This window comes from Bidens hawaiensis, unplaced genomic scaffold (assembly GCF_021521415.1).
Source record: "Bidens hawaiensis isolate Kalapana, Puna unplaced genomic scaffold, B.hawaiensis_p1.1 tig00019326_1, whole genome shotgun sequence".
NCBI classification, from domain to species: domain Eukaryota; kingdom Viridiplantae; phylum Streptophyta; class Magnoliopsida; order Asterales; family Asteraceae; genus Bidens; species Bidens hawaiensis.
In genome coordinates, this window is record NW_027492932.1 from 426948 (window position 1) to 491936 (window position 64989).

Sequence of the window (64989 nt, forward strand, 5' to 3'; positions counted from 1 at the left end):
ACATGTGAACAACTTACGAGTGTGGATCTTTACTATCTGGACCTCAAACCTATAGATAATCTACAAATGTCTAGATCATCGTAATCTTGACCTTGAACCATCAAGCAGCCTAAGTATAAAGATACATGGATCTCTAAAATGCAAACACCAAATTATCAAACAATAAGGGCGCGTTTGTTTCACAGACTTTTTTGAAAAGATTTGGAATTGAAATTGGAATTGGAATGGAATGGAATGTTTGAGAATCCATATCATGTGTTTGGTTGGTTAATATGTATTGGAAGTGAAATTAGAATTGGTTTCGAGCTGACACGAGTTTTCGCACTGGCGGGTTGGGTTTCGGTTTCCTTTGTTTCTTTTTGGTTGGTTTCGGAGCACTGGACGGGTTGGGTTTTGGTTTCTTTTGTTTGTTTTTGGTCGGTTACAGATTCGTTTTCGGCCTTTTGCTTCGTTGTGGTCGGTTTTTTCAGTTTCATTTCTGTTCGGTTTCCGTTTTTTTGTTTCGTTTTGATCGATTTTTTCGGTTTCCATCAATTCGGTTCAGTTTTGGTTTGTATTTCGTTTTCGTCGACTTTCGGTTTCGGTTTTTTTTTAAGAACGAGGGCAAAGGCGGAAACGTTTTAGTTTTTTTACATTTTTGTTTTTTATTTATATTTTGATATATGATTTTTTTTATTAATTTTTTTGAATTTTTTTTGGAGGGGTTTTTATTGTTAATAAGAAAATCCTTTATTTTCCATAACAATCCTTTAAAATAGGTGGGATTTTAAAATCCTATGAAATGTGAGATTTGATGGGATTTAGTTTCCATTCCCATTTTTTCATTTAATGAAACGAATATATTAATTCATGGGATTTAAAATCCCATTCCTTAAAATTCCTTCCAAATCCTTGAAAGGACCTAATAATTTGAAAAGTGCCATGATCATAGGTATTCAACGGATAATGGGTACAAGAGTTAATAATACCATGACACCCCTAACAACTATTGGAAATTTTGGACAATAATTAATATTTATTAGTACTTGTACTAATAAATAAATTAATTAATTAATTAAACGTGTCCTAAGAGTAAAGATGAATGCGATATCAATACTCTAAAGTGTATAGTTGAGAACTTGAACATTGGTAAAAATATAAATGGGTTTGTCCCACATTGGTAGAACGCTTGAGAGCCGCCTTAGCATTTTGGTGGTTGAGCTAAGTGACATGTGTCGATTGTGTAGCATGAACCCATGATGAGTCAGCAGCTAGGTGTCGTCTTCTAGTTGTCCGCGCTCCACGTACTGCCAAGTGTCAAACTCATTGGTGAGTCGGATGACACGTGTCGTCACTTGCTTTATCTTGTGCCAAGTGTTGAACTCATTGATGAGTCACGGGACACGTGTCACGTGGATAGCTCTGGATGTGACACGTGTCACGCTGACTCATGACCGGAAATTTCTATAAATAGCAAGGCAAAGAGCTCATTTGGAACACCGAAAACTCGGATGTCATATCACTATACACACTCGACTTGACCACACAACGCCAAACCAGCTCGTGTTCTCAATTCCAACTCTCTCTAGATCCCGAACTCTCGTTACAAATAAAGTTCGGGTGCTAGGGTAATCCCGGCAGTACATACTGTTTCGGCTGTTGTACCCTGGGAAACAGACGGGTTCGCGGAGGTGGCCTGAAATCTGTTTTAAGGGACCTCTGTTTAACAGAAATCCTCAGCCATAACCGGGAACCACAGTTTGTTAGTTTTGCAGCTAGAAAGGTGTAGATGTTTTCGAGTGTTCAAGATGGGTTCACCAAGCGAAGGGGTGTACAAGAAGACATGACTCGGATGTAATGCTCGGGTCACGGTAAACACGAGCTAGACGATGTGAGCGCGGTTCTGGTGCGGATTCAACAAGATGATTAACTCGGCTCTGGCCCGGTTTCAACTCGTCAAAGAATTTGGTGTTAGAGCACAAGTTAGGGACTTCGGTATGAATCAAGACACACATATATGTATATATATATGTGCTATATTTTTTGTTATTCTCGTTTAAATTTGTATACGGTATATGTATCATAATTTTCCAAATTGTATAAAGAGATTATTTATTTGTTTTATTAATATTGTTTAATAAAATCGTGACCCATGTCCTATAACAACATCATTCCATGCCCACCACGCTATTCTGTCAAAAATATCAAGGATATACCTTATTGTGGAAAGCTACATTAGGCATCATTAATGACACTCCTCTCTATGTTATGTAAATACAATTGCACGCCGTACCCCTTCACTTCATATTTATTTACTCACTTAATGCACCATACTCCATTTTCTTATCCTACTCAATAGTTACTCTCACCTCCGAGTTATATTACAAAAATTCCTTCACATGATTCTCAAAACATGAAGACCGAGGCGTCATCGACCTTGCTTCCGCAATCAGAGTCCGTTCAATAGTATGTGAATCACAACAGTCTTGTTTATATGATTGCTACACTTAGTTTTACCATAATTTTTTTATTTACTTATTGTTTTTTGGTTTGTCAATTGAAATTGATGAATATTTTAGTAAAATATTATTGTGTTCTTGACTTTTACTTTAAGAGGTCAACTATTAGTCATGTCAACAGTTCGATTTTAAGAATTACTAATCAGTCTCTACATTTATAGTTTTCTGTATTGTAAAATAGGTGGAGGCAATAGTTATGAAACTAGTAGTTAACCCGTCGCATAAAAAAAAAGTTACACGCATTTGGCTTGCATAATTTATACATAATGCCCTTCTGACCTATTCTCTTTTGGTCTAAGCCTTTTTGAATTTCATTACATGAACGTTACAAGCATTGACAAAGACACCTTGATTTGCTAACACTTCATTCTTAACTTTCATAAGCATCTTTATTGGCCATTGCCATCTCTCACAACTCTTCATGAAACTTAAAAGACTCTGTGACAGCACAATGTGATACAATTCTGTGTAACAATCAATAACAATGTCAATATATAAATGTTTAGATCTAAAGAAATATTCAGTTTCGTTGAACATGTAAAACTTTTACCAAGTGGCACGATCAACGAATACTGAAGATGTCGTTCCACTGTAGAACTGTATAGCACATGACATTAATTGGATAGTATTATGAATTGGAATGTGCTTTAAGGTCGAGTTCGGTGATTTCTATGTGGACTATGATGATTGATGACTAGTTTTGAAACAAAATGGCCAGTCAATTTTCACATTGTTCACAATGAAGGATGCATTATACAAACATCAACTGATTTGGAGGCCTAAATGCTTATAAAGGCCTAAATGCAAACAACATCTGTTAGGGATCAACAATGTATAACAACTAACACACACTCAGACGAAATTGTAATATTATAAATAAATTATACGTATTAATCTCATTTTTTTTAAAATAAAAGGCACAAGCATTCAATGTATAAGAGCATGAATAAATTTTGATTTTGATATATTTGCCCTTTAAATAAATATATCATTGTCTCTTAAGTCTTAATCTTGAGGTTAAACAATACATGCAAATGTGTAATTTCTTATGCTTTATATTAATAATTTGTAAAGCTATAATTATACTATATATAAAGCCAAACCTAAAGCTACAGTAAAGTGAATGTAGGTCCAATCAGTGGCTGTCATGTGGCAGCTACTAAATTTCTTTTTTTTTTATTATTTCAGAATCTATTTTCTATTTATTGAATTGAAACTAACAATGATAACGAAAGTGAAAGATGGTGTGATGGTAATGCTTTGTTGTTGTAAGTGCTGGACTAGAGTTCAAATCTCCTTTAAGCCTTTTTTGCTGTTTTTTTGGGTTTGGTGTTTTTTTTAATAGAAATAGATTTATTTATTTATTATTATTATATATAACAATTATATATAACAAAAGACAACTTTGGTGTCGCACGTGTCCGATTTGACCACTTGGCGACGTTTTAGTGGTCGACGACACTTTGTGTTTTTTGTATATTCTGCATAAAAAATAGTACATGATCTAAAGTTCTAAACCATCAATCGTCACAGAAACCATCATATTTCCTATTATTATTACACTTAAAACAAAATGTCATATTTCCTATTATTATTATTGCACGTAAACTAAATGTTTGTTTTTTCTAATAACAATTCATTCATAGAGTTTGGTTAGCCTAACCTCATGGGCAAAACAGTATATATTTTTTTTGTTTAAAATAATCCAACGCATAATTCAAAGTTTCAAACCAAAGGAATTCATAATTCTTGTTGCTTTTGTCTTGTCAATTACAAAACCGTTCACGAAACTTCAAAAACTTTAAAAAATTAAAAGTTGTTGAATAAATTAGAATTTGAAGGGAACTAGTTTTTGTAGTTGAAATTGTGAAAGAAACTGAAAAAAAATATATAATAACTGAAATCTATTAATGGAGTTTGGTAGACAAAAATAACTATATTTTACTTGTCAAATAAAACGATAAAGAACGTTATTTTGTAACATAGCGTTGATTCAAAATCTCTTGAACCGTTGTTTATTTTCGAATTCTAAGGTACAACCATTATGCATGGATTTGTTTTCTTTTTATGTCATCTTGAAACAAGACACTACTTGCCATTTGCCATTTATATGAGAGTATAGGTCTATACCACTCATATGTTTTATAATTATTTTTCTATTATCAAAAGTAATAATTTTTTTAATCATCTTAACGAGCTCAAGAAAATTTGTTTACTTAAACTGTTTTATGTGGTTCACTTCAAGCCGCAGTATCCAAACCATAAAACAATTCGGGCTTTGAGTGGGAGAAGTGGTACAAGTTCAACTTTGTTAATTTCCCTTTGTGATTGGTCTTGTTTTCATTTATCTTCATTATTTTCCTTTATTTTTTGGGCTTCTCGCTCCTTACAAATCGTCCGCTTTTTTCTTTTTATAAAGTAGGCTTTAAAAAAAAATTTGGTTTGATTTGCCTATTTGTGAATCTAGAAGTTGAATTAAAACTAATAATAACTTTCATTATTATCGTTGTTTTAAATTATTACTAAAGTATGGGTATTAAAATATGGCAACTAAAAATCTACCTAATGCCAACGGTAGACCATCATAAAGCCTTATTATGTAGATTTGACTTGACCTACCCTATTGTCACATTTAAAATCCAAAATAACTTTTTATAACTTTCGGTTCTTGTATTTAGTTACATGTTCATATTATTACATTGTGTTATTGTGATGCATAATTAACTCAGAACACAACATGAGATATTATAGTGTGCACATTCCACATTTAATTCAAGAGCTGCTTCTAAGGGAAGGCCAATTTTTAATCACAAAGATACTACCGCGATAGTTAGGATTTTGGATTATGTATTCACTTTTCATCAATGTTTTGAGAACCGGACTAAAACCAGACACATCATCGGTCATGTTTTGTCTATGTAAATCACTGCTCGAACCAGATTTCAATATGTTTTCTTCCGAATCCAAAATCTCATTTAGCTTTTGTTTAGTATTTATAACTTCAAACTTTGTGTTTCGTTTAATTAGAACTTTATATTTTATCAACTTTACAAATCCATACAAATAGATAAAGTATATCCACATTTTTAGTTAGTTATATTCAACTTTAGATTTTAGCCATTCAAAAAATGTTATATTAAATAAACTTTAAAATTATTTATGACGACATGGTTTCTGAAAATCGATTCGACTGATCAACTAGTGAACTGGTAAGGCGACTGGTTCGACGGACCAGCTATGAAAACAATGCTTCTCATTTCAAGAAACCTTATTCATTCAACATAATACAACCCCTTCATTGTAACTACTTTTCTCTCATATTTAAAACTATAAAAAGCAGATTAAGGGTGGTTATATTGTTGCAGTCTGCATGCCTCACATTTGTAGGCTTCACCTTTCTCTAGTTCAAACTCCAGCAAACCAACTGCCACTGCACACAAGAACAGTTTGTTATGTAAACCATACAAGAATGCTAAATGAACACCTTTACACACTTTGACTTTTGAAGTCAAACGCATTACTTTTAACACCTCAAATTTTATCTTAAAACAATTTAGTATATTGAGATCAATTACACTTTTCATGTTAACATATAGCTGTCAGTGTGAATATCGTAACAAATCTGTATAAATTTCAAATACAGAAACGAATCTGTTTTGACTTTTAGACGGTCGATGCTGACTAGAGGAAGTAGCTTACATAATTATCATAAAGAAGAACAAAGGGTAATTATGGTATTTTTCTGTGCATATGCCAACGCCTTTGTAAGATTACCTCTTCCTTTTTCTACTTTACAAATTTCAACAAATCCTTCTTTGCTGCAAAAAGAAGAAAAGATAATAATTGTCAAACTTGTTCCAAAAGATGCAACCATACACTCATATGTATACACATGTGTGTATATATATATAACTATGATGCAGCTTACACAGAATTTTGACTGCTGCAGCCTGTCCATCAATTCTGAAATCTCAAGTTGCCTGACCATAGTGGAATGTAATACTTCCTTGGTTTTATCAAGATCAAGTTCTATTGTTTTAATCCTGTCAATTGAATGTTCCAACATCTGTTCTTTCTCTGCAGGAATTTGAGGACGTTTTGTTCTAAGTTCTTCCACCGTCTTTTCGAGTTTCTCTAAACGCTCCAAACATGGAAGAAGTTGATCTGTGTGAGATGCTATATCATTGGCTGGAGTGGGTCCCACTGCTCTAATTCCAATTGGCAGTCTGCAAACAGGTGTTATAAGTTTCATTGCCAATAAGACTACTGATCTTGTTATATATTTGAAGCTCCTCTTCGCAGAGGCAATTGCTTCAAGTAAACGAGACTGGCTTTGAGATATTTGCAGCCCTTGATCAGAGCCAACAGCTTCACTAAAATGATCATCCTTGTCATCATCATCATCATCATCATTACAATTGTAGTAAACGGGTGAATCAGATGTCATAGCCTGCATATATTGAAGAAAAAACTTGATTCATGTATTAACGTACGTTACAAAAGGTATGTAGTGGAAATTTAAGGCTTACTTCATCACTAACTGATACCAATTCTGGAACCTTAGAATTGTTTGGGCTAGTTAAGCAAGGATCATCAGCATCTGATCCTGATTCACTGACTGATTTACCATTTTGGCCCTGAATACACATTGCAAAAAGTATGTTAAAAGAGACCATGATGGCATATATCTGTTCTAACTACTTAAATGTTATTATGCTTGCCTCTATGGTCTTGACAGAACAGTCATTTTTCTGTTGATTGCTAGAGATTCTTGTTATACGCCTTGCAAATGTGCCTTCTGCATTTTTAACAACCTGTAAAACAGACACAAATTATTATAAACAAGCACATGTAATATGAAAATAATCAAAATATCATGATCATACCCTCATTATTTCAGGGTCATTCCATGGACCCATGTTTGACTGAAGACAACCACCCTGAAAAGGTGTTTGACACTTGTATTTTCTTTGTAGGTTGTGCATCGGGTCTTCTCAGAGACATCCTACGACGATGCTATGAGTGCAGCCCTCAATGCTTCTCACGAGGATGGGGAACGGGCTGGCTTCCTGCTTGGTCTAGGGTTCGTTGAGAAAGGCTTCCCGCCTTCCAACTTCCCTTTGTACAATGTTGATACTGAAGCCATATATGACCAGGCAGTAAATCAATACGCCGCCTTCCCGCATCCAGTGGTGGAGAAGGTGAACCAAGTAGCTGCTGCTGATGATGGGTTAGCTGTCCTTAAAGCCTTCCTCGAACCGCCTCATTCTTCTGATGGAGCGGGTCCAAGTGGAGGCGGCCCTGAGGCTTGATCCTGAAGATCCCTTCCCATTGCTAGGATAGTCTTGTACGGATGTATTTATTTTCCTTTTCGTAGGCGGGTAGTTACCCGGCCATTCTTGTAATAATTCATTTGTGAGATATTAATCTTTTTGCGTATGAGATTGTTATTTCCTTCTTTGGGTTCCTTGCTTTATAAACTTATGACTTGCATACTTAGTTTAAATTAGCAATTTTCCAAGTGTTTAGAATAAGTTAACCTGTTGAACGTGGTTGATAATGGGTTAAAGTTTTGCTTCCTCTTTCGTGATTGTGCGGGTAGAACCGTCACTTGCACTTAGTAGGATGGCTTAAACTTTAACCTTCATCTGACCTGCGTGTAGGTTTTCCTCATCTTTTGAGGATAAGTTAACCTTTGAACGTGGTTGATAATAGGTGTGAAGTTTTGCTTCCTCTTTCGTGATTGTGCGGGTAGAACCGTCACTTGCACTTAGTAGGATGGCAAAACTTTACCCTTATCTGACCTGCGTGTAGGTTTTCCTCATCCTTTGAGGATAAGTTAACCTTTGAACGTGGTTGATAATAGGTGTGAAGTTTTGCTTCCTCTTTCGTGATTGTGCGGGTAGAACCGTCACTTGCACTTAGTAGGATGGCAAAACTTTACCCTTATCTGACCTGCGTGTAGGTTTTCCTCATCCTTTGAGGATAAGTTAACCTTTGAACGTGGTTGATAATAGGTGTGAAGTTTTGCTTCCTCTTTCGTGATTGTGCGGGTAGAACCGTCACTTGCACTTAGTAGGATGGCAAAACTTTACCCTTATCTGACCTGCGTGTAGGTTTTCCTCATCCTTTGAGGATAAGTTAACCTTTGAACGTGGTTGATAATAGGTGTGAAGTTTTGCTTCCTCTTTCGTGATTGTGCGGGTAGAACCGTCACTTGCACTTAGTAGGATGGCAAAACTTTACCCTTATCTGACCTGCGTGTAGGTTTTCCTCATCCTTTTTAAGAATTGTTTTGAACCGTTCGACGCGCGGTTGTCCATAGGTTAGTGTTCAGTTTCCTTTAATGATTCATGCGGATAGACCGGCACTTTCATTTAATGGGATAATTGAACTCTTCCCTTCAACTGACCTGCGTGAAGGTTTGCCACGTTATTGGGTTCGTGCGGGTAGGACCGCCTTCCCACGCAACGACTTCACGTAATGTGTGCCGTCACCAGTGTTACATAGTTTAACCGTTCGACGCGCTGTTGTTGATAGGTTATTGTTCAGTTTCCTCATTATGATTCGTGCGGATAGACCGGCACTTTCATTTTTGGGTGCTGAACCTTTTCCCTTCAACTGATCTGCGTGAAGGTTTTTTCACATTATTGGGTTTGTGCGGGTAGGACCGCCTTCCCACGCAACGACTTCACGTAGTTATGCGGTGAAAGCCGGCATACTAGTGTTCAGAAAAGTAAAATCATCAGCTTCGATGTTCTAAAGAGGATCATTTCCATTAGAAGTGGCTCTTGGCCTTTTCTTTACAAATTGGAATTGATTTACATGCAAATTGTGTAAATGAGCTCCCTTCCATGTTGGGATGGGAGTGCCATCGAGCCGATACGCACCTGGTTCGGGATCTCGTTCTTTACGCAGCATGTAGTCTCGACATTGAAGCTGGAACTTTTATTCGTGTTTTCCCCAGCTGAGGTTCTACACGCACCCACCTGCTCAGCCTTTATTGCGCCACGAGGTGCGCGAGCGTCCCATCTCTGACAAATGTTTCGACCATGTCTTTTACGTCTATGCATTCTTCAGTGTTGTGGCCTTTTGTCTTGTGAAAGTCACAGTATTTGCTCCGATCAGCATCATGACGATGTCGGATTATTGGAGGCTTTGGCCATGGGAGCTCTTCAGTAGCGAATATCTCAGTGACGCTCTTGGTGAGTGGCGTCCATCTGGAGTTCCGGTGCGGATGTACATTATCCCTTCCGCCCAATCGATGTTGCAAGCCGGATGAGGTGTCAAAGTTTACCCTTGACTACCAAATGCCTAGCTTCCGCTTTTTATTTAATCGGGCGGTGAGGACGTTGTCTTCTCTCGTTTTCTGAGTGTAGAGGTTTGTGCTCTGGGGGAGATCTCTACCCAGTTGCTTCTCCGTTTCCGCATAGCGTTTTGCTGCTGTCATGATGGCATCCCATGTGGATGGCATGCCATCTTTACCCGTTAGGGTGCGGATGAGCTCTGGGTCATGCGCGCCCTGGATGAAGGCAGCGCGAACAAGATCTTCGCTGATATTGCCCAAACTTAGCTTCTTTGAGTTGAAGCGAGTGATGAAGTTTGGCAGAGATTCATCTTCTTCTCGTATGCATTTGAGGATTGTCCATTGCTCCTCGGTATACTTCCGTTGCTGGCTGAAGTGTTGGCTAAACTTCTGCTGGAAGTCTGCCCAGTCGTAGATGTGGTTGACCGGCAGACGATCAAACCAAGCTCTAGCAGCCCCCACAAGCGTCATTTGGAACATGTAGCACCAGGTGGGTTCCGTCCAATTGCTGACGGTTGCCCCCGCTATGAACCTGTTCAAATGATCGTCTGGATCAGATATACCGTCATATGTGCCTATGTTAGGCATTTGTTTGGCACTCTTTGGGGCGATTGCTTCCGCAATGTCCCTTGCAAACTTGGACGTTCCTGCATTTGCAATGTTTGGTCTGAACGTTTTGGAGAAGTCTCGTGGACTTCCACCTGTGCTTTTTGGTTTGAAGGCTTGTCCAAAATGCCTTTTCGGTTGGGATTCCATTTCCTTACGCTTCCCTTTTGCCCTATGGCGAGGGTTCGCGTCGGAGTCGGATTCCTCTGAGTCATCCTCCCAGTATTCGAATTCGTCGGCCTGTTGTATGGAACGCAAGCGTTCGTCCAACTCAGCCTGGAATTCCTTTTGTCGTGCCTCCGCCCATGCCTTAACTTCATCGAGAGTTTGGCGGGGGAGTCTTTGTTTCTCAAACTGGGTATCAGTGGATCCCGGTAGGCGATCATTTACTGCACTTGCCCCAGCTTGAGTAACTGGGGTAGTGTTCGTAAAATTTACTTCACTTGCCCCGGTTTGGGTAACCGGGGTAGTGTTTGTAAAAACTGTGTTACAGGTATTCACCCCAGTAGCTGGGGTTGTGGTTACCGGAATTTCTCTAACCATCTTTGTAGAAGTTTGAAAAAACTGGAGAAAAATAAAGTTCTAGCTTTATGCACGGATGGCGCCAATGAAGAAACACTAACCAGACCCCGGACAGATTACTGATAACCTGGGGGTTGGAGAGATGTTTCCCACGAGGGGTTAGACCCTTGGAAGATGGTTCTTCTGATAACCTGCAAAACAGACACCGTGAGCTCGTCACTGAGAAGGGGGGGGGGTCCTCCTTGTGACCACCCTCCGGCGTGAGAATCAGACTAGATTGCTCTTTAAATATAAAAGTATATTAAGAGATTGCTAGAGCAGATATCAGGTATATTATGATGATATAAGATATGATATGATAAGATGAGATGGTCATACCATTTGTGGTATTTATAGCCGAAGGTAGGTTTCCAAAGAGGTATGGCCGGCTGCAACAGTATTCCTGTTCCACCAACAGTAGCCTACGCACGTGCCCTGCTGGTAGTTGGTGGGTATGTAGCGGCTGATAGCGACCAGGCCTGCTGTATACTATTCCTGTTCCACCAACTGACGGCTACGCACGTGGTATGGCAGTAGTTGGTGAGTAGGCAGCGGCTAATAGTGACATACAGTGCAGGAGCATGCTGCTCGCCATACTGTTGTCGATAAGCTGTCGTATCTTTAGTCAGATATTTTTCCCATACCTCGTCAGGTACAGTACAGAAGATCTTCCTGTATCGTACGGACTGGCTTATTTGGGCGGGAGTATTCCCCCTCCAGCCCTTGTGCGGGATTGTTCCCGGCTTCGCTCATTCCTTCAGGTGACACTGAGTGATTGAGAGCTAAGTGCCTTGTGCGTGTAGCCTTGCTGCGCGGGTGGCCTTCCCTGATGGCTTGTATCCGAGGCTGCGGGAACAGGCGGAGTCCTTCACCATCGGGAGGCATTTCCTGCGGGACCAGCTTGCGTACTGCGCGTAAGGACGTCACGTCTCTGAGCATGGTTGGTCCTGCGGATCCAGTTGGTTTCTGCGCAGACGTCCCTGTTTAAGGTGAGTCTTGCGGGTCCAACTGGGCTCTGCTGGGACCTACCTCTTCAGCCACCCAGGAAGTCAGGCAATTGGCTGAAACAATTACCAATGATCAGAATATTTTATGAAAGAAAATACAAATTATGATTGCTGGATCAATAAAACAAGCAAGTTAACAAACCTTGGGTCAATGGTCTCAAGCAGTTTATCCAATGACTTAGGATCCAGCACCTACAATATCGGAACAATAGTAGAAGCTAAACAGTTACCAAAAAAGGGTAAAATGGTCAAAGGTTAAAACATTTTGGTTACCTGAATTTTTGGAATTGTTTTTGCATCCAGAAACTTTTGAGCAGCAGGCCATAAATAATTCTTAAAAGTTGAGCTAGCGTTCACGACAAACATTTGATGTAGTGTCTACTAATAAATTGCAAAAACCGTTATTTCAACCACCTTTATTTATATTCAGTTTTCTTTTACTAAATTAGGGGTGATTTACCTCTGGGTAGTAGCTACTGTCAACCTTTGTCACAGCTCCAAGAATACTTGCAGCAGCTGGTGTAAAATTCTTTAAGCCCTGCATGCTATAATATTATACTTCATTCTAAAGTATGTCATGACAGTGTATTAAGATCAAAACCATGTGGGGATATCCGGTTACATACCATTCCATGCACATCCAAGATTGTTGTAGTTGAATTAATCACTTTCTTCGCAGCAATTGAACAGGCGGGGAATTTTTGTTTAAAGGTGCGTTCAAACTCTTGAACGTGGTATTTTAGGTAACGGTCAACTGTAGTAATTTGCATAAGCTTGCTAGGGTGCACCATGCCAAGTCTTTCAATGTAAATAGGCCTGCCTTCTTTATCAACTCCATGGTACCCTTGAGGATACTGTTGCAACACTTCTTCCAGCTCAGTAAATTTGTAATCCTGACCATTCATATTAATATACGTAAGATAGATGTAAAGGAATATTATTATCTGTATGTGTACTTATTTGGCTACCTCTAGTATTGTATCTGCTTCAAACTCTTTTCGCCAATTTAGCATTTCTTCCCACATGAGGATTGTTCTTCCGATGTCAAAATCCCGGGCCTTTAAGAACCTAAAAGAAACAAATATGGTTTACTGATGTTATTACCATCTTTCTTTATAAACTGTGATTTAAAAGATAAGAATTTACTAGCCTCAATAAGGTATAATAGTCATCGTGCCTAGCTGGCAGTAAGTTCTGATCAACGAGTTTTTCTCTTAATTCACAGACATATTTCTCCTGATTTGCATCACGAACATCTTCTATGGGAAACGAAGGAATTTGATAATGAACTTTCCTGTTTCGCCTTTTTCTAAACGAGTTGGTGAATCTGTTAGAAGCATTCACTAGTGTCTTCTTATTTAGGGATCTAGTTCTAGATAGCCGAATCTCATCTTCGGAAGTCTCAGGTTTTTCATCACAAGCCTCATTTCCTTCTAGGCCTAATTTGAGAATTATAACATGCCAATCATGCTTAATTTCTTAATTAAAACCCTAAAAATATCGTGAATACAACATAGCATGTAACTCACCTGACATTTTAGACAGGTGCAGAAGGGAAGCAGCAGGATAGAGTGACCGCGAATACTACACCAGGGATTACACAAATAAAGCATCATATAATATGCTGCATAATTTGATTGTAGACTTTTATGGATTATTGTTTCAAATATGTTAAGGAGTATGCATTTTATGAATTTTTGGCAACTTTTGTAACACTACATATTTATCGTGTCCCTAAATTCGCGTGTGGACAAAATGGCATGATTAGTTATCAGCACACGTACGTAGGCAATTAAGGACTCGAGTTAACCTATAAACTCAATAAAATGGAAGGAATTGATGATTGACGCGTTCAATATCAATATAAACAATTACACATGAATGTGAGCTGAGAATTAATCATGCATGGAATCGAATCATTCAAACAATATAAAGCTAAGCTGTTGCGTATAATATCGGAAATCATACCAGAGGAAAACCTACGGCATAATAATTGTGGAAGAAACAGAGAAAGAGAGAGAAGATGCAATAAAATCTATATCTATTCTATAGGTTTCTTGTAGCTCTTCTTTCATTTCATTTTGTTTCTTTATTCTTATTCATATTCTCTCACCAACTTTCACAGTTACGTGTCTAATATTTATTTTTCTGCAAGTCTATACCTCCTTTACTTTCTTGATTTACGTCATTCCTTGACACCTTTTTACGAATAATGAGACGAGTGAAGTCCCATTTTCATGTATAGTTGAGCAAATTCAATGGTACCAAAGTTTTGAGTTTCGATATCGGTACGGTACCGATATTTCCCGAAATTTAGCTTAAATACCGAGTCCCGACCAAAACCGAACCGAAAATTTTGGTACCGGTACCATGAATTTGTGATTTTTGGGATCGGGATTTTCGGTACGGGTACGGTACCGATGTCATCCATATTTTCATGTGTGTGGCCGTTTGATGGAATTTGTCACTTTTATTTTATTTAAGAGAAATTTCTCAAAATACCAAGAATTTTTATAAATAACTCAAGACCAACTAAAATCCCCAAACTAGCCTAAAAATCCATCGAAAACCATCCCTGATTCGACAGATTAATGACCCTATTAGGTTGGTTATGGAGTGAAATTGAGCTCTATAGTTGTGTTCTCATCGAAAAACAAAGTGATTTGCAGTGGACTATTGATTTGCTTGATTTTGTGAAGAAATAAGAAAGATGAAAATGGAGGTTGGTTATGGAGGTTTAAGATTTGAGAGGCAGAGAATGAAGAATTTCATCGGACCCACTAAAATTTCGTCGGATCCAACTGTTTTTTCACAAATTCCGTGTCCGTTGATCGATACTTGATTCTTACAAATACTATTGTACATATATGATACGTAAATTTAAAACGTGATCTTACAAAACATGAATACATAATAAAGATGGGAAAATTTAAGTATACATGTGTTTTATCAATTGAATTTGAGATTATAAGTATACTTGTGCTATTTCTATTGATAAAACAATTTTACTTGATTAATTACACAATTAAATTTAGGGAAAAATTAAAATGTAAATGAAGATAAAAATGAGAAGTGTGAGAAAGATTTGTGGCCGTAAAAAAACCTCTAAAAATATATAAAATAATAATAAAAAAATTCATAACTCAAAATATAAACAAATATAAAAAAAATTAAAATGTTTCCCCCGTCTTTTGAGTTCAAAAAATAAAAAAGACGAAAAAGACACAATGACGAAAATAAACAAAAAACGCAATGATAGATAAAGAAAGACACAACATATCGCAAATATAATACAATGCCGAACAAATTATAACACAATGCCAAAAAAGACACAACGAATGGCAAAAATAAATAAAAAACACAATGATAAATAAAAAGACACAATTATCTTTTTTTCCCTTTACATTATGTCTTTTTTTAGATCGAGGAAGACGGGAGAAACATTATTATTTTTTTATTTTTTTTTATTTTGAGCTATAATTTTTAATTAATTTTTTACTATTTTTTATAAGTTTTATGTGGCCACAAATCCTTCTCACCATCCCCTTTGTAGAATAACCCAACCCTTAAACTTGTGCTACTAATGAATCATTTTGTTAATCAAAGAACATGATATTAGTGATCTACGGAAGGGTGCTTGCATACTAATTAAGTTCACTACAAACAACAAATCGAAATTGGAAGTTGGATACATGATAGTAATGGTCTGAAAACTATAAAAACGTAAATACAAACTTATTGCTGATTTGCTTTGAGCGCATCTCCAACTACATCACTGAAGTCTCCGTTGTCCAAATAATGCTCACTATCCAACATGGAAAATATGTAAATAGTAGTTAAAGATTTAAACATATAAACGTAAGTGTGCCATTAGCAAAAGGCATCAATTTTTAACACGTTACACAATCAACCTGTTAGACTCATATATGTCTTTTGGATCATAACGATTGCAATAAAGGTTGCAAGGTTGAGAACCCCACGCTTTTCGTCCTCCAATTATGCCACGCCAAGCATGCAACAATCTTGAATTTAGTCATCATAGCCTCTTGATAAAGAAACATGAAAAACTTGTTGTTGGTTTAGAATCTGAAATGTTATCGCCGTCCTATGTGGAAAAGGAGGTCCCAAAGAATCAAAGGAAACGAAATCCCAGTTTATATGCATCGCATCATTTAAATTGTTCCATTACGCATTTTGCTCTTTCTGTAAATGTATGTTTTTACCTTGTCATCCTGTAGGGTGAACAATAACAATATTTGAGAAAATAAAACTATAGACATTTGTATAAAATAAATTGAAATAGCAGGTTATTGATCCAAAAGCTTATCAGATTTACCTAAGAATTTATTAAAGAGGTCAAATTTTTTTTGTCGCTAACCTCAACCAAATCAGAAAGACATTTACCTTATATCGCAATGCAATCAACACCTTTAACAACTATAGAACATAAGAAACCAATTGATATCCATTTGTTCATAACTAGTATCTCAATTAGTAGGGCTTTTCACGCTGTTTGATGATACAGACTTGTTTGCACATCATTTATGTTTTATTGTTTTATTAGAACATATGCAAAAGTATAAGGTATTTTAAATAAACACATAAAGAGAATACACATATCTCAAACCAGTGTTTTAGAAACCGGTCGGTTGAACCGTATTTTATATAACAGATCGGTATTTTGAGCATGGTATTTTTGGACAGTTTGCTAGAACATCATACCGACGGTTTTTTTTCTAAAATACCGGTTTTCTAAGTCCGAGAAATTTTTTATATTTGCGGCTCATATTTTATCAAAATTACTTTTAACCCAACAATTAACATTCAAACGTGTAAAATTTAGGACTAATTTTTTAAATTGAGTGCTTTTGTATTAACTTTTTAATATGGATTAACTTTTTGATTATTTTTTGTTATTGAATCATTTGCTTTTGGGTTATTTTTGGAGTTGAAGTTGCATTTATAGAAAATTATAATGTAAACTATTCACCCGGTTGAACCTCTCGGTATAACCCGGTTCAACCGGTTGTACCATTTTTTAGTTCAATCCGGTATGAATAAAAAACCGGTTTTTAAAACATTGTCTCAAACACGGCAGCCCCAACCACTGTTGAATAAAACAGAGACCAGAATTGTTGAAGGCACAAAACGAGAAAATTAAGGAAAGGATACACTAAATAGTACAACAACAAATATGAAGGATAAAAATGCAATGACATTATGTAGCAAGCAGACCAAAAAGCAACCAGTCACATTGAATTGATATATGTTACTATAGATCAACATTAGAAAACACTTATCATTTGCAATCTCGGCACTCTCTTATTTTCTGTCCACTATGGTACCAATGAAGTATTGGAACATGAGACAACAAAAATGTGCCTAACTAAAACAATAAAGCAATGACACAAAGATATTATTTCAATAACAATAGACTACCAATAAACATGATGAGATCAGGAGAAAATTAGGCTATGGTTAACTAAAACAAAAGAAAGAAACAAATAACTAAAATGCCACAAAACAACCAAACGATACTCTTCCTCATATGCAAAAAAAAAATCATCTTTTTCATTAGCAAATGCATTCCGATGAATTCTTTATTTCTAGGGTTTGATGTCAAGTTTTATAATCAAGCCATATGTAAAAACTTTATTACTACCTTAATGACTGAATGGTGACTATTTAAGATAAAACTAACCTTCATATTGTGTCACACCCCAACCTACGGCGAAAATGCTGAGGCGCACAGTAGCGGATCCAGAAATTTTTTCCGGGAGGTGCACGGTTGTTAGATGCTCTAATTTCATATAGTTGAAGATAAAAAAATTCGGGTCGGTTTAACGATTCAGGTAAGGTTCATCACATGCTATTTCTTTATGCTAAAAATTCATTATATATTTTTGCATCTATACGAAAACTAACTCTAAGATCGGGGCCTTTTCATGATATTATTAATAGTTTCTCAACAACTAATTCATCACCTTTATCTTAGTCTAATCCTGGTATGGGTCAAATTGTGCAAATAATAAAAACAATTACATAAAACATATTTACAAATCAAGTCAAGTCGTGCTTCACAGCCGAAAAACAGTTTGTGTTCTTGAGAAAATCTCGTTGTGTTTGTGCCCATGTCATGTAGAAAATTGCACAAAATGCTAAAGGTTTGCATGAGATAAGATGGAATTATCAAAAATCAAAGTAACAAAATATCAAAAAAATGATATGATAAATGCTTACTTTACGAGTTCTACCTTTTCTTATATGCAAAGTGCCAAAGTGCAATAGAAAGACAGAAAAAATAAGCTCAAATCATTATTTTAACTTTCTTTCAAGTAGTGTGAGGATATTAGTGTAAGATTAACTGCATAAGTGTAAGATGTTAGTGCGCCACACTACCTTGCAAGAAACTAAGAAACACAAATACATGCATGTTGAATTCAGTTTTATTATAAAAAGCATCAAACTAGTAAAAAAAATAATAAACTAAACAATTAAATAAGGCCTAGACTAAGAGAAAATCAATCAGAAAAACAAATAAAGAAAAAACTTTAAAAGTACTATTTAATTTACTTTCTTTCACATTGCTTTGCTTTGTAGCATTATCTCAAACATGGATGGTATGATTCTCAAACTGCATATAACAGTAATCACTTAATAATTAGAAGCTAACCAGTAGCATTTGAAACATTTTTTATAGAAGTGAAAGAAAGCTTCTTATTAGTTTTATTAATTTTAGCTCATTCCTTCAATATTATCCAAAGCAACACATTCATACCCTCACATAAAGATTATAAACCAAGTATTGAAGCAAACAAACCGTGGATTGGAGGAGAGGAGGCGACTGCTATGGGCTGTGTTTGAACCCTAAAAATATTAAAACAAATCTTAGATCATGTTAACAAAAAGTAAAATAAATTAAAAGCCAAACAAAACGTCCAGCAGTAGAATCGAACATGAGACATCTGTGTTAACATCTGGCGTCTTAACCACCCCACCAATCCTCTAGCTTGTTTATGGTGGTGCACTTCAATTTTATAAGGGGTGCACTCCAGATTTTATATATAACATTACACTATAATTTCGGAACTCGAGGGGTTCTCGTGCACCCCCAAACTTCAATGTAAGTCCGCCCCTGGAGACGCAACTGATTGCACAATAGATCGTAAGACACTATCAACATTAATGTGATAATATATATTTATTCAAATTTAAATAAGCAACGTACGTCACAAAAATTCAAAACATTATCCAAACTTCCAAATTCAACAAAACAATTGTTTATTCGATAAATAACCTAAAGGTATAATCTACCCGTTTATCTTCAATTATCCAAGATGATAACATGCAACATGTATGAAAATAATTTTATCAACACAAGGTTGGTGAGCAAAAACACAATTTAATATATAAAATAAATAAAATCAATTCTCATGTGGATGCGTAATCACAACAATTAATTTGTAACAATAACATATAAAAATCCGTTCATCATGACCCTAGGTCAAGCTACTAAGATGACGTAAGATCTTACTAATGAGGATGGGGATAAGGTCACCGACAATAAAACATTTAAACAATTAAGCACTTTACATGTTAACAAATAATTGAGCAATACACGTAAATGCATATATTAGAATTGTAATTTGAGGATGTGAAAATAATAACCTGCGGTTTATAAGATACATGTTGTCCCTAAAACATAAAAATTAAAATAGAGGAAGTGATTTACTCACCTTACAAATTGGCGAGCCAAAGGAAATAAGAATATAGAAGAAACGACTTAAGCGAGCTGACCAAACCGAACTTGACGATTTCCTAAAAAATTAGGTAAATATTCCAAAGTTAAAACTAAATCAAAACGAACTGAAATTAATAATAAAATATGAGTTTAAACTTAAAATTAAAGAAAATGAACTTTGAACGAGTGTTCGGTTCGTAGTCGGTCCGAATGTCGTTATGAGGTTGAATTCGGATCCAACACGTCCAAAACTTAATTTTAAACATAAAATATTGAAAAGTCAGAAGCTAATTCGGGTCAATTCTTTAGTGTAATTGAAAAGCCCTAAATTAGTTTCAAACATAAACCATATATTGAGATTGATTAAATTGAACATGAAATCCCTCAATTCTTATGAAATTGATTGAGAGCTTTCATTCTAGGGTTCATAACAATTCATAAAAATAGAAACTTACCTGGAAATTAGAAGTAGAACTTGATTAATTAAACCTAAACCCGTTTGACTTTGAAAGTCAACCTTGAAGAATACCTGAAAAATAACTTGACTTCGTGAGAAAGAAGGAGATTTGTGAGTTGAGATGCAAGTTATGAACGATCTATATCCATTATATCTACAGGGGTCGGATTCTAACTCGTGTTTATTACGATTCATGAATTTAGAGATAAACTCACTTGAAACTTAACTAAATGGGATAAAACACAAATTATAGATAAAACCTTGTAAATCTGAGATAAAGATTGATGTTTTAGGTTATGAATTCATTTAAGAATATTCTAGAACCTTTGAATTTGAATTATAACACACTTAGGATAAAGATTAAGCCATAAACGAGCTGAAAATCGAGTTAAACGAGCTTAAATTAGCTGAAACAAACTGCTGCAGTTGCTGACTGACCCATTAGTTTCGGTTTTGACACGAATGGTCCCTATAGTTTGAATCTTGGTCCTTTTAACGCTAAACTTGATATTTAAAATTTAAAAATATATAAACGAGTTGTAACGAAACCAACACATGAATAATGAATAAAAATAACTTTTATTAATAAATTCAAGGCCTGAATTATAATACGTCGGGTATAACGAAACCAAAAAATAACGAATGTTACATATTATCCATGTTTATACAGGTTTAGATTCTCCATATTTTGTAGCTACATTTGTAACATATAATTAGAATTAGTATCAACATCGATGTAAAACATTAATCAATTACAAAATTAGTAAAACCGTAAACAAAAAACCAACGTACCTGCAATGATTGAGACTGAACAAACTCGAAGGCATCGGCAGGCGGGTAGCAGCCGGCAATGAAGTAGGGTGGTGACGGTGGTTGCACAACATCAATGACAGAGACAAAATCCGTCGCCTAGGTTCCTAAATGGAACATAACAACAGTCAATTGGATCCAAAAAAAACCACACAACATCAAATAGGCGAAAAACGCCTTTCATGTTTTATATTAAAAACAAAATCAACTGGAGCCACAAAAACGCCACACAACATCAACCACAATGACAAAATTGTTAAATTATCTATCACATAATTGAAAACGCGGTTTTAGGGGCCCATTTTTTAACTCGTCCCAGGTCCCAAAATTTTAAGGGATTCTCGGAGACGGCCGTAAATGCTATACCAAAATAAAATTTAAAAATTATAGATTTTATAGTATAATTTTAAAATTTTAAAATTATTATTGCTAAAAAAATTAGTGAAAATAGATGAAATACGGACCATGAAGCGGATATCACTCATTTATTTTACGCGGATGATGCACTTATTTTGGGAGAATGGTCGCGTGAAAACTTGGAGAAAATAGCACGAGTACTTCGAGTGTTTTATTTATGTTCAAGTCTTCGCATTAACATTCACAAGTCTAATATGTTCGGGATTGGGACTGAAGATACAGAAATGGATAATATGATGGAGGTTTGGGGTTGTAAAAGGGGTACCATCCCGTTTGCGTATTTGGGAATTAAAGTGGGCGCAAATATGAACCGGATTAGCAATTGGGATCCGGTAATTGAGGTGGTGAGATCTAGAATTGCTTCATGGAAGTCAAAGACGTTATCAGTCGGAGGGAGGGTGACGTTAATTAAATTGGTACTGGAAAATCTTCCTACATATTACTTCTCTTTATACAAAGCTCCTTTGGCTGTGATAGAGAAAATTGAGAGTATTATGAGACACTTTTTATGGGCGGGATCCAATGAAGAGAGAAAGATTAGTTGGGTGTCTTGGGATACAGTAACGAGTCCGAAAGATGCGGGTGGTTTGGGTATTAACAAGCTTAGAGATACTAATGAAGCTCTTCTTTTAAAATGGGCTTGGAGGTTTAAAAAAGAAAGCAATAGCTTGTGGAAAAAGGTAGTAGTAGGCTGTCGTGGTTTTAGCTGAACCTGGACCATGCTTCCTTGTAGCTTCTCCTCTTACGGGTGTTGGAGACAGATTGTAAAGATCGGCGAAAGAAAGCTCCCAAATGGCAAAGACCTTAACAGCTACTTTGTTGGCATTGTAGGGGATGGGACTAACATTAACTTCTGGAGTGACTCTTGGTTGGGTATTGAACCTCTCAGAATGTCGTTTCCAAACCTTTTCATATTGGAGAAACATAAACGGGCGACAATTGCGGACCGGGTTGGTTTTCGTAATGGAGAAAAGAGACTGAAATGAGATTGGAGAAGAGCTCCTGCATCAGCCGAAGAGGTCATTGAACTTTTCGAGTTGTTGTCGGCTATTCACGAGTATGGATGGAATGAAGGGAAGGACCGCTGGCAGTGGAAAGGCGACAACTCAGGTATTTTTCGGTCAAAGTTGCTAAAAAGTTGTTGTCCAACAGGACCCATACGAGGTTCAGTTTTAGAATGGATTGGTCGGGATGGACGCCATACAAATTAGGATTATGGCATAGCGAGCAGAACTTAACAGGCTTCTAACTAGAGTAGAGCTGACCAGACGCGAGGTTATCATAGAAGAGGTCTCCTGTCTGTTTTGTGCGGCTGACTCGGAGACTTCTTCTCACATTTTCACGGGCTGTATATTCTCTGCCGAAGTGTGGTCAAGAATAGAAAATTGGTGTAAATTGGCGCCTATATTCGCTTTTGAGGTGAGAGATTTACTAACGTTGGCAGAGCGTTCGGGGGAAGACAAAACATGAGATCTAGACAATCCATGGCATCGTTGTTACCACTATGTGGTGTCTTTGGAATGAAAGGAATGCAAAAATTTTCAATCGGAAAGCACAGAGAGCAATTGAAGTGGTGGAAACGATTAAGTCGTGTTCATTTTTTTGGGTCCGGCATAGATCTAGATTAAAACATTTATAGTGGAGTGATTGGTGTAAATACCCTTTTGGTATGATGTAACTTTGGTTTCCCTAGAGGTCCTATAGTTAAGGACTTGTTAGTGGCGTTTTTTGGTGAATGAAGTTTATGTTTCAAAAAGAAAAAAGATGAAAAGTCAAGCATGTGAATTGCATCTCATGTTTACATGTCACGCACCTTCCATTCATGTTGTATATCAAAAAAATGGTGAAACTATCTTTAAATGAAAATTAACGTTGCTCCAACCGTATCAATCAAAGACAATAAGACATGTGATTGGTGACTAATGGTTCACTTTGCTTCATGTGTTAAACCCTTTTATTTGATCATTCCTACAAACATGAATTGCGAGATTTAATACGAGGATTGTGAGATACATGTAATTACATCTCTTTCTCTCTCTCACTATATATTTAAAAGCATGATGTACAAGTGCTTTTACGCACTTTTCATTGTTCTTTATTTAAATTAGCAGTATAATAAACATGACTTGTATGTGTGGGCTGAGCAAATAACCGAATTAGCCTAAGTGCCTAACCATAACCTAGTTAAGTGAAGTAACCGAACCATACAATTAATAAGATAACTCTATTAAGCCATAATCGATTAACTGAAAATTGTGGCTCAGCTTCAGTTTTGATTTTATTATTTAACATAACTGATTAAATGCTAACAAAATCCTTATAAAACCATGGAATTTAAAGTTCCTATAAATTATGATAATGACATTTTAAATATCTAATAGTGTGAAATCACCAACTCACAAACAATGACTTAACACAATCACGGTAACACAATTATGAAAAATGTATATCACAAGTTTGATAATTTTTATATTTATACATACAACTTGACCATAAAACGAATATGACAATTGGTCAAAGTATAGAAAGAGGTTGTATGCTAAAGGAAGGTCTCAAGTACAACTTGTTCCCCATCAGTTTAAATGTGACGTTTTGTTTGGGTAGAATTATTCCACATCTGCATCTTAAAAGTTTGAAGGGGTTTCTTTATTCTTTAACTTGGAATTTATCTTTCCTACATAACATGTGGATTAAAAGTTTGAAGGTTCCAACATCTATAAAATGATAGCACATGGATCCATTACAAATCCAGTTCCCAACCACACCCACTATAAAAACAACCAACTGTTCGGTTAACATTTTTCAATAACTGAAATTTTTAGTTATGATTTGATTGGAGCTCAAAACCAAACCGGACCACTCCCAGCACACTCCTAGTGTGTTGTGTTTTATAAAGGATGGTTCGCGCACAAAGACTTATTTTTGTAAAAAGCATGGGTGGCAACAAAGAGTTGACTCTTGTGCATGCGTAAGTTTTAGGGGCGATGCACTTGCGTTGATTTATGTACGCAAGTTTGTTTCACACATAACCACACATGTAAACGGTATGGTGTAATGAGTAATCAAAACCCATTTTAGACACGCACATACCGACATTATGTGAAATAAGATAATCACATTATATTAATGGTATAACTTCACACTTATAAATCTTGGGAAAAAAAACAAAACAAACTCTCATTATAAAATCTAACTAATATATTAAAGCAATTCATGTTTCACATGGCTTTCAAATATACCATCCACATGGGATGCCAGCTTATCAATTTCCATTTATATATATTCCACCTAATTTAATAATTTTTTATGTTAAATGATATAACCATTAATGCATTTCTTACTATTTAATATTTATTAATTACCTCAATTAAACCAATTATTAGTTTCTTAAAATTATATTTGTGACATTCGTCAATTTCGGGTCTTGTTTGTATTCGTTTTTGTATTTGTTTATTATGTAAACCAACCTGATTTGTAAACCGAAGCTTATGTTATAATCAAAATGATGGATTTATGTTACAATATTGTTTCACACTTGTTGGGTCTTGAAAACATCCTACCTTTATTTTTATTTTTATTTATTTATTTATTATTTTTTTTTTGTTTTGTGTTTTTGTCTTGATCCATTTTGCATGAAAACTCTTGTGTCTCACACCCATATTTGACCATCAACATTACCCTATATATACACCACCTTTCTTCTTCATTTTCTCTTGCTACAACTCCAAAAAAAACTCTCTCAAACATCAAAGATTCAAGGTTATCTTCTTAAGTGTTCTTGAAGGTTTTTAGTCTTTCATCTTAATTAGTTTATGTAGCCTTATTAATACTTGTTTATGGTTGTGCAACATATATATAATATACACCCCTTGTTTACCTTTGGTAGTTACTTCTCCGATTCCGGTCGGTGAGGTTTCGGACCTCATAAGGCAAGGCTTCATGGAGGACTTCGTGTCCTTGATATATATACATCTATATAACTTGTTCATACATATTATTCTTGCTTATTTTAGTTTGTTGGTCATGTTTACAAGTTCTATGGTTATGGGCTTTTAAGAGTCTATGTTTCGGTTTAACCGTAAATAGCTCTAAACCATAAACCGAACTTTGTTACTAGTTTTGTTAAATAATTGTTTAAACATACTTATTGTTAGATCTAAGTTTTTAAAATCATTTTTACAAATTCTATGGTTATGGGTTTGTTGAATTTTACCTCGGTCTTAACCCGAAACACGATCCGAATCGAAAACCGAACTTTTGTTTAAAGACTTTATTGTTAACTTTTGGTTGTAAAACTTAAAGTATTTTTATTTGTACATTATTATACAAGTTCTTTAGTGTTTGGACATGTGGAAACCATCTATGAACTCGTTGTGAGATGGAAACCGAACCAAACCGATTCTTACTCGCTTAAGACACACAAGTGTGTTTTTTTAGCCATCAAGACTTGTATATTTCTTTAAAAAATAGTTACAAATTGATTTTTAAATATTTTCTTAAGTACTTGGAAATGTTGGATCCAACTTGATCTCATAATAAAGTTTGGACCAACAAAACCGAACACTCGCTTAACTTGCGTGGTTAGTTCTAAAACAATGGAACTACATACTTGGTTAAGTCTTATTAAATTTTATTGAGTTATCTCATAACATTCAATATTTTGGAAAGTTGACTTTGGGTTTGACCAATTATCAAGACCCGAACCGACAACCCGAACACTCGATAAAAAAAACCGTTTTAGTATCTTTATTCCAAAGGGATTTGCATTCTTGCATTTTACCCACCTTATTACTTAACATAGGTTGAGTAAATATTAAGGTTAGATACTTTAACCCGGTTTCGAGCAAACTTACATTTTTAAAGGGTTATTATTATAAATTCTTAAATAGTTACATTTTAAACCTTGAACTTTAATTATTTACATTTCTCAACATTTACTTTGTTTAAAGACCTTCAAGACAACATTTCTAAATTCAAGACTTATTTTCTTTTTAGGCATTGTGCGTTAAACTCGTCGTTCCGACAAATCTCCAAATTATCATCTTTCAAGTTTACTACTTGAAGGTGAGTACTTCATACCCCATTTTCCATTTTTTATTTTGGGGGTGACATTTCATACTTATTCAACAAAATGCTTTATATTTGAATCTTAAACCACAAACGTAGTTGTATACTTTACCTAAATAATTGCTCGATTTGGTGTTCTATGCTTATATGCCTATGTGTTTATCGCTTTTGGTTGGTAGAACTATAAAATCCTGGACTATTTGGCATCCCCTTATAGCAAGGTGTCGTTAACGTAATGCAATTAACGATAACTATAAAATCCAAGACTATTTGGCATCCCCTTATAGCTAGGTGTCGCTAATGTGTTTAGCGATATCTATTTATCCAAATTACCACTTTTATTTATCGTTTCGTATGCAAGTTTTGTGGCTATCTTTATTATATACTAATATGATTAAACTTATGAATTGCTCACCAACCTTTGTGTTGACAAACTTTATTTTATGAAATGTTGCAGGTTTGCATCTTGGTTGATTTATGATTGTGAAGAAAACGACATCAAAGACCTTAGGATATTAGTAAAAATGAACAATATCAAATTTGCCATATTTTGTGATATCTTGTTTATGGTTATTTTATGGATAATTGTTATGTGACATTTTCGATGTTGTGAAATGAAATGAGTTTATTAAATACTGTCACTTTAATTAGTGTCACGTGCTTATGGACAATCGTTACACCTCGACATGTTCCGCCGCCTTTGGTCGGGGTGTGACAATATTATTAACAATTTCTAATTAACTCAGTTAAGTTATTACCTCGGAAAGAATGGTTGGTTTCAAAGCTTGATTAATTGGTTTAATTTTTTTAACAAAGATATTACAGATTTACGAGTCAAAAGTGTCTGGTACAAGTTAATTACATTTGGGCATAAAAATTGGAGCATAGTTAAAAAGAAGTTATAACAGTTTGATATATTTTAGGTTCAATGATACGATTTGTTATAAAACCGTTCATAATACATCACAAATAATTTGCCCTTATACTATTTGTATGGTTGTCTCAAAGTTTGTTTTTTTTAAACAATTGTGATTAACCCGTAATAGACAAAACCAATCCGCTCATAGTCGGTAAACGACATAACCAATGGTGTTGTGACTAAGGTCGTTTCTCTATATGTGAGTGAGCAAGCTTGACTAATTTCAACAAGATGGTCATGGTTATTTTATGTGTATGTGTAAGATTCAACCTTTTGTTTTACATGATTCTTAAAAACAATAAAAGTCTATATGTAGAAACAAAAATAAATTTATTGTTCATGTCATCTTAGTTTTTATGTTAATTTAAAAAGACAGATCAGGCTCGAAACATGTTATGAACGAAAAGTGTTCGGTTCGAAATAGGTTGTTTTAAAAGAATATCAAATTGGTTAGCTCAAAACATGCGTGTCAAAAAGGGTTATGATTCAAATAAACTCGGACCGAATCGTGTTGTTTTAAATCATAGTATTTTATAACTTAATAATAAAATTCATTATCCATGTATTCTTAGTTTAATATTAATTTAAACAGGCGGATCGGGTTTGTGTTTGGTTCAAAACAAGGTTAGATCAATGTGTTTTTAGAGTAAAATAAGTTCGGGTCAAAACAAGTTGTTTTAAAAGAGTATCAGATTAGTTCGGGTAAAACGGGCGGGTAAAAAATAGTTATGATCATAATGAGTTTGAGTTGAAACGGATTATTTTAAATGATAGTATTATCTAACTTAAAAGTCAAATTAATTATTCATGCATTTTTAGTTTTATGTTAATTTGAACGAGCGGTTTTGATTCATATATGGTTCAAAATAAGTTTGTTGAAACAACCAGTATTTTCAAACTTGATGGAAACTTTTTTCCATTGAATTATTTCCTTTATGAACATTTATGTTTAAATCTTTCGTCACTATTATAATTAGTGTAATATATAATTTAATTTATGAGAAATTGTTATACCTTACTAAATTATTTGGCATTATGGACTTTTTTAAATAATTATAATTGTTTTGTATGCTTGATTTATGGGATTTATCCCATGATCATGGGATAAATCCCATCAAAACCAGGTGTAATAATCAACTTTTTTTATCAATATTTTGTAACGTATGTAATATATGTTATTATAGCTACTTATAAAAAATAAAAATAATAAAAACTTTTGTAGCTATCGGTACGCACATGTAACAAAAAGAGTTGAAGTGGCCTTGTAATAAAAAAAAGGTAATAATCAAATTTTTCATTCTCTTTTAGGGGATGTTTGGTAGGGTCTGAACCTGACTCATTAAGAGGTAAACGTCTGAATCAGTCAGATTCAGAGCATTTTGTTCAACCCTTGGGTCTGATTCGATCAGACATTCAGCCTCTGAAAGGTTCAGCGTGAAATGGACGCTTAATGAAAACAAATGGTTGCTGAATGGAATCAAGACCAAATCATCCTCCCTAGTAGTCATGCATCCTTCTTCTTCTGATATGCCAGTGTACGACACACACCATCACCATGGAGAAGAGACATGAACAACATCGGAAAACTCCTCGGCTGTAACGGTTTCGCCAAGGTTTACCATGCCAGAGACATCTTCACTGGCCAAATTGCCACGAATCTTGAACGAAATCATGTCGCAATTTGAACAACGGTTTTAAACGGAAATGGAGATGAAAAATTGAAAATGGAGGAATTAGGTTTGCATAGGAAATGTAAGGTAGAATACGACAGCTAGATAAAAGAGCTAACTAAAAATTTTAACTTTTAAATTTATAATACTTTAGATTATAATTTCTAGAATTTTTCTTATTGAACTAACAAATATTCTTATATTTTTTTTTATATAAATCAAGTTTTTATTTTATCTTTTAGATCTTTTGAGTGAGATTAATATCAAATCTACGTAAAGGGGTAAAATAGTAAATGCGTACAGTTATAAGTTATTCAGATGTCTAATCAAACAGATACATTTCATTCAGTTCTTATTGGTTCAGATCATTTTACCCATTTAACACTTAATAATTCAGTGGTTTGCCAAACAACTCTTTAATCTCTATCATACAAAATCACTTGATCGAATATAAGATATAGAATATGTTATCAGTTTTCTAAACTCAGATGAGTTATCAAAACATCCCTCCCCTAAATATCTTTACCAAACATAAAAAAATAATTCAAATTGAACTCATTATTATGAAAATCTTACTATACTATTAAAGCAATACAAGGTTTCCACATGACATTCAACTAGCACGTTCACATAAGCTTCCAACTCATCAATTTTTCATTTATATAATTTTCACATATTAATTTGAACATTAATTTTAAACATTAACTCCTAAGTTGAAGAAAGTTTCAAAATAAATTGTTATAATCATTATTTATCGAGTAAAAAGACAACTAATTGTTTTCATTGTTATTTTTTTAAGTTTTGAGACTTTGGATTTTATTATTATTATTATTATTTGGATTTTGGAAAATTATTTATGAACGTTTGGACTGGATGTTTGGATTGAAATGGTGGTTTAAGTCATGAGGTTTGGATTATAATGTTGCTTTATTAAACGTGCGGTTTAATTAAAAATTATAATTATATCTCATTGTTATATTCATATGTTTAGCATTTTTAATGTTGTGTACTTAAAAATTTTATAATTTCAATAAAAATAGTTTTTATAACACACAACTTATGTTACAACATCTGCATGTTTACGCTTTATAGTTTACAACATATGACTTAAGCAGATGATGAAGTTTTAACTAATATGATTTTTTTGTTTCATGGTAAGTTAGAAATATGTGGCATAACTTAGAATTATATTTTAAATTGTTATTTTTCTCTATTTGTCTTTGTATGTTGGGATCTTTTAATTAAATTTACAATGTGATACCTTATGATAATAATGAAGCTAGATTATCTAACGTTTACAATTCGTTAAAATGTATATGACACACACACGCGCGTGCACGCGCACACACACACGTATATATATATATAGAATCAGGATCAAATACATTTTATTCTTAACATGAAAACAGTAAGAACCAATTTGTTGTTATTATTAGGTTTATTTTTATAAGTGTTTGCTGTTATTTTTTGTTCGTATTTGCTAATTTTCGATTATGAGACGTTATAAGCATTTGCTTATTTATATTTTGTTGTTATTATTAGATTTTTTCTTTTGCTGATATTAGTATTTGCTGGTATTTGATGTTATTGTTTTCTTCTTGACTTTGATTCTTTTGTTGTAATTTTTAGGTTTTTTTCTTTGTTATTATAAATAATTGTTTATGTGGATTGGTATTTTAGTTGGTATTGTTTATTACGTTCTCATTTTTTTATAAATTGGTATTATTTCCTACGTTCTCATGTTAAAGATTAAAATGCACATGAACATTCCCCTATATATATGTGTGTGTGTGTGTGTGTGTGAAGTTTTATATATTTTCCGTTCGTGTGTAACACGGGATTTAACTAGTACAAGAATAAAGTATAAACAACAAACATATAATTCTATTACACTAAAGTATAACTGTAGTACATGACAGATATTATAAACTCGAATTAAATACAAGTAATCAGTTTCACAAAGATCAGCAAGTACTTGACACTAGCCGACTTGGTTTGCCGGTCACCCATTCCTTCGTTACCCACCCAACCACGCCGTTGTTCTAATATATTTTCCAATCTCTCTCTCTGTCTTGCCCAAAAAGAAACACACCACTCCCTCTCTCTCTCTATATATCATATATATATATAAACCCACACACACACACACACACACACAAACAATTACACACACACACAGCGTTACAAATGCATCGATACAACGCCTGGCTTCCGCCACCAGTCGCCGTCGCAACCACCAAAGAGAAGCAATCATTCGCCGGCGTCGTATCTTCCGTCAGAGATGCTTACGTCACCGATGATCCGGAATCCGTCTACTCCACTCTCAAATGGATCTCAGTCATTGACCTGTGAGTTCTAATTTGCTCTTACTACATCACTTCAATGCAATTAACATCGATCGCCGTCTGCTTGACTTTCTAAGTCAACTATTACTTCAATTTTGGGGATAATTCATTGTTGTTAACCTAATTTTTTAATAATTGTACTGCCTACAAATATTCTGTTAGAGGATAGGCATATACCTAAACTAGTGCAACTGCTTCCACTATCTCGTGTTATTATTATTAATGAGTTTGTTAGTTTGTTACATGCTATTAGAGTGATTTGATTCCTGAGTTAATATATTATTGAATTGAATATCCCTTGCAATTATTATTATAGCTGGTTTGTTTTGTGATAGAACAGTGGATGGGAATAAATATCTTTCCAAGCAAGATATTTATTTATTTATTATTATTATTATTATTGTTATTGTTTTTTTTTATTTATTGTTATTATCAATCATGTAGATTCATAAAGGCGAAAAGTGATGTATCACTGGAAGATGTGGTTACTCTAGTGGAATTTGGACTACAAGTGTTTAATGCATCTCAGGATAAACTTTATGCTCAGGTATTCTTTTGTGTCAATAAAATATGTTTAATTTATTATTCCGTTATCTATACTATGATACTGAAGTAGGAATCGGAATTGGAATCATGTTTATTTGGTTAGGTGAGATGGGGAAATGTTCTTGTGCGATTGCTGAATAATTTTCGCAAAAAGTTGACTTTGAGAGTTGACTGGCGCCCGTTTTATGATACTTTGGTTCAAACTCACTTTACAAGGTAACACGTCCATCATATGATTCAAACAAACTATAATTGTATGAATAAAAGATAGCAAATTGTTGATTTTTTATTATGAATCCGTACACAGGAATACAGGACCGGAGGGATGGAGGATAAGACAAAGACATTTTGAAACAGTTACTTCCCTTGTTCGGTCCTGTAGAAGATTTTTCCCACCAGGTTCTGCTAATGAGATATGGGCTGAATTTAGGTAAAGTTTGAATCTTTTATAAGTATAATAATTCAAAATGATCATTTGTTATATTCATGTTTTATATGTTTTATTTGATTGAAACTGAGTTTCAGATCTCTACTTGAAAATCCATGGCATAACTCGGCTTTTGAGGGTTCGGGATTCGTGAGACTCTTCCTTCCTACAAACATGGACAACGAGGACTTCTATTCACGGTAATCTATACTTTTATAAATTATGTTTGTTTTATTAGTTAGTCTAACTAATTAAATAACCTTGCTTTCATCATTTCATGACAGTGAGTGGATAAATGAGTGTATTGTGCAATGGGATTCTATACCAAACTGTCAGTTTTGGAATAGTCAATGGGCAGCTATTTTGGCCCGTGTTATAAAGAACTACAAAGTAAAGAACTGGGAGGATCTTTTACCTGAAATATTCAGTCGGTTTCTCAACATGTTTGAGGTACTTTTAACAGATATTTTATATAATTAAATAAAATACAGTAAACATTTGTATAAATTACTTCTGCAGGTGCCAGTTGCAAGTGGAGGCGGATCATACCCGTTTTCTATTGATGTCCCAAGAAACACACGATTCTTGTTTACCAACAGATCACAAACTCCAGCTAAAGCAATGGCAAAATCAATTGTAAGATTAATATGCAAGTGATAAAAAGTTAACAAAATGTTTGCTATTTTGTATCTGGTTGTTAAAAGATATTATTTTTATAATTCCGTATAGGTTTATTTATTAAGGCCTGGTAGCTCGGCTCAGCAGCACTTTGACAAATTGGTCAATCTCTTAGAACAGTTTGTTTTCTAGAATTTGTTACTTGCATTTTTAATCAAGTTTATGGCTGTTATTTGTGTGTTTACATGTTTGGATGCTTTTTACAGATATTACCATCCTTCTAATGGCGGTCGTTGGACTTACTCGCTAGAAAGATTTTTGTTTCACTTGGTCTATACATTCAGAAAACGTTTACAACGAGAAAAAGAGTAAGTCATTATTATTATTATTATTATTATTTTTATATTACACTTGATTATATGGTTTTTTATATAATGGTTTGGTTACTCAGGAATCCAGATAGCAACAAACAGATTGAATTCTGTTTAGGACAATCAGAAAGGGAATCTTATGTGACTACTGTCTTGAAGTTAATCGATAGTGGTCAATACAGCAAAAACGAGCATCTTTCTGAAACAGTTGCTGCTGCAACATCTATTTTGTCTTATGTGGAGCCCTCATTGGTTCTTCCCTTTTTGGTGTCTCGGTTCCATATGGCTTTAGAAACGGTTAGTGATGAAATATGCATTTTGAGTAATATCTAGTGGTTCATTTTCACTCACTCTTGTTTGTTTTTTAATTGGCTAGATGACAGCAACACATCAATTGAAGACAGCTGTCACATCAGTGGCGTTTTCTGGGCGATCACTATTCTATATGTCATTATCTGCTTCATCAATGGAAATTGATGATGTTAATGATGCTAATATGTTCAGTGATCTTTTGATGATATCTTTGACCAATGCATTGCTTGGGATGGATGCCAATGATCCACCTAAAACCCTAGCAACTATGCAACTCATTGCCTCCATATTTTCTAATGTAATCGTAAATATTAATTTTAAATTATTAAATTTGTGCCAATCTATTTAAAGATAACAAAGTTTATCTAATTGAAATGTTAATTTCAGATGAGAACATTGGATGATGATGCAGATAATTTGTCATTCATGCCTGCAGAACGGTTCTCAGAATGGCTTGATGAGTTTCTTTGTCGTCTTTTTTCGTTGTTACAACACTTGGAACCCAGTAGTGTTTTGTAATTACTTTCATTTTGGCTGATTTACATGTCTCCCCCGCCCCCCCCCCCCCCCCCCTCTAGTTTGAAATTTTGCTCCTTTGCCTGTTTATTTTTGGTACTTATAAAAATGAGGTCTTGCAGAAATGAAGATGTTCATTCACCTGCAACATCTGGAACATTCCTTGTTGAAGACGGTCCTCAGTATTTCTGCATGCTGGAAATATTGTTTGGAAGACTTTCAAAATCCTTGTACAATCAGGTATTTATTCTATCGCCTTATATTTTATTTATTCAAGATAGTAAGATTTTTCATTTATACTGAACAGGCTATTAAAAAAGTGTCAAAATTTGTGAAAACAAATATTCTACCTGGAGCTATTGCTGAAGTTGGGCTGTTATGTTGTGCTTGCATTCATTCAAATCCAGAATTGGCGGTGAATCATCTTGTTGAACCTCTTCTGTCTTCTGTTATATCATCTTTGAAAGGAATTCCCCTCACGGGTTTTGGTGGAAGTGGAAATTTCACCCGCCAATCATCGAACAAGGTTTCTTTTGTAACTCTTAATAATATGTGGTATGCTTGACTTTCTTTTGTCAAAGTTATATCTTTATTGCATATTTGCAGGCAAGAGCTACACTTTCTCCAGCCCTAGAAACATCAATTGATTATCAATTGAAGGTGTTGTCAATTGCAATCAGTTATGGGGGTCCTTCACTTCTTAATTACAAAGATCAATTTAAAGAAGCTATATATTCTGCCTTTGAATCTCCATCTTGGAAGGTTTTGTTAAACATCTTGGATATATGTTTCTTTTATTAGTTGACATTAAATAATTTCCTTCAAATTTCATAATTTGACAGGTTAACATAGCTGGTGATCAAGTCCTTCGGTCCTTACTTGGAAGCCTGGTTCTCTATTATCCTGTTGATCAGTACAGGTGATGACAAATTATATGAACATCAAATCAATTCTATCACAATGTGCTTGTGTAAATGGTACAGTACTTTATTGTCTATGCTCTTTGACTTTGACTTTACAGGTCTGTTTCAAACCATTCTTCATCAACTCCACTTGAAGAATGGATTAGTAATAAAGATTTTTCAAATGATGAACCGTTTATGGGTCCCAACTGGCATATCCCCAATGATGAAGAAGTTCAATTTGCTAATGATCTGTTAAACCTGCATCTGGAATCAGCTTTAGAGGAGCTTCTGAAAATATGTCAAGATAATATTCACTCTGATCCAGGTAAAACTATAACTCCTTAATGAAGTTGCAATAAAGTAATAAACAGTTATAAAACAATGTTATGCTTTCAGGAAATGAAAAAGACCACTTGAAAGTGACACTTTTGAGGATCGATTCTTCATTACAAGGTGTTTTGTCATGTTTGCCTGATTTTATACCGTCTTTTAAAAACGGGAAAGTTGAAAATCCACCGTTTTTAATCACTGGAGCAACGGGTTCGATTGTTGGTAGCACTGGATTGCGTGAAAAAGCTGCTAATATTATCCACACCGCCTCCAAGTAAATAATTATGTTTTCAAATTTACCATCTATCGTTTCTCCATTACCCGCTTATCGTTTTTTCATTATCTGTTCTACACTCGTATCGCACTTGTATCTCAGATACCTGCTTGAGAAAAAATCAGATGACAGCATTCTTTTGTTACTTCTTATTCGTGTTATTGAGGCTTTGGGGAACTATGGTAAATATATTTCTATAATTATATTTTATATACTAAATATCTGTTTTATCTATTTTTGAGTATTTGTTGAGTATTTTCTGTACAGGAAGTTCTGAATATGAAGAGTGGACTAACCATAGACAAGCATGGAAGTTAGAATCGGTTGCAATTATGGAGCCTCCGGTTAACTTTATTGTGCCATCTCAGACTAAAGGAAAGAAAAGGTAAAAGCTCTTTACTAACATTTGAAAGATGGAGTTTTATATTTTCTTGGTTTTGAATATTGATTTGTTTATTTCATTTTAGGCCAAGATGGGCACTGATTGACAAAGCATACATGCACAATACGTGGAGAACTTCACAATCATCGTACCACTTGTACCGTACAAGTAAAAATGTATCTCCTTCAGAAAATGTGAATGTTTTGTTGGATGATCTTCTTAGTCTATGTGTGCATAGCTATGATACTGTTCGCACGTGAGTTAGAAAGAAAGAATCTTTATTTTATTTTGTCAATTGGTGCGACGTTTTTTTAATACTTTTATACTGTATATTTTGACTTTCAGGCTTGCTGGGCGATCACTTGTGAAAATGATCAAACGGTGGCCATCTTTAATTGGAAAGTGTGTGCTTGCACTCACTGAGAATCTGAGAATCCCGAGCTCACCGGAATATATGGTTTTAGGTTCATGTGCGGTTCTTGGAACTCAAACTGTTCTAAAGCATCTCACTTTGGTATATTATTTTTGAAATACTTCAAAGAGTTAACTCTATCCCTTTTTCTTTTCTTTTTTTTTCCAATTTCTTATGTGTTTTTTAAAAACAGGAACCAAAATCTTTCTCATCTTTTCTTCTTGGAATCCTTTTGAGGCAAGTGTACATAAGATAATTCAAGTTATAATTTTTAAATTTAGTACTCATGTGACATTCGGTTTCATTTTTCTTTTCTTGTAGTTCTCAGCATGAATCGTTGAAATCCCAGAAAGCTATCAATGAGGTAAATGTTTAAATGTGATTCCATAGCATATGTTTATGCGTTTTACCTGCTAATGTTATACATTTATACTGATTATTTGTCAAAATCAACAGCTCTTTGTGAAATACAACATCTATTTTGCGGGGGTCTCTAGAAACATGTTCCGGAAGTCGGAGGGCGAATCTGGGACAGACTTTGCAGCTTTGGTTTCTGAGATAGGTTCTATGAGTTTTGAGTCAACCAACTTACATTGGAGGTATAACTTATGAACTATGATGATTCATCATCTCTATACATACATAGTTTTTCCACTTAATAAACACTGTACTGAATTTTGTTTAAATGTTTCATTTAGGTATAACTTGATGGCCAATAGGGTTCTACTATTGTTGGCTATTTCATCTAGAAGTGAACCAACTTTGTCACCAAAGATTCTTAACGAAGCTGCTGGTTAGTTTTTCGGTTCATGTGGATATATTGTAAATTCAGTTGGAATATATATATATATATATATATATATATATATATATATATAAACTCGTGTGTATGTGACATGTGTTTCAGGTCATTTCCTAAAGAATTTGAAAAGTCAACTTCCACAGACAAGAATACTAGCAATCTCAGCTCTAAACATGCTACTAAAAGAATCACCTTATAAACTGTCAGCATCAGAAAATTTACAAGAGAACACCAAATCATCTCTCGAGGGCACTTTAAGTAATATATTTCAAGAAGAAGGGTTCTTTACTGACACTTTTGACAGCCTTTCCAATGTCCATATTATTAGCGACAATGAAAACTCTTCCAGGGGCGGCCATGGAAATTCTTCATTTCAAAGTTTAGCAGATAAGTCAATCACTCGTTTCTACTTTGACTTTTCATCTTCATGGCCTCGTACACCCACTTGGATTTCTTTATTCGGAACCGATACGTTTTACTCAAGTTTTGCACGAATATTCAAACGTTTAGTTCAAGAATGTGGTGTCCCGGTTTTACTGTCACTGAAAACCGCCTTAAACGAGTTTGTAAATGCAAAAGAGAGATCAAAACAGTGTGTTGCTGCTGAAGCTTTTGCGGGCTTGTTGCATGCAGATATTATTGGGCTTGTGGAAGCATGGGATAGTTGGATGAAGGCGCAATTGCAGAATATTCTTCTTGCACCATCAGTTGAGTCGATTCCTGAGTGGGCTGCTTGCATACGGTATGCAGTTACTGGCAAGGGTAAATATGGAATAAAGGTACCGCTTTTAAGGCAAAGGATTTTGGATTGTTTGGTTGAACCATTGCCACAAACTGTAACCACAACTGTTGTTGCCAAACGCTACTCGTTTCTTTCTGCTGCTTTGATTGAGGTGTCGCCCCCAAGGATGCCATTATCAGAAATTCAGCTTCATTATAAACTGTTACAGGAGTTGCTGGATAACATGAGTCATCCCACTGCCCATGTGAGTATATTTTAGCTGGAAATAGTTATTTTTTGCGACTTAGACTCATTTTCAGTAGGACTAATTTTATAAAAATGTAACCAACTTTGTTCAATTTTTTCACTTCATGAAAAACCATCAAAGTTTTTGAAAAGTTACACTTATGTAACCAGCTTTCAAAAGGTTTGATTTAAGGTATGTGATTTGGTTATCTGGTCAAAATGATGATGTGGCAGCTGATTTTTTGGTAGTTGACTTTTTTTGACTTGGTGCATGGAAACCATTTGATCTTAACTTGATAGCTTTTTTTGCAATTTTGAATTTCCATTTGTATTTTGCACACCGCAGAAAACCTCGAAGTTTAAAATATGACCAACCTTCAAAACTTTCATTAAACTTGTTTATATGAAACTTTTGAAAACGGTCAACTCCATATCAAGAATTTGAAACTTTGATGCTTCTGAGTAAAAAAAAAGTCTTAATTTGACACAAGTTAGTTGAATGGCTAACTCTAAATTTCATTTACATATATTCTTAAATTCTTATATATGTGCTTATAGTCTCGAGTATATGTCAACAGGTTAGGGAAGCTATTGCAATTGCACTTACTGTATTGTGCTCCAACATTCGACTACATGCATCCATTAATAAAGATCATTCATTTGAGAACGGGAAAAATACTACAAATGGAAAGAATGCAGATAGTTGGGATAAACTTTTACAAGAACGTGCATCTGAACTTGTGGTGGCAATTCAGAATGCAAATCCTTCCGACAATTTAGAAAATTTAGCAGACACAAACACACTCTCAGGGTCAGATGGTAGTAACTCACCAGACGATGTCCAGTGGATGGAAACGGTAATGAATAATTAAATTAGGTTCATTTTATTGTCTTAATTGTACAAACATATTAAAGTTTTGCCTGTTATATGTGTAGCTGTTCCATTTTGTTATCTCATTAATGAAGTCTGGAAGATCTGCGGTTCTAGTTGATGTTCTTGTTGGATTTTTATACCCTGTGATCTCATTACAGGTATGTTAAATTACTTAATTTACTAACAATGAAATATGTTGAGTAATGAAAGAAATATTTATAATGGTTTATTTGTTATTTTGAAGGAAACGTCGAATAAAGACTTATCAATGTTGGCCAAAGCAGCTTTTGAGTTGTTGAAATGGAGAATATTCAGAGACGATCATCTTAGAAAAGCAGTATCAGTTCTGTTATCTTCAGCAGAAGATCCTAACTGGCGGACCCGATCTGCTACTTTGACTTTTCTAAGGAGCTTTATGTACAGGTATGCGCTTCTTTTCTTTCATCATCTAATATTTGTATTAATAGTAAAAATGTTATACAAATTTATCTACTATTAATTTTCACAGGCATACATTCATACTCTCCAGTGACGAGAAACAGAAAATATGGAAAACAGTTGAGAAGCTACTTACAGATAACCAAGTGGAGGTATTGTTAACATGCTGTGATGATCTAATTCTTCCTTTAAAGCAGAGTGATTTATATTATTAAATATTAAATAATTTGTTTTGTTACAGGTGCGGGAGCATGCAGCAGCAGTTTTAGCAGGCCTAATGAAAGGCGAGGACGGAGAATTATCAAAGGACTTCCGTGAACGAGCGTACACCGAGGCTATGAAGCTTCAAAAAAGACGAAGACAAAGGTTTTTCTGCTTTTTTAAAATCATTTTTATTACTTTAATTTGTTTCAAAATGTATTTATGTTTTAATTTTTATAGTAAATTGCAGAAACTCGAGTGGCGGTTCTTCTGTTGCCTCCATACATGGTCGTGTTCTTGCTCTTGCTGCTTGTGTGCTGTCGGTTCCTTATGATATGCCCAGGTACCCTCTTTTAACAGGCTTTTTTATAATATTTCTATAAAAAAAGGTTTTAAAATTTAATTTATTCTGTTTTAGTTGGTTGCCTGAGCATGCTACCTTACTGGCGCGTTTTGTTGGCGAGCCATCACCTGTTAAATCAACCGTTACAAAAGCAGTTGCAGAGTTTCGTCGGACCCACGCAGACACGTGGAGTGTCCAGAAAGATTCATTCACTGAAGAACAGCTTGAGGTAACATTATAGTAATTTTTCTCAAAAGAGAGTCCATTAAAAATATTTTCTAAAGTTATGGTTGATACTTGCAGGTGTTGGCGGATACATCATCTTCGTCGTCTTATTTTGCTTGATTTATATTGTATCTTAATTGTCATGTCAGAGTGAGAATCAGATAGAAGTACTACATTCAAGTAAATCTGATAATTAGTCTGGTAGAAACTGTAGCTATAAGATAAAATAAACCGTGCATAATTACATTTTTACCATTTCGTCAATGCTTTGATGAGCCCAGCTATCGACCTGACTAAGGCCATTGCCGATACCACCAGCGAAACACCATTGAATATTTTAAGTATCACCCATTTCCGGCTCCAAGATTCCACATTTCTTTGCACAATATAAATCTCTACTGGAAAATATATAGCCAGTAGTCATAGATTAAGTGCACGTAACACCCCTTGTTTCTTTACACTATTTTTTCACTTTTTAAGGTCAGCTAGAAGATAATGACTCTTGTTCATAAAATCTTAAATCAAAACTCTTAAGTTGATAAACCCATGTTGATTTTGATTACAGAAAACACGGTTTTGACATGAAAGATAAGATTGCCCTAGACAAACCAACAGCTTTGACTTTTTAGGTTAATAGAATTTTTACTCAAACCCAAACCAATATCAACTTGGAAGTCGTTATTTTGACGCCATCTCGTCTCTGTTTATGGTAACAATTGGCCTTCAGAATCGCCATTATGGATTATCATAAAACACATAACTAACTACCTTATACAAGTGGAAGTTGTTGTGACATAAGCAACAGCAGTTCCACAAAAATTCAAATACTGAAGAAAACCGCATACATGCATGCCTTTTGCCTGCAGAGCACACCATTATTTACTAATTATGAACATATAATAATAATAATAATAATAATAATAATAATAATAATAATAATAATAAATCCAATTTGTGTACCTAGGATAAATCGAACAGCGTCTGTATAAGATCGGTTTCTAGTTCCAGTAACTGGATCAGGAGACGTGTAACAATCTGATAAAAGAAACGAGGAAACATACGCTACAATTGAAAAACCAAGCAATGCAATCGGTCCTATCCAACCGAGCTGAGCCGTGCTCCAAGCTAATGATAAGACACCAGAGCCAATAACCACGTTTATTATATGTGCAACTGTTGTCCATAATGTGCCTGAAGGTTTCAACAAAATCTTTTCAGACCGGTTTCACTAAAATTCCATAAAAGTTATCATTTTTACCCGTTGTCATCATCGATGGTGGAATCTGCAGCTACGCATTCATCTTCTACTGCCGGCTCCATGCAAGAACTTGATTGGTGTTGCAGACCTACGTTTAACTGAACTGAACTGAACTGAACTACACTACCCTAAACAGGTCCTTTTATTGTATCTTGTAAAGATTCTTGGGCATGTGCTACATACAACTGTTTAGCGAATGTGTCAAGGATCTTGGCTCTTATTTGGTTAGATTACTTAAAATGTTGTTTGAAGTTTAATTTGTCCTAAAATCCATCAACTCTTTTGTGGTTTTTGGATCCGCATAAAGTGGTAAAATGTTTGTACTTAAATAATTGTATTTATCAGGAGATATATAGATAATTATCTATGGCTTTGTGTTCTACAATGTGAGAGACTGAGCATCACAACAAACAGAACAACGATGATGATTTTGGCGGTTGTTGGTCGTAACACCGATAACCACAGTGGTGTTCAAGATATCCGAGAAACATACACCTAACATGTTTGGGATGTAGTTTATGGGGCTGGTGGCAGAGGTGTTGGCATAGCACGCACACCTGAAGACTCGTAGATGGTCGTGTGTCGGGTGTCTTTAAGTAAATGGCAAAGCGTGGGGTGGAAAAGTTGTCTTTTGTAGATAAGTGGCGGTGTCGAGGGCTTCTACCCAGAAAGTTTGCGGTATGTGGGGGTGGGTACACGATGTCATTTAGGTGTCGGAGCATACGTTTGGCATGTCCGTTTTGTTCGGATGTTTGGGGGCAAGAAAACCAGAACATAACGACGTGTTGGTTGGTGAAGGATTTGAATTTGAATTCATTTTAGCCGGATTCTCATCCTAAGTCGCATTGAAAATATTTTATTTTCAGTTTAAAACCGAGTAAAAATAAGTTTGTGAAATTCGGAAAAGTAGTAAAAGTTTCAAATTTGTATTTCAACTAGTCTTTTTTTACTGGGCGCGTTGCGCTGGGCCAAGTCGGATATGTTTATGTACAAGTTGTGTTATGACAGTGAGTCGACGCGAATTTGGCTAATTTCAATTACGTCCGTTACGGTATAAGCAATGTTGGTAAAACTCAAGCGTTAAAATCTAAGAAATAAGTTCTTCAAATTAACTTATAAACAAATAAAAATATTTAAAATGCCGTTTATTCGGTCAGTAAAACACAGACGTTGGTAAAACCTAAGAGTTGTCGGTGTCGGACGTTGGGGCGGTGAATCGGTAAAGCACGGACGTTGACAAAACCCGAACATTGTCGGTCGTGGGCGTTGCGGCGATGAGTTGACAAGAATTCGGTCGGTTTTAGTTACGTTCATTACGGTACCCAAACTAAAACAAAAATGTCGGTAAAACTTGGTTGATGGTAAAACCGGAGCTTTGTCGTCCCTGGTGTTGTGTCGGTGAGTCAGTAAAACCGAGCATTGTCGGCCCCGGATGGTGAGACGACGCAAATAACCGTTTAATTATCAAATTAAAACAAAAAAGGAAAAAAAACAATATAAATTATATGGCCCAATCATAGCCTGCCAAGTGGACCAATATTTGCTCCACCGGCACCAACCTTCTTATTTATTATATAAAAAAGACAGAATTACAAATTTTGTCCTTTAAAATAAGACGAATTACGGTTCGTGTCCTTTTCTAAGTTTCCTTGCAGGCGGTGTACTTTAAACTTTTTTTTCCTACAAGTTTTGTCCTTTACGCTAACTGAGTTAGAAAAAGTCAGTTAAGTATGACATGTGCCAGACATGTGATGGGCATAATTGTAATTTTAATAGGGGAATGTATTATATATATTTTCTTTTCTTTCTCTCTTCTTTCTCTCTAAGCCACCACCATCACCATAAATTCCGGCCACCATAAATTCCGGCCACCTCGTTGCAGATTCCTTTCAACCCACCACCACCACCTCCTCTCCATCTCACAAACCGCCACCACACTTTCCGTTCACAAACGCAAACGATCCCTATCACCCGAACCCGACCCATCCTTTTCCAAAACCCGTATCCGAAAACCCAATTCACCTAACCCACCCACTGACCAAGATCAGTCGCACCCACATCCTCCATCATCTCCACAACCACCGGCATCATTAGCCACCGTATCACCATCAAAGCCATCATCGCGTTGACTTCTTTCTCAACCGAGCTTCCTCCAACTCTAATCGAAAACCACAGCTGCGACCTGCTTCCGTTCTCGTTGACGAAGAACGTGGCGGCCTGAACTAGGAAGACGATCCGGCGGTTGCGGCCGACTCGGAAGCTGAGATCGAGGCGGCGGACGTTGAAGCGGCGTTGAGGGAGGTTGGTGTGGTACTGGCGGTGGAGGCGGCTGTTGGAGGTTGGTGGTGGGAGGAGGCGGCGGGAGAGGAACAGGAGAGAGCCGAAGGCTAGGGTTCCGGCGGCGATGAGGAGGAGGGAGGAGGAAGATGAGATGGCCGGAACCCTAGCCGAAGGCTAGGGTTCCGGCGGACATGATGGCCGGAGGAAGATGTGATGGTAGTTGTGGTGGTCACGGCTGAGAACGGTGGTTGGTTTGGTGGTTAGGTAGTGGTGGTGTTGGTGTAGTGAGAGGGAGGGAGAGAGTAGAGAGAGAGAAAGAAGACGGGAAGAGAGAGAGAGAGTATATATTTAATATCTATTATTTATTTTTGTTATAATATATTAATTTATTTTTTAATTATAAATAACTACCAGTAGACGAAAAGACAAAAATGCCCTCACATGCGCCTCACGTGAGGGCATTTAACTGAGTTTTTCTAACCCAGTTAGCATAAAGGACATAACGTGTAGAAAAAAAAAGTTTAAAGTACACCGCCTGCAAGGAAACTTAGAAAAGGACACGAACCGTAATTTGGCTTTTTTTAAAGGACAAAATTTGTAATTCTGTCTATAAAAAATGGATAAACCCAAGTAAAATGTGAGAAGTTATCGATTAGCATCATATAGTATTTATAACCGATTTTCTTAAAATGTGAGAAGTTATCGATTAACATCATATAATAATGGATAAACCCAAGTAAAATGTGAGAAGTTATCAATTAACATCATATAAATATAGTTATAAATTGGTAATATTATAACTGTAACTACTTTTCAAGAAAAAAAATGACTACGAATATTAATAATCATTCTTAACTTATGGTTAATCATATATATTGCAGGTGTTGGCGGATACATCATCTTCATCAATCATCATCTTATATTATTATATCTTAATTATTATGTCCAACTGAGGAACAAATAGTAGAACTGCATTCAAGTATTCAAGTAAATCTGATAATTAGTCTAATAGAAACTATAGTCATAAGATAAAATAAGCCATGCATAATATAATTGCATTTTTACTATTTCATCTTTGCTTCTATGAGTCCAGCTACTGACCCGACTAACGCCACCGCCGATACCACCATCAAAACACCACTGAATATCTGAAGTAGCACCCATTTTCGGCTCCAAGCTTCCACCTTTCTTTGCACAATGTACATCTCTACCGGAAAATATATGGCCAATGGCCATAGATTCAATCCACCTAACACACCCAGAACCTCATTGAAGTATGGGAACACCAACGCGACTCCAGTTGTTGTTGCGACGTATGCTGTTCTGAAGCATAATCTGAACACGTTGAACCGAAAAACTGGTAATAATGGCAGCTTTATTTCATGGAAGCTGTTCAGAAGTTGGCTGTTGGGGTACTTTTCCGTTGACCATCTATCCGCACATGCAAATACTGGTTGGCTGTATAGCTTTTGTTTGAATTCATAAAGGGTTGAGTTAGTCATTGTGTACAAATATCACAATATTGACTTTTAAGGTCAACTAAAAGATAACGATTCGATTTCTTTTGTTGAACTCAAATAAACCGTTTATAAAATTATAAGTAATGGTCAAGAAATATGATAAATTCCATGTTGATTTCAATTTTAGAGGTGAAAAGTTCGATCGTTCATGACGAACTAACAGTTTGACTTTTGAAGTCAAACCAAAGGGTAGAAAATTCATTTTTTGATGAACTATGTAGTCTTTTATAAACCACATTATTTTGACCTTAAAGGTCAAAAGAGTTGACTTTGTTTATGTGAAGCAATGAAGGTTTACCTGATATCCTCCTACTAGATGTACAATAATGCACGCGTTAGCAAAGGCGACAAGCCAATAAGGTTCATAAAACCCGAATCCCGTCAAGAGGTTTCCCGGTGTGTCTTTCCCAAATGCAGCATACCCGAAACACCCACATCCAAGGTAGAAAAAACTCGTCACAAGAATTGCGATTGCTGAAGCGCGTTTTGTAACCTTGTTTTCTGCTGGTGGCGACTTCACAGTATCCTTTAATACACCAAAAACATTATCTTATGCATGTGTATAACACAATCAAAAGCAACCAATCTTGAACAAACTAATTGATTGATTAATAACCTGAATTTCTAAAAGAAGAAGAGCATATGGATACGCGAATGCTATGTCTCCAAGTGCTTGAAAAGTTAGCCACAATTTATGAACTACACTAACACCCGGGACTCCTGTAATGCTCCCAGCAATCTTGCCATTTTCTGCGGTTTTCAAATAATCATACGCTTTTAATACGTCCATTGGGGTTAGAAATATAAATGGCTGGAGCTATACTAACAACACTGGCATACTATCTAGACGTCACTAGCGTGTCATGCAGTAAAATGGTCCATACGGGCCGTATGATAGGAGAAAATGGTCATACTGATTATATGACATTCTAAGATGGTCATATGGGTAACTCATACAGGCCTGCATGATTTGTTGATAAAATCATACGGGCCCGTATGAACATTTTTTGTCCTATCATACGACATGCATGACATGACATGCTTTGTATGCAAACTTGATTTGACATCATACGGCCCATACACACCGATATACTTTTGGAGCTAGTGTTTGTATAGCATCACCTAAGTAAAGGGATTTGTACCAATTACTTGAGCGACACCAAGCCCAAAACCGATAGTAGCGTAACAAAACGACATTGTGGCTGCAACGGCCGACACCAAAACCATGCTGTGGAAATCTGGTATCTGTGACATTAAAATCTGTACTGCTCCAAACAACAGCATAAAGAAGTTGCCACCATATTCGCAATCGGCTCTGCGTCCTTCTTTATGGTAGCAATTAGCTTTCAAAATCGCCCTGATGAATTATCAACAACCTTAAACTCGCCATTCATCAAGAAAACATTAAATGCTAAGACTCATTATAGTAACTAACTACCTCATACAAGTCGAAGTTGTTATCACATAAGCAATCCCAGTTACATAAAAACTCACATACTGAAAAAAACCGCATACCCATGCGTGCTTTTCGCCTGAAAAACACACCGTCATTTACTACTTACGAACATAAGGATGAAATCCGGTACAAATGAATTAACATACCAAATATACAAATAACCAGAGTAATTATTATTGTACAGTTTTGAACTAAAATAATTAGTTCAAAAACTGCAAAGTAATAATAACAATAATAATTATTTCCAGTAGCATAATTACTCCATGTATTTGTACGCTTAGGTTAAGCAACACGTATAATAAAAAAATCAAATCATGTACCTAGGATAACTCGAACAGCATTTGTATACGATCGGTTTCTAGCTCCAGTAATGGGATCAGGAGACCTGTAACAATCCGATAAAAGCCACGAAGAAACATACGTTACAAATGCAAAACAAAACAAGGCAATTGGCCCTGCAATCCAACCGAGCTGAGCCGTGGCCCAAGCCAGTGACAGTACACCCGAACCAATCACAGCGGTTATAATATGCGCAACCGTGGTCCATAACGTGCCTGGTTTCAACAAATAATATTTTCAGACTGGTTTCACTAACAAATAACCAGAAGTCCCAAAATAATAATAATAACTTTAATACCTGTTCTTATTATTTTGCCATCATCATCAATGGTAGATACTTGTTCAACTTCTACTGCCATGATCTCCACCAAGAATTTGATTGGTGTTGAAGGCGAACTAATAATTCGTTACCTAAAGATTCTTGGTCACGTGTTGTCGATTATTTAAAAGGTATTTTAACTTTGTGCTAAAGTACGAAAGCTCTTTTCTGGTTTTTGGATCGACATAAAATGGAAGGAAGAAATTAAATGATGGATATATATGGTATGTAAACCGCCATAAATGGATATAGTTCATCAAGTTTTAATGCTTTATCGATTGGTGTATGTGTCCTTTGTTTGGTCCAATAAGCTAGGATTCATCACCTCATCTCATGTTTTTAAAATTATTATTGTTGCATGTTTATATATATCTATATCTCATGTTTTCATTCGTATCGGATTTGATTTAATAATGATACAACCGTTTGAACCGGGATAAATAGTTTACCTTGTAATTTTATATAAATACAACTTCAACTCAAAAAAATAACCCAAAAGTGCATTAATAAACATTACAAATGAAGTCGAACTAAGCATCACACATGAACAGTGATCGAGTCAAATACGAATTTGTACTTTATATACGAAATTAGTCGATTACAAAACTGATTTTTAAAACACTGGTTGCAATACTAAGAATCTAAAAATTAAAAAGCATTCTGTATTTGGGCCAATCATTCCATGCATATCATGTTAAGATTAGGAAGGCGATATTCAAAATTGATTTGAATTAAATGTAACATCCTTAATAAGCAATTCCATAATTAAATTAAATAGAATAATAATGTTTTTATTTTTATGGATTTTTTCTTTCAAAATATTAGCGTGCAAAAGGTTATGGCCGTTTAAAAATTATGCAAAGAGTAGCTTCTAAATACCGATAGATCTCAAAATAATAATAACTTAGGTAAAGAAACAACTGTAATCATTTTTTAAATAATCACAAACTTCTTAGATGATTGTGCCTAAAATACAAATTTGTCCGCTTAAATTATTAACCACGAGAATTGTTATTGAATTAGAAATTAGATTTTTTAAGAACGGCGATTTTCCTGTGTTTCTAGGTCACCACGCCCTCCAAATTGGAGAGCTCTGTTCCTATTCTGACCAGACTATGTTGCTATTATGACTCACACCGGTTCAGAGTTTGGCTTGGCAGTTGCCCGAGAAATCATACCGCCGACTATCACTTGACAATCGTTATACCGCCATAAATCTATATCTATGTCTATATCTATATCTACTATTAAAGCAATACAGTATGATATCTTTCTATTGGTTGATTTGATTAATTTTCAAAAATAACAAGAATTCTTAGAATTTCTTTGTAATAAAATAATTCAAAAAGAAATTAATAATTTACCAAAAAAAAAACTTAATAAGAAAAAGTTTTATTTTCCATAAATACATTAATTAGTGTCGGATCAAATTTGATATAAATATGTTACGTTTTTTTAGGAAACACTATTAAAAATAATTTTAAAAATAATGATATTAATATTTGATGATTTAAGTTTGTTATTTATTTTAAAAAAATATTAAAAACCATTCCTTTGGTTGTAAAGCATGCAAGTCCTAATGAATGTAAACAACTTTCTTTGCAAACGGCTTTCAAGTCCATCATCTTCTATTTGAATGCAAAAGTTGTATGGCGTTTCCATATTCAATTTGATTTAACCAATACTGGAATAGTAAATATTAATATAATTCTGTTTCGTAGATTTCTTTTACCTCGGTTGATTTTATGGATGCTTTTTTAAATTGTTGTATTTGATCACAACGCTTCTAATATGTATATCCATGTGTATCCATTAGCACTTTAACTATGAAGACCTAAATCGACCATTAATGGATTTTCCGGATTGATTTTAATATCATTCACACCAAGTGTTTGATGAAATGCTCTTTTACCTAAAATAACCCATTTAAATGTTATTGTTGGTTATAGTCTAACAAGCATTGTTTGTAGAACTTATATGATATTCATTTTCTAGATTCATGAGCAAATTTCATTCAAAATAAAACATTTCGTATAGAAATTGCTTGATTTTGACTTCTGAAGTTACCTATCTACTTGAAAGCTTTTATAAGTTTGATAAAAAAAATCTTTACATTTTGTAGGGTTATTTATCCATTAAATTTATGATGGATAGTTGTTTGTAACGCCCAACAAAATTACTATCTTTATTTAGAAATCCAAAGTTTTTGGTTTTGTTTCGGTCAGTTTTTCGATTTGCAATTTCATTTTTATTGGTTTTGTTTTTATTTTGATTTGATTTTTGTTGTTGGTTTTGTTTCAATTTATTTAGTTTTGGGTTCGGTTCACTTTTGATTTTTAGTTTCGTTTTGTTTATTAGTTTTATTTTGGTTTGTAATCAATTTTTTGTTTCAGCTTTTACAATTTTTGGTGTTGGTTCATTTTTGAGTGCATTGGTTTTGCCTTTCAGTTTAGTTTTAGGGTATGTTTGGTTAAAGGTAATGGAATGAAGGGGGAATGGAATGAGAGAAGGAATGGAATGGGCAAGGGAATGAAATGAAGCATTACCATTCCTTTGTCTTGTTTGGTTAACCTATGGGAATGAAATGAGTTATTACTTTATGTTGTTTGGTATAAAAAAAATTATAGGAATGAAATAGAAAAAATAAAAACACTCCTATCTCAAATACTTTTTACAAAAAAAAAAACCCTACAATGGCGACGGTGGTAGCTCCGGCGACGAAAATGGTGGTGGCGGTGGTGGCGGCGGCGGAGTTGGTGGTGGTGCCGATGGTGGTGGTGGTGTTGTTGAGAAAGTAGGGTCAAGGAGGAATGGAATGAAAAAAAAAGGGGGGTTGGGAAGGAATGGTTTTGATGAAATGGGATTCCATGTGTAATGGATGATTCCATTCCATTGAGCAACCAAACACCATTTTTTCCATTCCCCCTTAATGAATCATTCCATTTCTACTGTCATTACTGCATACCAAACGGTACCTTAGTTTTTCAGTTTCTTTTCTGTTTTTGGTTTACTTTTAGTTTTTTTAGTTTCACTTCGGTTTTTGGTTTTAGTTTTTTTTAGTTTCATTTGCTTTTGGTTTTGGTTCGTGGTTAGTTTTTCCTCTTTTTTTTCGTTTCAGTCTGATTTTATTTTTTTCGGTTTTTTGTTTTAGTTTTTTTTCAGGTTTTTTTCGTTTCAGACAATGTTTTCTGTTTATTATTTTGTTTTTATCTGTTTTGGTTTCGTTTTGAGAATCAGTTTAAACGTTGTTTTTTATAATCTTTGAGACTTAATATTTGCTTAAATATGGGAAAATAACTCAGATCATGCTTTATTAATGGTTAAAGAATAACAATATCATTGACGTAACTGTTTGGTTAATGGGTTTATGTTTTAAATCCATTCACATCCCCATTCCAACTAGGGATGAGTTCGGTACCGTACCGGTACCGAAAATACCGATCCCGAAAATCGTCAAATCTTGGTACCGGTATTGAAGGTAAAAATCAGGAAATACCGGTACCGTACTGTACCGGTGCCGGTCCCGTACCGATCCCAAAACTTAAAACTTTGGTACCGATTCGGTACCGACGGTACCAAATCGGTACCGATTTTGGTACCGGTACCAAGTTCCAAATGCTCATCCCTAATTCCAACATACCATTAGTTCATATATGTTGTTAATTTATTGTTTATTTGATTTACATGTAATTTTTACAATAACTCTTACACACAGTTCTGTTTGCACATATCTTGTACCTGAATATGAGCATCCTGTATTGATTTCTCTGCTTGTCCTTCTTCTAACAGTAGCAGATCAAATTTCAAATATGGGTTTAATTATGTGTGTGTGTGTGCGCGCGCGTGCGTGCGTGTTAAGTGATTGATTAATAAATTGATGCTTTTTAATTTGTAGGTGGAATCAAGACTGAATTAGATGATTTTTCACAATGCAACGAAGGTGTTCTGGATGCATAGTCTTTGATTATGTCGAGAGGTTCGATTATGATCTATTAGGTCTTGTTTCCGAATATGATATTTACTAATGATATCATACTACATGAATTTGTTTTTCAGGTGCAAGCTATGATTGGCCATGCTACAAATAACTACTTTGTAACAACGTCTCTTCAATGTAATCTACAAAATGGAACCAACAGAATATACCGCCGCAACACGAAATGTTGATACTTATGCAATTAATATGGTACCAAACTCGGCCGGCCCAGTTTTCATTGCATTTTTAGTTTTACTTGAATAACGACAACCGATGTTATTATTGCATTGTTAGTTTTACTTGAATAACGACAACCAACGTATTGGAATACCTTCTAAGAAATAATACATGCAAATGAAGGAATTTAGGGGATTTAATATGTAATTGGGAATTTAGTTTTCAAGAATTATGACGTTCATTTGCTATAACTTCAGGCCGTTAAGAAAGATGTGACTTTTATAGGTGTTGACCATACTCAAGCATTTGATTAAACATGTATGAATTGTTTTTAAGGAACCACATAAGATGTGAGACAATTCAAATTGGTATTTTAATAACATTCTACTATGTAACCTCTTTTCTTGTAAGTCAATGTTTTTCTGTACCCTTTCTGTATGAATATGAATTGCAATTATAAATCATGTTGCCGTCTCAAAAAACATATTCAAAAACATATTGTCGTTTGAATTATATATGTGCGTACTTGAAAACTTTTACATAGGTCAATAGTCTATTGCATTATAATATAATAGTTAGTTGTATTACTTAAACATACCCTTGTATTATACATTATAATATATGCTAAAGATATTTTTGTTGTCACCTTTATGTTGTAACATAACGCATTGTTTGCATTATCCTAAAATAATGCATGCTTTGTGTTTAGTAAATTTTGAATTTCAGCTATATTTTCTTTTCATTACAGTTACTTAAGATTACTATTTCTACAATTATGCAGTTGGCCTTCTGCTCTAATAACACAAGAATGATAGTTAAGGCTTAGGATCTTATGGTCTCAAGTTTAAAACCTAACTCGATTATGTTTTGTAACATCCAAGAAATTCCCATTAAGTTTTGCCGTTATTTTTTCCATGTATCGCGTTTATGTAAACAAATTTGATCAACAATATAAATGGAAAGGATTCACAAATATTACCCTTGTCAATTTCCTTTGATTTAAAAGCTTATACAAGCTGAGGGGCCATTTCTACCAAAATCCCATACTTAAAATGAGTCTCATACACCTAGCACTTTCCCATATGCCCGAACCTGAATAAACTTTCCATACACCTATCACTTCATACGCATGGCAACTCCTAGGCACATGGTGGTCGCTTTTGTAGTTTCAATGTGATGATCAATCCACTATTATAATAAACAAAAATGTTGTTGTGCCAAGTGACACCTATTTGACCCATCTTTGTGACACCTGGCAAAATATAGCCGAGTGTATGAGTGAACATTGTGAGGATTTCAAGGTGGGAATGTGATGACAATTTGTAATGTTCTCTAGATTATGTCTTCATTCTTATTAGGCTTGTTTAGACATATATACAATGTTTGCTTGATCTATTAAAGATTTGAATGATTATTGCTTGCGGGTTATTATTGCTATTGTGGAGTTTGTTTCATTTGCTTGAGGACAAGCAAAGTTCAAGTGTGGGGATGTTTGATGTAACACAAAGTGTACATCTTATTACATCAAATTACCTTCTGAAGAGGTATGTACCCGCCTCAACACCGAGCAAGGCGGGTCAACCCACAAGATATAGACAAGAGGCTTGAAATCAAGACATTACGAAGGCACAAAGCCAAAACCTATGCGCATGGCGCATATCACATATGCTCACGCATATCACGTATGCCCAGGCACCACACATGCTCAGGCATCATATGCCCAGGCACCACACATGCTCAGGCATCATATGCCCAGGCACCACAGATGCCCAGGCATCACATATGCTCACGCATCACATATGTTCACGCATATCACATATGCGCGTGGCGCATCAGCGCGCGGCGCATATCACATGCTCGTGCATATTACATCTGCGCATGAAACATCTGCGCGTGAGAATAAAGAGAAGACCTCGCGCATCCTCAGGATTGGCGCATATCACACATGCACATAATCAACCTCGTCCTTATCCAAATCAGGATTAGGGCAACCTTGATTGTGCACGTCAGACAACCTTCCAGAAGGTATCTTTTTAAGGAATAAGAATATGCTGATGTCGACAACTGCCAATGAAAGGTGGACAACTCAGCATAATTCATGTGCTACCACGTGATTACAACCAATGAAAAAGCACCAGGTGTCCCCAAGGACACGTGGCGCAGAGCAATTGGAGGAGGCCAACAAAACCCTAATTGGGTCTGAGCCCAATCAGTGGAAACCCTAGCACTATAAATACAGCATCAACCCCACAAGGAAGACACATCCAATATCATCAAATATCACCTGATAACATCCAATTACAGAGTATTCAGCTATTAAGCAATACACTCCAAATTCCTTACTCTCACATATTATTATCTTCTCCCACAAATACTTATTCTCACACCGGAGGGTTACCCCAAAGAGGACCCCTCTGTCCCTTTCTGAGGGGTAAGTTTACGGTGCTGTTCATTTTGTAGGTGGAAGAACCCAGATCCAAGAGAAACCATCGGTGAAATAGCATAATCACACCCGAGGAAAGTAGATCGTCTACCAGTGAGTCGATCCACGTTTCTTCATTGGCGCCATCCACTGTTACAACGGCAACAAGATCTCTTCAGATCTCTAAACAAAAAACCAAATTTTCACCATGGTTTCTGGCGTTCGTAACGTTGATCAAGTTCTGGAGGATATTGAACGTGAGGATTTTAATGAGGGACAACAGTTTCTGAGGGTGCCGCGTGATTCTACGCGCGCCACCAGTAACCGTCCCTTCATCACAACTCCTCATGGCCAGACTGAAACTCCTCCAGACGATCTTACGTTACAAAATCTTGCCGGCGCGAAACAAAAAGGACCAATGGGTCCAGAAGATGAAACCAGTGACCCCAAAGAATGGCTCATAAACGAGCAACGACGTCTGATGGACAAGTACAATGAGATGGTCAAACACAAAAAGACAGCCGACTTAACGCAACGGCTAGCGTTTGACAAGCAAAACGTTCATGGAACAAAAAGGGCGCGCGCGCCGGAAGATGGTCACTCTGTTCACACTGCACACACTGAGTTCAGTGATGAAGAAGTGCACAGCATGAGGAAGACGCGAGATACTCATACAGGAGGCTCACAGCTCCGCGCGCATGTGAACATGGCGCCTGGAGCCAGAGCCGATCTGGATCTGCACGCGCCATACAGCCCACCAGTAAGAGGGCAAGTGGACGTAACCACACCGTACAGACCAGCCATCTTGGTGAAACATTCAAAGTTCACTGAGCGCATCGCGAAGGCTCCCATCCAGCACAAAACCAAGATGCCAAGTGGTTTGGGCAAATATGACGGCACAACAGATCCAGACGACTTCTTGCAAGGTTTTTACAACACGGGAAACCTAGAGAGCTGGACGATGCCAACATGGTGTCACATGTTTGCTCGCTGCCTCACGGGCGCGGCGCGTGTCTGGTTCGAGAGCTTGCCGACTGGGCAAATCGATGGGTTCGAGGAACTATTGGAAAAGTTCCAAGCCCACTTCGTACAGCAGCGCAGACACACGCGCGACCCTGATGACATCATGCACTGCGTGCGCAGGAATGATGAAACAATTGAAGACTACATAACACGTTTCAATCAGGAGTCTCTGGCAATCGGAGGTATAACTGAGCAACTCCTTCGCGTGGCCTTTATACAAGGCGGCGCGCAGTGATCAACTCCGCCGAGCTCTCGTAAGCAGAGATGGCATGCCCACCACTTGGGCCAAACTAATGGAAGCATCGCGAGTCTTCGCGAGAAATGAAAAACAAATTGCCCAAGATAGGGCAAGAGAAAGAGCGCATCAAGCTGAGTCACCGCGCAGCAACGAAAAAAGGGGCAAACAGAACTCTGTATGGTCCAGGTTGCAATCAACCAGTTTTTCTTCCGCAGAAAAACAGGCGCAACCAAGCTCACCCCAGCCCCAAAAAGACGTTCGTAATCGCCGGGAGGGTGACAAGAGGGAAGGCGGCAGAGATCCTAACAGACCTCTGCCAAGAATATGGACTCCCCTCACTAAAACGCCTTCACAGGTGTTAAGTACTGAGAATGTCCAATTCAAAAGTCCCAAGCCACTACACTACAAGGGACCATCAGACAGTGGCAAGTACTGTGAGTTTCACAAGTCCACAGGACACAACACTGATGCATGCCACCACTTGAAGGATGCAATTGAAAAGGATGTGAAATCAGGCAAGCTGGCTCACCTGGTGAAAAACTCAAGACCAGAAAATGAACAATCAGGAGCCTCAGCCAGCAAAAAGTACAAAAGAATCTGTGTAGCTGAGGGAGGAAGGCAAGGGCAAATATCAAGAAAGAGAAGCGCGCAAATCCAAGGAGATTGGCGCGAGCAACAAGTCATTTTCCCAAGAATCAGGGGAGGCCCTTCCATCAGTAGCCCTCTTGTCATCACTACACACATTGCTCATTATGAAGTGTCAAAAGTCCTGGTGGACACTGGCAGCGAGTCAGACATCATGTATGAGCAATGTTTCAGGAAACTGGATCCGGCAGACCAAGCAAGGCTTGAGATTGTGAATGCACCGATCTCTGGTGTCTCGAATGAAATCATTCATCCCCTAGGTCAAATACAATTTGAACTAACCATGGGGGATGAAAAACACAAGCGAGCCGAAGTTGTCAACTTCTTGGTCTTGCCCACCACTTCATGCCACAATATGATCTTGGGTAGGGAAACGATTGCCCAATTCAACGCCATACCGTCGCCAGCGCACGGCGCATTGGGGTTCCCAACACCAACAGGTGTAATTTTTGTATACCGAGATCATTTGTGTGCAGTGACAAGTACTCCGCGGGAAGGGAGGATGAAACTTCCAATGGCAGACAACGCGCCAGAGGAATGGATTCTCAACCCAAAATTCCCGGAGCAGACAATCACAATTGGCGCTACGATATCAGACGACACGAGGTTGAGAATGAAAAGATTGCTCACAGCATATATGTCGGTCTTTGCGTGGCAACACTCTGATATGACTGGGGTTCCGCTAGACCTGGCGCAACATTCTCTCAACACCTTCAAGTCTGTAGAGCCAATTGCTCAAAAGAAGAGAGTCATGGGGGATGAGAAGGCGAGAGCCATGAATGAGCAGGTTGAGGATCTATTGCGCGCAAACATCATCCGCCCGATACGATACCAGACATGGGTAGCCAATCCTGTGATGGTAAAGAAAGGTAACGGGTCGTGGAGGATGTGCATTGACTTCAAGGACCTCAACAAAGCGTGCCCAAAAGATTGTTACCCCCTCCCAAACATCGACGCAAAGGTGGACTCCGTGGCGCCATTCAAGCTCAAATGTTTCCTGGATGCCTACAAAGGCTATCACCAGATACAAATGGCACCACAAGACGAGGACAAGACCGCCTTCAGAACCGACAAGGGTGTTTTTTGTTGCACAAAAATGCCCTTTGGTTTGAAGAATGCGGGAGCCACCTACCAAAGACTTATGGATGCTGTTTTCAGCGAGCAGATTGGAAGAAACCTAGAAGTCTAAGTGGATGATTTGGTGATCAAAAGCAGGGAGGAAAAGCAAATGCTCAAAGACATCGAAGAAACCCTTGGGCGCCTAAAGGAAGTTAACATGAAGCTCAATCCGAGCAAATGCACTTTCGGCGTACTAGAGGGAAAATTTCTAGGTGTAATGGTCACCAAGGATGGTTTCAAGGTTAACCCTGAGAAGGTGGAGGCCATCCTTGACATGCCCTCGCCATCCACCATGAAAGAAGTCCAGAAGCTGAATGGTAGATTGGTTTCAATCAACAGGTTCCTAGCGAACCATGCAAGCAAATCTACCCCATTTGTCAACACATTGAGGAATTGCTTAAAGAAAAGCCAATTCAAATGGACTCCTGAGGCCGAGCAAGCTTTCAGTGAGATAAAAGAATGTTTGATAAATCTGCCCGCGCTCACAGCTCCACTTCCTGGTGAAACTTTGACATTGTACTTATCAGCAGGAGAGCGCGCCATCGGCGCAGTATTGTTGGTGGATCGCAAGGGAATCCAAACGCCAATATACTATGTGAGTCGGGTGCTGACAGATCCTGAGACGCGCTACTCCATCATGGAAAAGTTAGTTTTGTCACTAACACACGCGTCGCGCAAGCTTCATAGATATTTCAATGGTCATCCCATTGAAGTTCTGACTGGTTACAACATCCAGCAAGTCTTGCGGCGTCCCGCGCTCTCAGGAAGGCTGACAAAGTGGGCGCTGGAATTAGGTGAGCACACGATCGCCTATAAGCCCCGTCCAGCAATAAAGGGACAAGTCTTGGCTGATTTTGTTGCCGAAGTCCCCGAAGGAAAAATTGAAGAGGCTCAGCGCGAGGTAGACCCTCCACGAGCCAATGATGAAGAAAATGTGTGGAGATTATTCACCGACGGAGCTTCAAACAACGAAGGATCCGGCGCAGGCCTCAAGCTGGTGGATCCAGAGAATCAGGAATATACTTACGCCATCAGGTTGGACTTCAAGAGCACCAACAATGAGGCTGAGTATGAAGCCCTGCTGGCTGGCCTGCGCATCGCGCAAAAATTCGGAGTTAAAAATCTAGAGGCCCATGTTGATTCATACTTGGTAGCAGCACAGGTCAATGGCCTTTATGATGCCAAGGAGAACACCATGCCTCTATATCTAGAGCATGCGAAAAAGCTCATCGAGCAATTTGACTGCTTCAGAATCATTCATATTCCGCGCAGTGAAAACAAATCTGCCGACGCGCTGAGTAAGATGGCATCAACCAGTTTCGATCACTTTGGCAAAGATGTCAGGGTAGAAGTAATGAGCAACCCGTCGGTGGGAGCGAAGTCTGTCCTTGTAACTCATACAACCCCTTCATCATGGATAACTCCAATAATGGAATTCTTGAATGAGGGAAAAGTACCGGACAATCGCGCACAGGCGAGGAAGATAAGACACAAGTCGCAGAACTATGAACTGCTTGATGGTACATTATATCGACGCTCTTATCTGGGACCGCTCATGAAATGCCTAGATGCTGAGGAAGCAAGCTATGTGATCAGAGAGATACACGAAGGAATCTGTGGAATTCATGCTGGCCCGCGCATGGTGGTTGCCAAGGCAATTAGCGCAGGCTACTATTGGCCAGGCATGTACTTGGACGCTTTAAAAGAGATCCAAAAATGCAAAGCATGTCAGAGCTATGCGCCAAACACCATGCGGCCAAAGAACAACTTGATTCCGGTGACCTCCGCATGGCCTTTCCACAAATGGGCAATCGATATTGTGGGTCCCCTACCGCAAGCGCCTGGGCGAGTAAAATTTTTGGTAGTGGCAGTAGACTATTTTACAAAATGGGTTGAAGCCAAGCCACTAGCAAAAATCACAGTCGAAGGGATGAAGCAGTTTATCTGGAGCCACATCATATGCCGTTTTGGCTTGCCCATGGAAATTGTGAGCGATAATGGCAAACAATTCACTGACAAGAAGATATCCAGCTGGCTCAAGGAATTGCGCATCAGCCAAATTTTCACTTCAGTATATCACCCTCAGGGGAATGGCCAAGTGGAGCGCGCGAACCAAAGCTTGCTGAATGGGCTGAAGAAAAGGTTAGAGGGAGAATCCCATTCTTGGGTCGAAGAGCTACCTAATGTCCTGTGGGCGCACAGGACATTAAGCAAAACCAGCAATGGCGAGTCCCCGTTCAGCCTAACCTATGGAACGGAGGCAATGATACCAGCAGAAATCGGATGCCCATCCCATAGAGTGCTCATGATGAGCAAGATTGATAACGAGCGAGAAAGAAGGTTGGATCTCAACTTACTTGAAGGGCGCAGAGAGGCGGCTATCATCAGTGAAGCCAAATACAAGAAAAAACTGGAAAAATATTACAACCAGCGTGTGAAAGAATGCCACTTTAAGAAAAATGATTTTGTCCTTCGAAACAATGAAGCTAGCCGCGCGATACCCCCGGGAAAAATGTCACCCAATTGGGAGGGACCTTATCAAGTCTCGGAAGAATTGGGAAAAGGCGCATACGCTTTAAAAGATTTGAATGGAAAGAAGATCCCGCGCGCATGGAACGCGGCACAGCTTAGAAAATGTTTCATGTAAAAAATATCAAGTTTGTAATCAAGGCTTTTTAAGCCATTATGAATAATGATACGCGCTATCTTCTCTTAATGTGGATTCTATTACCTTTTGCATACATGTTTCACACTTCCTTTTATTAATTTTGAGCAATATGACAACATTGTATTGACATCAAAACGAAATAAAAACGAAGTAAAACATACATGCGCGAGCTTCAAGCTCAAACGCGTTAACGAGTCTTAACTCTAAAACGTTAGGGCCTTAGCCCAATTCTATTACCTTTTGCATACATGTTTCACACTTCCCTTTATTAATTTTGAGCAATATGACAACATTGTATTGACATCAAAACGAAATAAAAACGAAGTAAAACATACATGCGCGAGCTTCAAGCTCAAACGCGTTAACGAGTCTTAACTCTAAAACGTCAGGGCCTTAGCCCAATTCTATTACCTTTTGCATACATGTTTCACACTTCCCTTTATTAATTTTGAGCAATATGACAAATTGTATTGACATCAAAACGAAATAAAACGAAGTAAAACATACATGCGCGAGCTTCAAGCTCAAACGCGTTAACGAGTCTTAACTCTAAAACGTCAGGGCCTTAGCCCAATAATGTGAGCCTTAGCTCAAATCACTCACAACATCCATCCTACATACTGCGCAGCCTGACCATAAAAATACCTAAACACAACTAAGGCAAAACAAATGCCAAAACATGGTTGTTAAGGTCTCAGGTCGAGGTCGCGCATGAAATTGTAATGGATATCTGAGTAACACATATTGACACGTAAAGGCTAAAAAACTCATAATTCCATGCGCGATAACGTCGCGCAAAAGAGGAATAATGAAAACGCCAAGGCACGTGTCAACATAATCAAGATATGGCAAAATCACTTACAATACGACAAGGGTTAAGTATAATAATTTCCTTACAACCTTGTTCTTATTTCAACGTGCAAGCATATCTTATTTTCAACAAACAAACATGCGATATAAAGAGATGAATAGGGAATGCGCAAGATGCGAAGAAGGGAAAAACAAAATTTCATTCCAAAGCATTGAAATTTACAAGTTTACAAGGTGATGAAATACAAACTACAAATAAAAAAAAAAAAAACATGAAGGGCTTCTCAGGTCTCCACGTCGACTTCAGCCTCTTCATCATCCTCATCACCGCCCTCAGCATCTGGCGCAGCTCGCTCCTCGTCATCTCCAAACTGACCATAGTCAAGTTGTTCATCTTGAATGGAGTCTTCTATCACAGTAGTGTCAGGAGCGGATCCTTTGGCCACGCCAGAGCCGCTTGCAGGAGCAGTATTCCCCGCGCCATCATCGCCGCCACCAGCCCCTTCGCACTCGTCAAGTAATTTCTTTAGCGCGCCGAGGTCGGGCTGGTCAGCAAGCGCGGATATCTGCAAATCATAAGCAAAAATATGAGTACAAAAATACTTGGAAAATAAATCAAAGTAATCTCATTAAAGTTAAAGTACCTGCCCAAGGATGGGAATGGGAGTATTCAAATACTTCTCCCCCATCGCGGCCATGTCCGCGCAGGCAACGTCGCTCTGATAAGGGTATTCGGATGGGTTCTTCTTCAGCATCCCATATTCATAGCCATCCTTAAACCCTTCAGCTCGACCCACCAAGCGCGCGGCAGCGTTGCAATCCATCACAAGGGCCTGGAACTCGTCTGAGTATTTCATCGCATAAGCGCAACGAGTCATGCCCTGTGAGACTAGCCATTGGCGATCCTGCGCGAGAGAAGAAACAGTCGTCTCGAGGGCAGGAATCTGAGAGTTTAACAACTCAACAGTTTCCTTAGTCTGTTTTAGCTCCTCTTTGTCGGACGCTGCTGCCGCCAAGGCTTCTTCCTTTTCCGCCCGCGCAGAATCAAGTGCTTCCTGGCTAGACGCTGCCATCGCCAAGGCTTCATCCTTCTCGGCCTGCGCGGCCGCCAGCTCCTTCTTCAGGCGCGCAACCTCACTCTCCAGTGATGATTTTTCAGTTATAGACTGGACAAGAGCTTGGTCACGCGCCTCCGCCTCCAGCTCCAAGTCGCGCGCTCTGCGCGCGTACTTGGCCGCCTCCGCCTCCGCCGCTTGTAGCTTCTCCCGCGCAGCCTGAAGCTCATGCTCGCGCTTCACGAAGGCGCTGTTGGCACTTGCTCTGTTCTCACTGAGCTCTGCTTGGAGCTTCTCAGCTCTCTCTCGAGCATCAGAAAGATGCCAAGCAGACACCTTAGCCTCTTGCTTGGCTTCCGCAAGAGCATCACGTACTTTTACGTAATCATAGCGAAGCTCTTGGGAGGCAGCAAAGAAGGCTGACCCAGCAAACATATGATCGTTGAGCAAGTCGTCGCGAGCGCGGTCCTCCTGGAACCTCCTTTCAGATGGAGGCACAGCATGAGCCCAGAATTCCGCACACACACCCATGGACTGAAATGTGCTGTCTTCAGTAATATTCCATCTCGGGCGGTAAATGTCATCGGCTTCCTGCAGAAACAAAGTAATTATCTAAGTCATCAAAACATTAAGATGGAAGTCCGCGCAGCGGAGCAAAAAAAAAAAGAACCTATACCTGCGGGGATGAAGCAGAAAAGTCAGCGCCAGCCCCACGAGAAGGCTCCGCCTCGAAGCCTCGTGGCGCCGCAGGACTGGCGCGACCTAGGTCGGAGTCTTCAACTTCAAACTCCTCATCCTCCTCGGAAACAGGCCTTTTCTCCTGCGACCTAGAGCCAAAATCGGTCCTCGCGAGGAGGGCTGTGCGCAGGAGGAGGTGAGGGAGGTCTCGACGCCGCCAGGTCAGCGCGCAAAACGGCCTCCTGCTCCTTAGTAATCCCAATGAGGGGAGATTCAGCACTAGCAGGAGCAGGAGCAGAACCAGCGGCGCTGGCACCGGCGCCAGGAGTGCCGCCAGCAGCTTGTACGCCAGCAACGACCTCTATGAAAATTCAACAAAAAGAAATGGTTCATGAATTGATCTAAAAGAAATAAGTCAGAAAATAAAAGCGCAATACATACCTTGGCGCAACTCCGTTCGCGAGGCAAACATCGCCATGAAGTTCATTCTACCCTTTTTTGAGGGTAAAACGGGGGACTTCGAAGGACCTCCGGCGCAGCCTCGGCATCTTGTGGCGCTTGAGGTTGATCCACCAAGGTCGCCGGCTCTACACACATTTGAGTGAGCAAAGATTCGTTAGTAATTCTATCAGAATAGCGCTCATAGAACCATAAAAGATAGGCAAAGGATAAGCAAAGTATACATGTCGAAGGCGCAACACCGCTTCCCTTTTCCCGCCGCGCGAAGGGAGGACGTAGCGCCACCATACCTCAGGTGGACAGGAGGTCTGCCCACTTTTTGAGGCAGGGAGGACAAGGAAAACTTGGTGGTAAACACCTGGGTTTTCTCAGTCCCTTCGCCTGAGTAGGAGGATCCTGAACAACAGGGGCATCATCTTTCTTCTGTTTCTTACTGGCCCCTGCGCCAGTTTTCCCCTTAGCTTTACGCTTTAGTTGGGGCGCCTCCTCTTCCTCCTCCTCTTCCGCGAGCTCCAGCTCGTAGTTTTCTAGCGCATCTACAATACACGCAACAGAAGTGTTAGCAAAATTTGGTATTATAAAGGAAAATGCATAAGTACAAAGGCTTACCAGGCGCATCGCTGTCAAAGACAAATCCCAGATCAACAGGGATGAACATGTCATCAAAGCGATCGGGGAAGCCAACCTCCCCAGCGCCCAGCGCGACGGAGCCACCCTCCATATGCTCATCATAGGCGGCGTGGACATACTCCTTGCTGACTGCACAAAACAAATCAAATAATATCAGCAAAAAGATAAGTATTCGCGCAGAAGTAATGCAATGAGATCAACTTACACAAGCCGTCAACTTGGATCACGGGCTCAGTCGCGCTGTCAGCCCACCTCCTGCTCATACCCACCCCCACCAGCGCCTCCTCACAAATTTTCTTGGCGGGGGATGGTTCAGCAGTCAACTTTTTCACCCAGGCGCCAGTTGGGTTCTTGACGACACCCACATCCGCAGGCGCAGAAGAGATCGCGCGCATGGTCATGCGGATGGGGATCACACCAGCCTGATGTAAAAAAACCTCTCAGACCAGTCATGAAGGCTCTTGAATGAAACAGTGGAGCACTTCACCTTCTGACTGCGAGGAATAAAAGAGAACAAGAGTCTCGGATCTTGGGCTTGTAAAAAAATTGAAAGCGCCGAGGGGTGGGCTCCTCGCGCTGAGATTTGCACATGAACTCAAAGTGAGTCATGCGCACGAGTCCAAACGGATGGACTTGGGATATATGAATCCCATAGAACCTAAGCAGCGCACCCACAAACCTTGTCATCGGGAGACGAAGGTTGCAGTGGGTGAAAAAATGGCAATACAAGGATATATAGCCGGTAGGCGGGTCCGCCGCCGTTTGCCCGGCCCCAGGCAACATGCAGCCAAACACAGGGAGAAAACCTTGAGAGGCGATGAGGCTGTCAAGATCGGCCTGCCTCAGTTTGCAGGGGATTTCATTCCACCTCTTCACGGCCTTGGTCCTCCCTACCTCCTCCGATGAGGCCTCAGCAGCCTTCTTCCCCTTGCCGGTCTTCTTCAATGTAGACATTACTAACGATTTAACACTGCAATGGATGGGGGAGATTGTGTTGTCTGAGCTATCAGACATACAACGGTGAAACGGACAAACGATGCTTCTGAACAGCAGAAATCTGGAAGCAGAAGACACGTAATCGGAAGAGAATGAAAGAAAGAAAGCTCTGAATAAACAAGAAGATGAAGGATAAAAAAACTCTAAGGGCTGGCTTTTATAGGCCCAGGAGAGAGAAATGTTGGTGCTGATCGGACTTCACGCGCCCCCACTCGCAGGTGTAAACCAACGCGAGCGCGACACGTGTCCCTGACACTGTGTGAGGGGACACGAAAGGCAACTGTAGCACCTCGAGCACACGAAAGGTCTGACACGTCTCCATCACTGACCCACGTCAGCAACAACCAACCACGTACAGGGACGATTCGTTTGCAACAAAAAGGATTAGAATTTCGGCGCAACGATGAATAATAAGAAGAAAAAGACAAACCCCTACTAAAAGAACAAACTGTTAAGTCAAATATCTATCTTGCCTCGCTCGCGCGAGACAAGACACACATTAGACTGGGGGGGCTTGAAGAGGTATGTACTCGCCTCAACACCGAGCAAGGCGGGTCAACCCACAAGATATAGA

General features: G+C 37.3%; 3 protein-coding genes across 3 annotated transcripts; 1 reads left to right on the forward strand and 2 right to left on the reverse strand.

The window, feature by feature from the left end:
* Positions 1-6271: 6271 nt before the first annotated feature.
* LOC143558132 (phosphatidylinositol/phosphatidylcholine transfer protein SFH13-like) lies at positions 6272-13561 on the reverse strand. Its single transcript, XM_077047035.1, has 12 exons — positions 13508-13561; positions 13129-13417; positions 12947-13046; positions 12605-12871; positions 12439-12516; positions 12252-12356; positions 12121-12170; positions 12013-12032; positions 7235-7296; positions 7028-7186; positions 6427-6948; positions 6272-6316 (listed from the first exon to the last, which is right to left on the reverse strand). Exons 1-12 carry the CDS (start codon positions 13512-13514, stop codon positions 6299-6301), a joined length of 1677 nt encoding a protein of 558 aa, XP_076903150.1. The 5' UTR covers positions 13515-13561; the 3' UTR covers positions 6272-6298.
* A 17671-nt stretch (positions 13562-31232) lies between these two features.
* Positions 31233-40599, forward strand: LOC143558122 (proteasome activator subunit 4-like). The gene is made up of 35 exons (XM_077047029.1): positions 31233-31407; positions 31849-31951; positions 32054-32166; positions 32258-32380; positions 32476-32577; positions 32662-32827; positions 32897-33013; positions 33107-33174; positions 33262-33363; positions 33447-33663; positions 33743-33976; positions 34066-34193; positions 34317-34434; positions 34502-34720; positions 34801-34956; positions 35037-35113; positions 35216-35424; positions 35496-35703; positions 35806-35885; positions 35971-36088; positions 36171-36341; positions 36431-36599; positions 36691-36734; positions 36819-36861; positions 36954-37096; positions 37196-37290; positions 37405-38285; positions 38845-39123; positions 39203-39298; positions 39385-39563; positions 39649-39730; positions 39820-39944; positions 40030-40122; positions 40198-40351; positions 40426-40599. Exons 1-35 carry the CDS (start codon positions 31247-31249, stop codon positions 40465-40467), a joined length of 5415 nt encoding a protein of 1804 aa, XP_076903144.1. The 5' UTR covers positions 31233-31246; the 3' UTR covers positions 40468-40599.
* Positions 40600-44800: 4201 nt separating this feature from the next.
* Positions 44801-47581, reverse strand: LOC143558119 (putative amino acid permease 7). The gene is made up of 7 exons (XM_077047027.1): positions 47499-47581; positions 47182-47415; positions 46844-46937; positions 46548-46762; positions 46022-46155; positions 45704-45931; positions 44801-45351 (listed from the first exon to the last, which is right to left on the reverse strand). Exons 1-7 carry the CDS (start codon positions 47557-47559, stop codon positions 44950-44952), a joined length of 1368 nt encoding a protein of 455 aa, XP_076903142.1. The 5' UTR covers positions 47560-47581; the 3' UTR covers positions 44801-44949.
* Between the last annotated feature and the right edge of the window lie 17408 nt (positions 47582-64989).

Excerpts from the sequence above, each read along its gene's own strand:
- LOC143558132 (XM_077047035.1), bottom strand. Across the intron at positions 12,033-12,120 it reads CTTGAGACCATTGACCCAAG|CCAATTGCCTGACTTCCTGG; the intron begins GTTTGTTAACTT and ends TAATTGTTTCAG. Across the intron at positions 7,187-7,234 it reads AACAGAAAAATGACTGTTCT|ATATATGCCATCATGGTCTC; the intron begins GTCAAGACCATA and ends TAGTTAGAACAG.
- LOC143558122 (XM_077047029.1), top strand. The coding sequence starts at position 31,247 with ATGCATCGATACAACGCCTGGCTTCCGCCACCAGTCGCCGTCGCAACC. Across the intron at positions 34,435-34,501 it reads CAAAATCCTTGTACAATCAG|GCTATTAAAAAAGTGTCAAA; the intron begins GTATTTATTCTA and ends TATACTGAACAG. Across the intron at positions 40,352-40,425 it reads TCACTGAAGAACAGCTTGAG|GTGTTGGCGGATACATCATC; the intron begins GTAACATTATAG and ends TGATACTTGCAG.
- LOC143558119 (XM_077047027.1), bottom strand. The coding sequence starts at position 47,559 with ATGGCAGTAGAAGTTGAACAAGTATCTACCATTGATGATGATGGCAAA. Across the intron at positions 46,938-47,181 it reads TGCTGTTCGAGTTATCCTAG|GCGAAAAGCACGCATGGGTA; the intron begins GTACATGATTTG and ends TGTGTTTTTCAG. Across the intron at positions 45,352-45,703 it reads ATCTAGTAGGAGGATATCAG|CTATACAGCCAACCAGTATT; the intron begins GTAAACCTTCAT and ends TTCAAACAAAAG.